At 41.5% G+C, this 52185-nt stretch overlaps 2 protein-coding genes across 5 annotated transcripts; both read right to left on the reverse strand.

Annotated features, from left to right (window-relative positions):
* Positions 1–1652: 1652 nt before the first annotated feature.
* On the reverse strand, positions 1653–10440 carry nradd (neurotrophin receptor associated death domain). The gene is made up of 6 exons (XM_034128158.1): positions 10022–10440; positions 5645–5780; positions 5102–5458; positions 3617–3812; positions 3370–3512; positions 1653–3138 (listed from the first exon to the last, which is right to left on the reverse strand). The coding sequence occupies exons 1-6, from the start codon at positions 10058–10060 to the stop codon at positions 2825–2827; spliced, it is 1185 nt and encodes a 394-aa protein (XP_033984049.1). The 5' UTR covers positions 10061–10440; the 3' UTR covers positions 1653–2824.
* A 4363-nt stretch (positions 10441–14803) lies between these two features.
* On the reverse strand, positions 14804–51915 carry nbeal2 (neurobeachin-like 2). 4 transcript variants are annotated; one of them, XM_034127375.1, is made up of 55 exons: positions 51364–51915; positions 44739–44827; positions 42205–42369; positions 41582–41663; positions 41127–41239; positions 40808–40890; positions 40040–40125; positions 39193–39496; positions 38558–38664; positions 38158–38244; positions 37118–37201; positions 36780–36878; positions 35476–36128; positions 35266–35398; positions 34847–34966; positions 34394–34736; positions 34085–34167; positions 33891–33983; positions 33549–33717; positions 32625–32758; positions 31548–31707; positions 31125–31227; positions 30793–30943; positions 30392–30547; positions 30085–30244; positions 29038–29126; positions 28197–28898; positions 27903–28084; positions 27565–27721; positions 25507–25650; positions 24067–24390; positions 22313–22462; positions 22046–22203; positions 21748–21872; positions 21548–21665; positions 21268–21425; positions 21059–21192; positions 20869–20976; positions 20685–20780; positions 20421–20545; positions 20137–20277; positions 19921–20051; positions 19717–19826; positions 19478–19595; positions 19220–19317; positions 19007–19120; positions 18826–18912; positions 18621–18730; positions 17918–18090; positions 17733–17827; positions 17504–17620; positions 16559–16720; positions 16321–16469; positions 16090–16225; positions 14804–15879 (listed from the first exon to the last, which is right to left on the reverse strand). In XM_034127375.1, the coding sequence occupies exons 1-55, from the start codon at positions 51436–51438 to the stop codon at positions 15775–15777; spliced, it is 8448 nt and encodes a 2815-aa protein (XP_033983266.1). In that variant the 5' UTR covers positions 51439–51915; the 3' UTR covers positions 14804–15774. The 4 variants fall into 4 exon arrangements, with proteins under 4 accessions (XP_033983266.1, XP_033983265.1, XP_033983267.1 ...); XM_034127374.1 differs by having other exon boundaries at positions 27903–28087; positions 51364–51914; XM_034127376.1 differs by lacking the exon at positions 51364–51915 and adding an exon at positions 46019–46193 and having other exon boundaries at positions 27903–28087.
* Between the last annotated feature and the right edge of the window lie 270 nt (positions 51916–52185).

A 52185-nucleotide genomic window follows, 5' to 3' on the forward strand; every position in this document is an offset into this window, starting at 1 on the left:
GAGAGGAAACTTTTCTCCAGAATATTTTTGGATGAAGATATTCTTTTCATTTCACCCTTACATCATTAAATAACTGATTTCCCTCAGGGTTATGGATAGGAAATGTTATTTTACACTAAATCCCTTGATAAGGGGCAGACTAGTGTCAATATGTCCAAACCTTCATCGCTGTGAAATTCATTATGTGGGTTTTTCTGTTACTGCAAGTGATAGACATGTTTATAGCACTTTGGTTGAGGTCTAGAAATTATCATATTTCCATGAACGTAAAACAGTTTATTTGGAATGGCTATAAACAAAAGGGCTCGTATCCAAATTACATGATCAATTTTGTGCTAAACTGCAAATTATTTAGAGCCCTGTCTAGTCTTTACTGCAACCATTTAGTCATCCATTTTCAGCTGTCTTTCCAATATATTTGGATACCTTTATTTATTATAAACATTTATTCATAACTTTAAAATATCATGTACTTAAAGCATTCTTACCCTCTATAATTTTGAGCTAACTTTTCTTTACTTTGATATTAACTTTTACAATCCAGTAATACTGTATAAGCTCACTGTTAACTATGTATAATCATTTTTAACTTTTTATCCATCATTTATAGCTATTTCAACCATTGTGACTTATCCATCTCATGTTGGTGTTTTTTAAGAGCTCAGCTTTATGTGTAATGAGTGTTCAGACACTCTTTTAAACGTAGTGTTCAGGAATGAAAGATGACTCAATGTCTCACAATCTCACCACAAACAGAAGTATTGAGGGAGAATCACAGGTCTACGGGATACAAACTTCTGTGCCCATATGATCCTTCTGTTAAAACAAAAGAGCCCCAATTTATCAAAGTTATTTATTAAATGAATAAAACTCTTAGAAAAACACATTGAGGCATACAATTAGGAAATATATACACAAAACCAAACATGGCTGGCATAACAATTTCAAACCATTTGATTACACCATCACATAGTGTTACTTGTACACCGCAGATACCTATGGTTCTCAATAGTTTTATATTTGAAATGGTGATGGAATAAATACAAAAGCAAGATGGAAAATTGGACATAAACAATGACAACACTGTCTTTGCATACTTTTCTCTGTTTCTATTATACAAAATCAAGATGATGTAAATGGAGCTGTGTTTGATGAATATCAGGAGAATATATTCCTCTCCATTCGCTGTTTTCAGTCTTCACAGTTCATAAATGATTTCACTTTAAGCCATGACATACCAAAACGAATCAGTATTTAAAGGGGACCTATCATGCAAAATGCACTTTTGTACGTCTTTTATACATGAATGTGTCCCCGGTGTTCCAGGGAACTCACCAAGTGTCAGAAAACACAACCCTCTCTATTTTCCTCCATACCCAAATCTCTAAAAAAGGGGCTGCAACGGATCTGATAAAAACTGATTCAGATTTGAACACTGTCCTGACGTCAGGACAGTGGCGCTACGGCTATTGGGCCAACTCCACCAATCAGGAGGAGACAGCCACGGCCATTGCTGTTCGAAAGCGCTGGAGACGCTGTCGTACATATGCCAGGCCTGTAGGTGGTGCTGTTCTCACAGAATCAACCCTTGCAAAAACAGAGCTAAAAAATGTCAAATTGAGCAAAATGAGGCATGGCTAAAATGCATGATCTGTTTGGTATTTTGAAAAAAAAAAAGTATAAATATGCCTTATATAGGTATGGTCCTACACTATATTATTCAAATATAGCATGATAGGTCCACTTTAAGATATTTACAAGCATTATGTGATTATTAGGACGAGCTAACACAGAATGCTTCATTTTCGTGTCTTCTGATGATATTTGAAACATCACTGGTGGTTATTAATATCCCCAATGTATATACAGTAAATACCAAGGCAACGTAGTGACTGCAGCAGAAAAGGAAGAATAAAAGAACAAGGCGATAAACTTAAAAAACACTTAGTGCGTAGTTACTATCTACACATTAGACAGTCTTCTTAGCAACTGCAGGCGTCATCGGGAAGATTGGTCCGTTGCGTTGGTCAAGTAAACCCCTCATTGCTTCTTGGAGTTTTCTATGATCCTTATTAGGGAAAGTCACATCATGTCGGAGAGCAGTGTCGTTGAAAGGTCTGGAAAAAAATCATCTGCAATACCAAGAAGTTTCTGAAGTTGGATTCATGAAACAAGGTTGGCTCGAGACTACAAACAACATGATCTAAGCTGTATTTGTTTACAGAAGAACATCGAAGGCTGATCTTTTTTTTGAGGATAAGTCTGATTACTGCCCAAATAATGTGTAAACAGCGGTTTTTAGAATAATCACACTTCTGCAACACGTGTAAACACATTCTTCTGTTTCCTGCCTCTAACCGAATACCAGGATTTGTGTTCATGTAAACAACATTACAAATATAGTTATTGTTGTGTCAGTCATTATAGTTCTAATACAAAAGTAAAAAATGTTGTGCATTGAGCAAGGCATTTAGGCTTGACTAGAATTGAACATCTTTTTCACTCAGTAGCTGCAATGAGAGGTTGTAACATACTATATGGTCAGAGTTTTCATTTTCAATAGAAAAGTTGGTATTCGTTCTGCAGCGATGATAGAACTTTGCAGAAGATTATGACTTGAAGTTGGATTCATACAAAATCAATCGGTCACATAAACTGGGGCCGAGAAAAGAGATACAAGAATGTTTTTTGTTCTCTTATAAGTGTCCAACAAAGCAAATAGGACCATGAGTGACAGAGGTGTTGATATCAGAGTGCCTTGCTTGTCATTTCAATGAAAGTTCTTCACTTGAGTCTTTTAGCGTTATGTGTGTTCGAGGGGCCGTCACACCACAGAAACACCTTGCATGGGGGAGTTAAGAGCTGTGACCACATCAGACCTCTCAATGCGGGCCAGAGCAGAACACAGCAGTCCCAGAGAGGAGCCTTCTTTCTGGGCCCAGTTAGAGAGGAGCGTGTGGGCGGGGGCCTCTCCACGCCCAAACAGGTCCAGCTGTTCAGGCTCATAACCCAGCGCGGCGCCCAGCTGTCTCCACCCCCGCCCCTCTCTCTCCTGTAGGAGGCGCTCCACCTCTTCCTGTCTGTGGGGGGGCAGGTTAATGTACAGACGGTTGTCCTGCTTGCTGTCCCTCTTGGTACCTGGGAAAACACAAACAAAATTCATAGGCATGAAATTAGAAAGCTTTCGTGTCATTATTTTTGTTAGGAACATTGAGAACTTAAAGGTGCCCTGTCGAGTTTAATACGTTTAATAAAGGAACTTTTCACGTTCAACATTTATTTTTGAATGAATATATATGTGGATGAAATATTTTAAAAAGTCCCTCATCACTTGAAGATGTATCAACAAGGACTGTGTCTATACCACACCTTTGCTGGGCTGGTTGTCCTGTATGCTGTGAGAGTCCAGAAAAACACCGCTGTCACTTTGGAGCTTTTCTCCCTCTGGAGATGCTCCCAACTCGGCCGCACGGGCCTTAGAGAGAGCCCTCTTCTGTTTACAGGATCTCCAACTGAGAAGAGCAGAAGAAAACAACGTCAGTTAAACTTCCCACGGTTACAAATGTGTATCTTACGGCCTTCAATCCTTATTAAATCCAATGACCAGTAAACTCACCATTTATAAGCAACGTAAACAATCAGACCCAGCACCACGGCAGCCAGAACAGACACGTAGGCCAGGATGTTGTTGCTGCTTCCCTCGGCCTTCGGGGGAAGATTTGGCGTTCCAGTGGCAGAACTTGTCTCCTCCTCCTCGCGAGGGGCATCAGACCCATCCAGAGCAGGACGAGACAGAATGTGCAGCTTCTTATCTGTTGGGATTGAGAAAAGGAGCAACGTGTCAGCAGCAGTAACTTTGAATCTGCACATATGCACATCAAAAACACATTTGGGCTGCATAAATTAGGCCCTGAAATAATTCCACAGAAGCCTGTACGCCTGATGTAATGATAACCTAAGACGTTTGATCCCCTGGGGTTTTGAAACCTTTCATTGCCCCTGTTTCCAGCCTCCCTATCCCTCCTGTGGTCTGCCTATTTTAGGATCAAACACTACATGGTACTGTGCTGAACTCTCGGGGGTCAAAGGGCCATGACATATGGACCCAGTGTGTGTACAGATGACCTTACTCCTGGAGAGCGAGTGTAGCCATTTGGGAGCAAGCAGAGTAGTTCTCAGGGTCAGCAGCCTCCCTCTGCCTTCAAGTTTCTCGAGGGCAGTTAACCTAAAGACCTGTCAAGCTCATACCAATCGGATTACAGCGCTTAAGTGTTCTCTTTTCCCACTTCTCATGTTTCTCAGCTCAGAGTGTTCAGGCGAGGTGTGGATGCATATGTTCAACACATGTCCGTGTACTCTCACAGATTCTCCCACTCCCTGTCCTCATTCCTCTAGTGTTTTCTTTTATCTTTTCATCTTTTACTATGGCTGCCCCTGCAGTATCTTAAAGGGATAAGCATCTTTTTCACATCTCCTACAAGACTCTCTAAGCCTTAATCATCCCGTCTAGTTTGTAACTTTAAAAATAATTGCAGAAAAATAATATATAATTTACTCATACCCATAACAACAACATGTCTAATGACACTTTGTTTACATGAACAGATGATGTAGATGAAACTTTAATACTTTCCCAACAATACATCTAACCTTAAAAACATACAGTTTGAATTTGGGATGTTTCCAAACTTTTTAAGACTTGTAAAATAGTGAATAAGGCTAGCACTACTACAAGAAAATCCTATTTGAAGACCAACAACTTTATTGTGTTATTCCATCTTTCAAAAATGTAAGGTTAACTAAAACATCAGTAACTGCAATATATTTTAGAAAACAGGAGTAAATTCAGTTTGAAATATATTTTCAGCTGCCTATTTGATAGAGAGACTGTAGGATTAATTCAAAATGAGTGACTGTGCCTGTGTAGTTATCTGACAACAATGGATGTTATGGCTTTGGCTCGGGCTACACAGAGAAAGCTTATTAGTTAATAGGTTCAATTTATTGTTAAGTGTCTTTTCATTGGATTTATTCTCATTAAGACAAATATGGAATGTCTCAAGACTTGCATTTAATAATCCAACTCTTCCTTACAACTCACCCATGCACAGTGTGTCGGAGTTGGGCATGCAGGATCGGATCTCCACCTCAATGTCGGAGCATTGGGTGCAGGTATTGCAGGGTTTGGTGCTGATACGCTCCTCTGAAAAAGTTCCCGGGGCACAGATCTGGCATTGCGTGTCTCCCTGCGGGCCACACTCCCTAGTAACACCCTCGCCAGCTCGAGTGCATTTAGAGCAAGGTGCACACAGGCCGTGTTGACTCAAAAAGAAGTAGCCGATGCGACATTTACATTGTGTGTCTTGAGTGCCAGAACAAGAGGCATGCGTGGGAATACCAGACGGGCACTTTGTACAGGGAATGCAGGGGCTGAGGCCATCCGATGAAAAAAACGTTCCTGGGAAACAGATAACAAAATCAGTGTCAGTGTGGGTAAACTGGTTTTCTCTCACAAATATCAGTGGCAATGATTAGACGTGTTGCTATTTAAATCTTCAGAGCTTGTACATAGATGACAGAGATAATGAAGAGGCAGGTAAAACATATGCCACTGGTGCAGTAACATTAGATTATAATTGCTTACCCTTTGGGCATGATGGCGTGCACTTGGTATCCTCTTTCCCACACTTTTCCAGCACTTGGGAGCCAGCAGGACACAGACTGCAACACTGCCCCGATTCAGTGAACTGGCCGCTGGTACAGACATCTCCAAGAGTAACCTACAGTAAATAAATAGAAATACCACTGTGTAACTAAACAAATACCATCTTATGTCTGAGGCGATTCAGAATCAGCAGTCACAGGGTTCTTATTTAACTTAAGTAGTTGCTAAACAGGAAAACTAAAGAGGAGGTTTTGTGGAGTTTTCTGCCTTTGAAACATGTGGGAAGAAAATCACATTCACACTTCCTGCCCCTGTGCGAATGAAGAACAGAAAACCGAAATGGCCCTCTTTTCATCTATCTATCTGCCTCAGTTTTCACCCTTAAAGTGCTCTAAGTCCTTATCTGCAAGTGGGTAATGGAGAGCCCAGCTTGGGTTATGACATGAGGGATAGATCAGACATTCCTATGGGCCTGTGCAGCAGGGCTGGTGCCTGTCAGCAGAGGCTGGCTTTAATCAGATGGCTTTAGACCAGTGGAAAGAAAAAGACATGAAGGGGCGAAGGAAAACACTGAGAAAAGGAGGAAGTAAGAAGTAAAGAGCTCTTCCGCCCTCCCACTCATTCCAAATCACAGCGAATGACAATGTGTAGTTGTGTGTGTGTGAATACAGTGAATGTGTGTGTATTTATTGACACCAGAAAGGGGGGAGGTGGGGTATTTGAAAGAGACGGTCCCAGCCTCAGGCGAGGGTGTCAGTTAACCAAGGCTGCCCAGCATGCAAGTGTCTGTTTGGGTAGGAGGGGGCCTTTGAAGTCCCAGGTGTGTTTTTGGAGGTCAGTATTTCACTAACTCCCCTTCTCCAGGCTCTGAACGACGGCATCTTAAACATGCACACATTTGAAGGAGATTGGCCCACGCTGCCTGGGGGCCGACAAGAGCAAACAGATGTCTAACAACTAACCTCTTGCAAAGGGGAAGAGTAACAGCTAAACAACCCACTGACTTCTCTCTTTGTCTCTGATGTCTGCCAACAAACACAGTCAACATGTGTGAACCTGCATAGCCTGCAACAAAAAGCTCACCAGAAACACACACACACACCCGCACACGCACACACCCGCGCACGCACACACACACACACACACACAGAAACTACGTGCCATGCCCCCTATCGCAAAACACTGAAATGTTCCATGCTGATACTACAGGAGAAACAGCTTTGAAACCAGGTTTGCCGCGTTCCAAGAACAACAGCCAGTTTTACTGCGGCACTCACAGTGGAGCCTGATGATATCTGAGCAGCAGCCACAGAACCCAGATCAGAGGTATTAGGGCATCAGGGTGGTAGGATCCAGCAGGCAGGAACCAGTAGGATGTTTGGAGTTGGCGGACTGTGACCAAACCTGGACCGTAATAACTTGTAGCATGAAGGCTTCCTGTAATGCTCTTTGGTCCTCTTCGTGTGCCAGAGGGATCCCCTCTGCTAACACCAGCTAACCTTTTAGCCCTGGATATATACTTTGATAAATATTTAGTGACAGTGGCTCTGTTTTATTTTTACCTCCCTGCTTGGATTTCTGTCATTTCACAGAGCCTGGGTGTGAGTCAGGGCTGGGGTTCTGTAAGCCTGCCTGGAGGGAAGGTACTGCCAAAGGCTTAGCACTTCACCCACTTTTGCCCTGAGTACAATCAAATATTAAGTCCAAGGCCCATGAGAGACGAGTGGGCATAGTCATTTACTCAGTAGAGGTATGACTAAGTCTTTAGTGTAACAAATAGTGCTATATGTGGGCAATTTAATGCATGGCATGAGAACATATTGAGTGTGCAATCAATGCTTATTACACCCAGTATTACACACAGACTGTAAAGAGATATATTTTACACTTTATCATCTAAAAAGATGTGATTATATATATATTTTTTTAACAATGAAAATTTGATTTTAACGTACAATTCCACCCCATAACCAGAAGTTATTTTTGCTACTTTCTTCATTTGCTCTTCAGAGGATCAAACTTTATAAAATGCTACTTTAGTACTACTTAAATCAACAACATCCTACTTTCTGGCATATCCAATTGTCAAGCTAAGATTCATTTACATGCTTCAAGGAGTATTCAGTCTTATCGGTTTCTTTGGGGGCAGAAAGTCGAAAGGGAAGGGGGCTGCAGTTTATTTTTTCATTAAGGTAAGAAGCTGCCATCTGAAGGGATTCCCCAGTGAGAACAGACGGACCACCGAGGTGCACAGCTTTCAATGGGGCTCTCAACTCCACGGCTGCCGGAGTAACTCAGTCATCGCGGATCACACACACACACACACACACACACACACACACACACACACACACACACACACACACACACACACACACACACACACACACACACACACACACACACACACACACACACACACACACACACACACACACACACACACACACACACACACACACACACAATTTCAGTCTTCTCTTTGACTGAAACATTTTCTGTGCCCTTTTGAAGTGAGGCTACTTTTGGAGCGCAGGCTGGAATTTCCACAGATAATCTAATCCGCGTGAAAATAAACACATAAAAGGATGCTCTCTGCGTGTGAAGACAATGACCCCATGAGCCTTCACATTCTGCCTCTGAGGGCAACAGGCAGAGGTCTTCCAGCAGAGACAGAGCTGAGGGAAAGTTGTCATAGCTGCTCATCCCATCTGCACTGATTACTGTCATTATGTACAGGCAGCATAAGGGACAAATTAAAAGACATGGGTTTCTATTTTTTCAGGCATAAAGATTCACCAAAAACTATAATCCTAAATCAAACAAGACACCACACAGGGATTGGTTAACCTTGTATGTAGTGATTTCAAATGTACACCAAGGAATTGAGAGGAGGTTCAAATGTCTTAATGATCCTGATGTCTGCCCCCCACAGAACACTGTTTAACTACACTATGGAAATTCAAATGACTGTGGTAACAAACTAAACTGCCCCCCACTTACACACACACACACACACACACACACACACACACACACACACACACACACACACACACACACACACACACACACACACACACACACACACACACACACACACACACACACACACACACACACACACACACACACACACACACACACACACACACACACACACACACACACACACACACACACACACACACACACACACACACACACACACACACACACACACACACACACACACACACACACACCACTAACTGGGAGAAAATTGTGATAATTGCTTTGCTCCGGATATCCAGACCCCAGCTATACTGAAAGCTAGGACACATTTTCACCAGGAATTGTTGTACGCAACAAATATGGCAACATGTGCAATAAATGAAAGGCAAAATTAGTAGAAAGTAGTAAATCACGAGGTCTTTGTCACATACTGTAAGATACGATCAACTTCTGCTCCACATCATCCCGTGAGTAATAGGATAATTATTTGCAGCACAAATACTTGACAGTGTGTGTGAAACACACTTTAAGTCCCTGTTTGTTTGAGAAAACGGATCTTAGAGATTTAAAAAAGAAACCCTTCTGATATCAAACCCTAGTAATATGAAGGAGAAACACATCTTTTTACAAGCTGAAGTTTTATAATACTTTGATCTAACAAAAGTGCTTTGACTCTGAGGAGCATGTCCAGACAGGACTACAAGCCCCATGGGCTTTCTGAGGTAGATGAGTGTCAAATTATTGTCTGCAACTGTGGAGGCCTTCTATTCACACGGATCCTGGTTTAATAATATGCTATTAAACAGCACTGAAACTATAATTTGTTTTTAAAATACTTCATTTATCGCTGTGTGGGAGCTTAATCCAAGATAATTGTGTGCTCCTGTGCTTTGTTCTTGTCTGATGTTCCAAGGTGTATGATCACTGTCTCAATGAGTCTTTAATAAATACCTTAAAGGTTGTCTTGTGAAAGTCAGTCTGAGATAACTAGGTAGGCCACAGACAAGACAAGCACAAATATAGCACACCAAAAAAGCAGTGGTTTAATTTTATTCGGTCATGAGACTTTAAAAGAACAGGGTGAGGGTTAAATCTGTCCCCTCTCAGTCCATCCACTGTAACTTTCCAACTACAGAATGACAACATACATATTCACCAACAGGGGCCGTGTGATAGCCGTGTCGGTGTAAAACACATTTCCTTTGGGAACAATAGTTTAAGACTGAGCTCGCTGGTTGAAGCTCACAATGGTTGCTACATGTTATGATTATGAAAAGTGTGAAATAGCAAATCAGCAGATTATAAAGGCTTTTTTTTTTGCAGTGGAAATAAGTGTGTTAGTTAAAAAAAACAGTTGCTTACTTTTAACAGCAGAAACGCGCAGATGACAAATGGTCCCATGTCTGCAGTCTCCAAATTCCCCCTCGACTCCAAGCGATTATAATGGTGCGTCTTTTTTTTAGTCTGCAGCCCGTAACAGTCGCATAAAAAGGCTCATTGAAACGTCCACTTCTCAAAATGTAAATGTGACTGTAAAAAGGCCAGCTCTCAAAAGACGTGTAGGTTCTACAGTGGCTACAAGTTTGCGCATAGTCCAGTAACCAGAAGTTTTACGCACGAAAAAAACCGCTAACTGAGTAATCCGTATATTTTTTCATTTGCGTCTGTCGATGGATTCCCTGCTGATACTGTGTACGTTTACGCAAAGTTTCTTCTGTTTCAGCTAGCAGGATGCATTGACCGCCGCCTCTCCCGCAGCTTTGCAACAGATGAAGCAGGAAAAGCTCCTGCTAGCCCTCCTGGGCCTTTTCTCCTCCCCTCTCCTCAGCTTTCAATGTGGCTCTGGGATTGGCTGCATCCCTGCGACGCGCTGTCGGGAACAGCAATGTAATGGAAGAAGTGCCATCAAGACTGACATTGTTTCTCTATAGTGAGTGATTATGGAGTGAAGTGACTGTTATACCCTTACACTGGCTGAAGTCAAGAATATACATGAACATAATACTAAGCAGTGATAGTGTGAGGCCCAACGTTCACTATTAAAATAATGAGTGGATGGGACATTGTGAAAAAAAGGTGAATTAACATACACAAAGTATTAGTCGTGGGATTTTACTAGGTATGTTTACTTAAGTACTGTGCACATGTTAAAATGAAGGTACTTTATTAGAGTATTTCTATTTGATGCCATTATTTGTATTTGTTATGGTGTACATTACACTTTATTTCATTGTTGTGCAGTAAACCTAAGTACATTCCAAATAGGTAAAATACAACTAACACATTAATGCATCTGTTATAATAACTCATAACTCAAATATATTATATCAATTACAAAGTGGCCATTTTACAGCATTGTTTGCTTAGGCCTAATTTATCTTTACCTATAAATATATATATGTATATAAATATTTAGCATAAGTCTACTTATAATGGAGTACCTTTTCACTGTGGTAGTTTTCTTTTGAAGGATCTGAATATTTCCTTCCTCTTGGGAAAGCATATAAAAGAACCTTTACATTGATATATCATTTATTTGAAAGTCATTCTGCTTCTTTTCACATTAACATACTTCATTTTGTCTCTATTTATTAATTCTATTAAATGTTTGGAAGAAACCACAAATTCAGAAGTATTTATATCAATATGTTGAGTCTTAGTAACACAATGTGTTAACACAGCTTTTTATAAAATGGGTTACACTCTCCATTATATAGGTAATAAAGGTTCATCTTATCATCTTAACTTATCTTAATTAAAAAACCCTGTATGTGGATACTTGGATACAATTAAATGGAGCTCTGTTCATGGCACTATTTTACAACCCTACAGAGATACTTACATAGAGCTGTGATCAGTTGTTATCAGAAACAAAAGAGAGCATGTGAATCAAACAAGCTGGTCTTAAGAAGAAGCACATGTTTGATCTCAGCAACTCAAAAGATTAGAAAACCAACGCAGGGTAAATTACACACCTTGTAAATTCAGTGAATGCATCGCAGGGGGGCCTGGAGACTTCAGAGGAAAACAAATGGAGAGATCTCTCTGACACAATGCTACTTGCACTTCAAAGCCTGCTGAGGGATCAGAGGAGACAGAGATGTTTCTGCTCCGATCAAACTTTTAAATCAGTTTCTCTCATTCATGCACAGACACAGAAGAAAACTCTTCCTTAGCGTAGTTTGTGCTCCCTTAAAAGCAAGTAAGTGACATCCAATCTTAACAAGAGACGTTTGTTAAGTAATGAGACATAAATGTTTTTTTTTCTAAAGAAAACATACTTTCTGTTTCAATTTGTTGTTTAATTATGTAATGTATCAATTGAATAATCTATTAGTTTTTCTCCAAATAACTGCAAAAATGTATATCTTGCCAAATTGTTGTTTGGGTTTATATTTTCTTTGACATGTTGCCAAGGAAAACCAACTTGTTTCAATATTTATTTTAGATTAAAGTATCATTTTTCTTTATTTCTCAGCTTCAGCAGTTTCATTCTGCTTTGTCTGTCTTGTTTCAAGATAATGTCTAGAAAAATATCTGGCAACATGTTGTAGTAAACGTATCCCACGTTATATTAGATCTAAAAAAGTTTGAGGAAAAAAAGCATGCAAGATGGAGATGGTTTCCTGTGCATTATACTCATCAAATGAACAGGTAACATAAACACTAGTTTATAGGAATCATGCAAATAAACCATCTCCCTCAATCTTTATCCTTTACTTTTTAGGCTCTTTATCTGAGGGCCAGGTCCTTTGTGTTCCTACATAAGTGGAATGATAAGGCAGCTATATAAAAAAAAAGGCTGACCCTGTAGCCCACAGGCAGAGGAGAAATGGACCAGAGGGGGAGACGGACAGGGGAGAGGAGGGAGGGGGAGGTCTGAGGTTGTTGACAGAGGCCTGTTTGAGGGTTGTTGCGGTTGTTGGCAGGAACAACTTGAACAACACTGAAATTGCAGCGTTTCAAGACAACCATCCCCTCAGCCTGCCCTCAGGTCTGGAGGTCAGAGGGAGATAAACTGTCAATAACCCAGAGAAAGGTGGCAACTCCTCCCACCATTGTCAGAGGAGCAACATCAGAGCAACTCGACCCTCTTCCACTCCTACTCCACTTCCCTTATGTGGTTTGTATTCGAATGGGGGTCTACAGGTCGGTTTTTTATCACCCTCCTCACCCCTCCCCACCCCTCTGAATTGTACCCCCAGAGGTGTTTATGGGGAGGCCGACAGGATGTTCGGCCCACCAGGACATCAAAGTCTCCTCTTCAAGTAAATGTGCCATTGCTTGCTGTTGTGACCTTTTCAACTCAAACAGGGTTAACATCGCAGACGCATGCGAGGCTGGGATTACAGTCGACGAGCTGGATGATCAGCCTCGTGGCAGTGGATCAGTTTCCTTCCTGCTGTGGTTCACACACAAGAGACAGAGATCATTTCTCAGTAATGGCCGATTATCCTCAGGATATGGGCAGGGGTTCAGAAGAAAGAGGGTTCCTAAATATAAGCGAGAATTCACAATCATTGCCCATATAGGGACAATTTCTAGAAAGCTTAAGACTGAAAACGACTTTAGATAATAAAGAGAGAGAAAACAGACAATCACAAGCCCCACTGTCATGCTCAAGTTACAAGGAGCACAGACTACTTCATTTTGTTTTTTAAATAAAGTGTATTTTCAACATCATCCAAGAAAAAAAAAGCTAAAAGATAATCAACATTTAAGGCAGTGCTGCACTCAAAGCTGTTTGAATGATCATTTGTAATCCAAATCGGGATAATTGAACAACAGATAATACCAAAACCATCATAAACATCCATCTTCAACCCACTTTTTGTAAAGACCCAATGATAAAAAGGAAGCCTCCATTTTGATCTGATTAAACTTAAGGCTTAATCTACTGCATAATTAAGTGAAACATTACATTCATAACATTGATAGCAAAAACAGAGCAGCATTACATGAATTAATTTCCGTAAACACAATAGCAACCTAGAGTATCAGATGTGTGCTTGAACCGCTGCCAAACAATCCTTTATGTTCACAGACAAGATGAGAAACTTGATCTCATCTTACAGTTGTGTGATTTTAATTAATTGTTATTTTAGACAGCCTGAATTCACTGATTTTGTGTATTTCCACGGGTAGAAAAAAGATAATTTGTAAAGAGAAAGAAAACACTTTAAATATAGTTCTCTGAGCAACACTTGTAAAGACAAGGTAATTTGTATGTGAGGACAATGTTATGGGTATTGCCTTACACCCAAATAGTTCCCTTTGTCCCGCTCCGTCATGAAACTGCATAACAACTAGTTTGTTCCAACCACAGTAAAAGCAGCTGGCAGGAAGTGAATTCCTCGGAAACTCACTCACAGACTTTCAGGCTCACGCGTTTCAGAGTCATCATGTCTTCAGATGTTTTCAGCGCTTCATAAAACAGTACAACACCAGCACAGGCAAGTATGTGCATCCGACCAAGAGTTTACTGAGTTCATTAACAACATCTTACACACATCTGACTCACAGCAGACATGTACGGTGTGTTTGAATCAGGACAGCAGGGCAACATTCAGACATATAGTGATCTTACATGGTAATATATGATCAGATTTCAGTGTTTATACATGGCTCAAGACACAAGCTAAAAAAGGCACTTTTCAGATGGAGTAAAAACAGAGACATAGTCGTGTGCTAAACAGAGAAGTAACACAACTAGTACAGCCACATTTGTTAAGATCTAATCCATTGTGTGTGTAAGGCAACAGGAGGCAACCCTCTCCAGTTTCAAGCTCCACAGGCATGACAAAAAGGTGAATTTACATACATCACATACTTGACCATTAAAGCAGTTATTGCTTTAATTGTAACAGTTTTACTTCGCTTAGAGCAGGGGTGTCAAACTCAATTTAATCGCGGGCCACATCAGCATTATGGCTGCACTCAAAGGGCCGGTTGTAACTTATATATAAATATATATATAAAATAATGTATTATATTACATTATTGCCTCTGTATTGGATTATTATCTGATAGGGTAATAACTTCATAATTTACTACGTCTGAAAGCAGAAGTCTGGGGCAAATAATTGCAAGTCTCTTCAGTGAGAATGTCACAAAATGATTTAAAAAGAAAAGCTGAAAAAAAAGTCAAAATCAAAAATCAGAAGTGACATTTAAAAAAAAAAAGGCATAATTATTTAGAAGAAAAAAAGTCAAATTCTGAGAAAAAAAGTCAAATTTGAGATGCATTACGGGACATGTACTTTATGGGCCACGTGCTTCTGTAAATCATCATGTAACCGTATAATAAACATATTATATTCTTTGCAAGCTCTTGTGGGGCCACAGAAAATGAAGTCACGGGCCGGATTTGGCCCCCGGGCCTTGAGTTTGACACCCCTGGTTTAGAGCCTAAAGGAATCCAGGATTATACACCGTGGTATTGCGGGGATCTTCTGCTGCTGCAAGGATCTGCAAATCTTGATGTTGATCATGACACAGCATTGGTTTATTATAGTGATCAGCCACCCATGTGTCTTTCTTCTTCAAAGTCCATCCCCCTGTGGTATTTACTAGTATTGCAATGTGGAAATCTCGAGCAACATTTACAGCAGTTTTCAAGTTTCCAGGAGTTTTAAGAAGGTGCCATTGCCAAAAACAGCCGCTTTGGGACATTCAACTGCAGACATCACAGCTGTTCCTCTGACAAAAACGGAGCCAAGAACCCAGACCCTGTTGAGTTCACAGCGTTACTTCTCTCCATGTCCGATGGCTGCACGTGAGTCAGCATGAGTCGCGTCCCTGAATTATGACTCGCTGTTTAAATGCAGTTCACAACCTCCAACACCGAGCTCTTCTTCTTCAACAAAAACAAAGGCCACTCTTTGGAATGATGCAGATTAAAAACAGTACACACATGTAAAGAAATACACAATAAAATATAAAATCCATTAAGAATAAAAAAAAGTGCACAGTGTATAGTTGCTCTCTCAGAGAGATCAGAGGCTGAGGAGGATAGTCTCCCAGCTTGTAAAGGGAACAAAGCCTTGTTGAGTCTGGTGAGCATGTTGGTATCACCAGCCTTCAGTGTCCTCAGAGTTCTTCCACCATTGCTCTCCTCATTTGCCAGCATTCCCAGTGGGATTATACTCAGTTTCACCTGCCGACACCTGAGAGATGCGACGTGTGGAGCCCCAGATGCGGGTGAATTGCCCTGAGCGAACCTGAGAACAGGAGAGCAAATATGTTAATCTTTACTTGAGGGCTAAAACAGAGATGTTAGACCAAAGACGCTCAATTATCATCTGAAAAACCTGGTTTTTAACAAGCACTTAGCATATGATTAGCCCCCCCTCCTCCTCCTCACACAGTCACAAACACACACCGCCACCCCAGTCCCACATCTAACAATCACTTGATGTCTTGCTTCTCACCTCCTCTGGCTTCCCTGCCCCCACAACAATTAACTTCCCGTCCTCCAGTCCCACAAGGATGTGGCTGCACTCTTTGGTGACAGACACACTTCTCACAGGAACTTTCAAGGCCAGCGGTCTAACCGACGCGTTCAGACTGTCAAACAGAGTTAGAATGAAGACTTAAAAACTTAAAGTTATTATACAAGCTGTAAATTGGCAGCATTATAATTACTTAAAACGTTGCTCTACCTGCATAAATCTCGTATGTGCAGGCTGCCTTTCACGGTTCCCACGATGATGTGTTCAGACACAAGGTGGAGAGCAGTCACCTGCTCCTCCATGGTGAAGGAGGACAGCAGACAGCCATTTACTGTGTAAACATGAATGGAGTACTTGCCCTGAAGGAATAAGCAGGTTTTAAGTGAGGTAATAAACAGGTGGAGAAACTTGTTTGAGTGTGTATTTGCTCTGTACGATATTAAAGTACCTTTCTATGAGAGCGCTCCTCCAGCGAGGTCTGCACCACGATGTGGCCCTCCATGCCCACCTGGAGCTCAGAGATGTGTGCGGGGACCCAGCTCTCTCCAGGGGGCCGCAGAGTCCGCAGGAACTGGCCTCGCCGGACAGTGTGCACGATCACAGTCCCATCCTGATACACAGTGAACAGCAATGATTTAGATTTAGTTTAGATGCAAAGCAAACTCCGCATTGTTTTGGTTTCAGAAATGCAAACCAAAGCCACATGGACTTAGTTTATTGGAGCCCTGGCAATGTCCTGCTGCAACTTCTGGCAACAGAGAGAATCTTAATAGAAGAATTAAAAGCCCTTAAAATTACTATTAGGCGTAACAGACTTGCATGTACATACATCTTCTCTAATCTAACCAGTTTAACCAGTAAGGAACATAGGAAGAAGAAAAGACAGCATCAGCCAAAGCTGTGGTTTGATTAATTTAGTTTGAACAACCGGTGGCTATAAGATGGCAACATCTGTGTCTTCATAAAGGTTTGGGGTTTATGTCATGTAGCTGGTGCAGATTACATTCTCACTTCTAATGAGCCACATCAAAGTTTGCTTGGAGGACATCCAAGTAGTATTTCTAAGCATATTATGTTTGTTTATGTTGAAAAGCATTTTCAATACCTGTAAATACCTACAGAACTCAAGCTGTACAAGATAAACATTTAAAAATCATTGCATTACATAGAAATTCCATTGGTTGATCAACAGAAAATGTTGCAACTATTATAACAATCAAAAAATACTTTCCTTTCATTGCAGTAAATTAATATTTGGACCAAAATGAAGCCCTGATTGATGAGTCATGATACAAATCATGCGTTGACAATAGGATTTATTTCCTCTTTTTTTTTTAAATGCCTTATTTTTTTATTAAGCTTATAAATGTTCATATAGTGTGATATCACTGACCTTCGACCCTGACACAGCCATGTCCAGTTCAGTGCTGATGGCCACACAGGTGACCTCCTGGTCGTGGCCACAGAGGACCTGCACGGGTCGAGGAGACAGACCGCTGGAGAAGCCCCCCTGAGGGACAGACAAAAGGAGGATTCATATGTGGAGCCACAACTTTGACTGTAGAACAAAATGATGCACGTGCATGATTCACAGGCATGCGAGATGATTTGTAAATGTTTACCTGCTGCAGAACCTGCCACACTATACAGGATGTGTCCCGTGAACCAGAAATGAGGTAGATGCCACAGAGATCCAGAGCCAAGCAAGTAACAACGTCTTTGAGGACCACATCAAAATACCAATAAATATTTAGCATATTTGGAAACAAAGCATAATATAAATGAAAATACTAGTATATGAGCTCACCAATGTGCCGGCAGATCCTGCCCACCAGCTTGCCCTTCCCCAGCTGGGTGACACGGAGACTGCAGTCCCAGTGTCCTCCACTGAAGAGCAGGCGGCCGTCGTTGGACACCACCAGCACCTGAGCGCTGATCTCCACCCCCGGAGAGAAAGGTCCGCTTAAGAATCGCTGCGTCCTGCACCACAAAGCAGGGATGAAAGAAAAAAGGAAGCGAGAGTGAGCTGAACGTGGAGGAGATTTATAATGGGCGCATTAAACTGTCATAACATCTGCAAATTACAACCTGCATGAAACACAGCGTTGAAATGGTTCTTACACTGATTTATTTCGCCTTTATGTGATCTATGTTCAAAGTCAGTGAAGCATAAGACCCATTAAAGGACATTTCCATGAATTAAAACAGGAATTTGAAGCACCAGACAGATGTGATGCTTCAATCCAGCTGTCAGGAACGTTTTATGCATCTTTTAATGTTGTGAGGTAAAGGAAATTTCAACAACTCGGTTGAGGATTTCCGAATAAAAAATGACATCCATCAAAAACACTTCTTTCAAAGTACGGAGAAGCTTGTTTTAGAGTCAGCTAATGTGATTCCTCAGAGTTTGGTAAACAGATATGTAACACAGTCATTTCAGATGCCAGATGATTGCGTAAACCACAAAAACATAGGCTTCACATGGGCGTGTGTTTTCTGAGGGCACTCACTTGGGATTAGTCATGGTGGGGTCCTTGGTGAAGGTGAAGTAGTTGGCGATGTTTTTGTCATAAGGCAGCCAGCTGTGTGTCCCTATTAACCCGTTCGAACTTACAGTCACCTGTAGAGAAAAAGAACCATAATACAAAATGCTGAAACTGTTTCAAATGAATGTATTTATATGTTCAGTTTTACATGTGGGGGGCTGATCCTTACCAGCATATCTGAGCCTTGGATGATAAAGGAGCGATTCTGGCTCTTTGGTACCACTGCCTGGACCAGAGGAAAGCCATCGCTTACCACCTGAGGCACACACAGGCACAGATTTGATTAAATACACGTAAAAACAATATAGTTTGTTTATTTAGAGGAATACTGTTTAAGAGACAAAACTCACTTGTACAAATGGTCGGAGTTTGTTGAGCTGCTCAAAGATATTCAGGGGTATAGTGTCCAGGCGGACCTGCCGCCTGGTTGCGTTCTCAGCTGACATACGAGGAGGATGAGGCTCCTGGGGGGAGATGGTAATGTCATATAAAACTGTTTTGAAACGGGAACATAAAAGCCATTTGTTGATAATCAAGGCTGTGAATGAATGGGGGAGTTGTACCTTCAGGAGCTGACAGGGAGTCTGTCCAAAGTTGCTGATGATGCCTTCAAGGGCCTTGCGCTCCGTCTCGTTGGCAATTGCATCCAGATCTACAGCGCCTGCAGGAGAGCCAAACAAGAAACAAGTGAGGCTCACAGTCACAGATAAACAATTCCATGCATTAAGACTGATGGGTGCTATGGGAAATCAGTCGAAATAAATTATTGTAAAAAGCCTAGAAGGTTCCATTGATCTCTATAACAAAAGAGTATGTCTCACCCTCATAAGTGCAGTAGTAGAAGACATTGAGGGCGTTTACTGCCTCTTCGCCCCTCTGCTTGAAACCAAAGATGAGGTCGATCCACTCATGGAGGTGACTGGACACGTGCTCACATTCCTACAGTTTAGGATTCAGAATATTGTCATCTTGAATAGTTGTCTTAATATAGTGTGTTAATCAACAAATGTGCCATTGACAGCTAGGTTAAATACTCTGTACAGTGTTTATGTGGACTCACCAGGGCTTGCCTGTGCTGCTTGATGAAGTCTTCTCTGGAAGAGGCCCAGCGAGGCAGCAGAACATCGGCCACAGCATCCTGAGATATCTGCAACTGTCCCAGATCGAAGCCTACAACAATGAAGATGCATTAGGTTCTGACATTAAACAAATATCCGCATCAACATCTCAGAGCAAAACAAAGCCGATTCATTTGCTTCCTCACCATTCTGGTTCTGCAGGAATTCTGGGAAGTAGAAAAACTCCGGGATAAGCTCTTTGACGTCAGCTGGACTCTCCATGCGAGCCTGCCAGGCTGCTGGCACCGAGTGGAACTGTCGGTCTGCACAGTCAAACCTAAACGACAACAGAAGTTACAAACATGAAGCTGCAAAAAAAACAGATTTCCCTTGAAGTATAATGTACAAGCCAGCGTCCACACCTGCCGCTCTGCAGCTGGATATGCAGAGTTGTGAACGGCTCCATGCGGATCATGTAGTGCATGACTCCTGCTGCATTAGAGTAGTGTGTGCCATAGTGGAATTTGTCGATGGTGCCTGTTGGGTCCTCAAAGCTCTCATACCTAGTGACAAACAGTATGCATATTGATTTAGGAATAGAAGACTGATTATTTTTGCATTTTTAGCTCCGTATGTTGCATCCACGGTTAGCTACTAGCTAACCCTTTTAATCCAACATAAATCCCATTACTATACAACCACTTACTTTTCTCTGACATTCTGTGCATGCCGAGAGTTGACCACACCAATGGGCTTGGACAAATCTCTGAAAACTGACGGGTCATCCAGATCCAGAATGGGAGAGGTGTAGTCACACAAGATCCAGGGGAACTGAAGAGAAAGGAAAAAAACACCCAAATGCAACATGATGCCTCCTCACACTGTAAGTGCCTAATCCATTCTAAGATTCGGATCAAATATACATATACGTAAATATATGCAGTGCACAGTGGAGATGCAGTGTACTCACCACAGGATACTGCGACAGGTCGTTGTAAGTGCGTCCAGAAATGGTATTCAGTTGCATCAGGTACTCAAAATTGGAGATTTCTCTGCACACCCATTTCTGTTCAAAACACCAACATAAGTCCATCATAATAGGCAAAAATGAGATGAGAATAACACCCCATAAAGAGAACTCAATTACAAATTACCTGTGTAAGCCCAGATGCCTTCAGTAGCTCTTGGGGGGAGCGAGAGCCGAAGTAAAACAGGTTGGGAGGCCGCAGACCCAGAATCCTGGAGTACACTTTGTTTCGTACCTGTAAAAGCAGAAATAATGTAATAACATTAATTTAATTATGATATCAGCGCAGAAGGAATTACATTGAAACTGAGCATCACCTTCTTCCTGAAGTTGATGAAGTAGTGAGACTGGTCGATGAAGAAGAGCTCCAGCGCAGATCGTCGCAGGTTGTAGCGCCTCAGATGGACTTCTCTCAGCTGAGACAGAGGTCTCTTAAAATCAAACCCGATTCCTAATTGAAGCAGATATTATTAAGGGTACAGTAAATAAAGTTTGGCGTGTTGCCCGTGATCACACATTTTCTTACCTTCTTCTGTCTCTTCTTTCTCACTGCTGCCATCATAGAAGTACAGATGGTGCGTGGTTACTTCCAGACGACCCGGAACAACCGCCACGATGGTGATAAGCTCACAGTCTTCAGACAGAACCAGTTTTTCTTTCTGGCTCTCGTCTTCTCCCTCCACCCTGACAGCAAAGAAACATTTTAAATCATAACATATTTAATGACATTTCAACTATTTAAAAACAATCCTTCTGTGAATTGCCCCAGACACTGGCACAACAATATATGGGAATGAAAGACTCACTTGTTATCCAAGAAGACAACGTCCTCGTCTCCTAACTGATCGTCCTCCATGTCACTGACTTTTGCTTCCTTTGCAACATTCAAGGGGAGCAGGTCCGAGCTACGAGGGCTGTCCGCTCCTGGAGACCACAAAAACGTATTTAGTGCATTTTGCCTACATGACAAAAAGCAGCTTGCATATGTTTAACCTCAGTGACATACCCATGTTGTCCCTCAGGGCGCTGGCCTCACTGTGAGGATCATAGTTGAAGTTGGGCACAAGCTTGAGACGCATCTTTGAATAAGTCTCTGCGTTGGACAATTTCAATTTCACCGCTGGTTGAACTCTGGCAAAAAAAGGCAAAGGAAATATTAAAATTAACGACATTTTGGGGATCAAGAAACACAAAACGGACTGTATTGTTTCAGATAATAGCTTTCCCTCTCATATAGTTGCATGTAATTATTGGTCAAAGGGATTAAAAGAAAAAGGACAGGTTAAAATCAGAGGATGTCATACTTGTTGGCCCATGCTCCTCTCTCACTGGTCAGAAGCCTCCGCAGAGCTCTCCAGTGCTGCCACACCACCCCCTGCTGGCTGGAGCTCTGCTTCTGCACACTGAAGTACCTGTTGTTCTCACTTTTTGCTCGTTTCAGGCAGGGGTCCACGATCACTTCCTGATTACCAACAGACAGGTACAAATGTAGGATCAGTAATGTGAAAGGTTTAACCCTGCTAGCTGGTTAATGTCAGTGTTTGTTGCATGAAGCTTTAAAGTTGTATAACCTGAAACTTGGACTTGCTGTCTGATCTGTCTTTGTCCCGCCTTTGGGCTGTATTCATCAGGTCATCGAAGCAGGAATTCCAGAAATTGGACATGATGTCATGGCTCCTCCCAAACCTGTCCAGCTCATACAGCTCCATGGTGGGCTGAACCTGGAGAGGGGGGTTCAGAAGGGGGACATTAACACACACATTCAGATAGAATAGCACACATTATGCATAATGCTTCACTTATTCTACATAGGAGCAAGAAACACAGATCTAAACATTAAGCCATTTTTGGTTGATTTATGTCTTTTTGTGTCATCATACATCCCTCCATGGCTTTCTGCCTCTTTGTGGTCTTTTTCTGTCTCTCTGTAGTTGTGTCCTAATTATAGTTATTCTTTTGCCTGTGGTTTTCCCCCCTTTTTTGCTGATTTTTAGCATCTATTTGCAGTTGTTTTTAGTCTTGTTGTAGTCTATTTTGTTATTGTCAGTTTCTTTGTGGTCATTTTGAATCTCTTCCTGGTAGGTTCTTGTCTCTTTGAATTACATAGGTACTGTAGGTTACAGGGCCGTCCCTCCCTACAGGCCGATCATGCAGACTGTGTGGGGCCTCACCTTGCGGAGGGGGCCTCATCTTGCGGAGGGTGCCTCAACTGAGCCGAAAATGTGTGTGGCGCGGCACGGTTTCGCCGCTGCGAGGCTCCACTAGCACCCCCCCCACCCCCCCTTCCCCGTTGACGCACGCGAAACAGAGGGCCTCATCATATAACTTTGCGTGGGGCCTCATGTTGGCCAGGGAAGGCCCTGGTAGGTTAAGCCCAATGACACTTTGGGCCTTTGAGAATGCCTACAAATCATAACGTAGATGATACACGTACACTTCTAAGTTCCCCTTAAGCCACAATCCAAGCATTTTCAAAATATGGTTAGTTAGTTATTGTTTGATTTGTAAAGGTGACTTATAAAAGTTTGTAAGAAAGCATACTTCTTTATAAGTGTAATACAACGGGATGATTCTCATTGTAAAAATTAGAAACAAGACTGGAAATACACTTCCCAACTAACAGTTTTCCCGTGTCTATTTATTAAATTAGGAGATCATTTTTACTACTGGACTTCAACCTTATCTGTTGATCTTTGCTCTTACTGTCCCGTCGCTTCACAAGCATGGAGTTATAAACATACATACACTTAGAACTACCCTATACATTTACTCAAAACAGATACATAGGCTAAACTGTTAATATCAGCCTGGTCCAAGTTGCAAAATTGTCATGGCAGCCAAAGTTATGCCACACTGGATAATGTATTGCAGGATCTGTATACAAAAGTAATCTAAACAAAACAGATTTATGAACATTCACTGTCACACAGAGCAATGATAAATCCTCCCTAAGATCGCAGTGAGTGTGTCTGGCATCAGCTTCAAGTTTGAGCATACACTGATATCTGCTTACAATACATTAAGTCAGCTAGAAAGAACCATCGGGAGTTTAGAGTTGTTTTTCTACATTTTAAACTTATGATAACAGTTTTTAAATAATTGGATTAGATTGCTCAACCCCACACATGGAGGTAACCGGTCAGAACTGGGGGCACAGTTACAAAATCCTGAATGTAAACTAATGGGACAAAGAACAGAGCCAGCAGTATCTCTGAGAGGATGTTTGATTATATCTGCTCAGTCATACCAAAGACTGGAGAAGAGGCTCTCTAGACTCTCTAAACAAAAGATAAATCTATTTTTAAAATCACAGAAAAACCCTGACCTGCTGCTGGTAAAACTCCTGCCACTCAGGAGTGTGGCAGTAAGTCTTCAGGTCCTCTGCGAAGGTGGTGCTGCCGTTAGTGACGGGCAGATTTGGCAGGAGTCCACTGAGAGTGTCGGGGTCGGCGTGCTGGTCAAGCAGCGTGCGCACGATGGGCACAAGCTGGGAGTAAGTCTCTGCATGTCCACAGTTGGGGCCGTCCATTACCCCTCCTGGCCACAGGGGGGCGCCCAGCTGCCCCAACAGGAAGCACACCTCCTCCCAGCTCAGACACAGGACGGTCTGGAGAAGGCTGTGGAGCTTCACATAGGCCATCACACACACCTGAAAAGGAGTAACAGGCAAATCAGTTTCTATGCTTTTGTAGAGCTCATTAAAAGATATGATGAATAAACATTTATATGTAACGACTTAGTTTTCCAGATCTAATGGGGGAATATCTTTGTTAAGACAGACTTTTTTCCTTTTTGGTGTTTAGTGAAGTCGAAGATAGATAGTAACGAGGGAAAGAAAGGGGATGATATGCAGAAATGTTCCTTTGTGCTGTAAGCTCTTAATACACGTCGCCCTTTACCAGGTGAGCTCCCATGGCACTCAAAAAATGATTTAAGCAGTGGTTCAGGAGTATGCAGATCCTCTAGTTGGGTAAAAGTATCAAAACCACATTTAAAAAATACTCCAGTAAAACTAAGGGTTCTATATTATGTACGGATAATCAGCGAAATGGGCTTAAAGAAAAACAATCAATATATTTGGTTGAATCTTTTACACATTTTACAAGCTGATGAAGAAAGTACAATACATCCCTCTGAAAGGAAGAAATATGAAGTATCATAAATCTGAAATAAACCTAATAATTGTACAGTACTTGTATTTGTACTTAATTACCTTCCACCATTGTCATTAACAAAGCCATGTTTATTTTTCTTTGAGATTAATTTGTGAAATAACATAACTTGAGTAGGTCCAGGCTTGTTTTAGTTCCAAGAGAACTACAGTGCATATGTCAAGGTGCAATAAAGTTAATTTATTTTCAAACTTGATACTGTGACCAATGGTAAAAGTTGGGGGTCGAGCTACTTTGAAGATGAACCAGCAGCATGTGATGGAAAGCCTTATGGTCAGTTCATTTATGATGCTTACTCAATTCCACAATCCTCTATCAGCCATAACTCTAAGAGAAGCTGCCCTTTCTCACAGAACACTCCCTAAGAGGAATGATGGCAATGTCTTTGAAAAAAAACCCATAGAAGGCCTGGTATTTCTAAAATGGTCTTATCTGAGTGCACTACAGTTAAATAAACAATGTACACCCCTTTAAATGTATTTCCTGCCAAGTCAAAGCGCACAGGTGTTTGGGTTGTGAAATATTGTGAAATCATTTTAAAGTTTGGCATGCTGTCTGGGTGATGGACAGGACACGTTGTGGGTGCTGCTGACCTGCGAGTGCTGCTGCTGGATGTATCCGGTGATGATACGCAGGCCGATCTGGGCCATTTCCTTCAGTTCGGTGTTCCCGGGGCTGCCGGGGGTGCTGTGCCAGGCCTGCAACTTGTCCAGCAGGTTCACCACCCCCTCAAATATCTGCAACAACACAACAATAACCTTCAACAAAGGGATAAAGGATATACCTGTTTCCACACCTTGCAGCATCTACTGTAGGACAACCTAAAGTCATTCACTACATTAAATAACCTACAATAAAAAAGGTGATTCAGATGCTACCTACACCCATCCATGACTCTCCACCAACGGCAAGACAATTCAGGAACATTCAAACATAGTAACCGACAACAACCACACCCAGCTGCCCATGCTTTGTGTTTAACGTATTACTTAAGCCTCTCAAGTCTATATTAAAATAATTTCTAATATTTTCTTTACTTAGTCAATGTAACCAACAAAATTCACATCATCACGTCCTGACAATGTAGTTCCAAAATGTATTGTGTGTGTTAAAGGTCCCATGACATGGCCATTTCTACTGATCATAATTCCATTGTTGAGGTCTACTAGAACAGATTGACACTGTTCAATGTTCCAAAATCCCATTGGTTTCTCATACAGCATCTCTGTATATTCACTCTCTGTCCTAAACGGCTTGTTGGATCTCCTGCCCCCCCCCCCTCCCTATGAGCCCACTGTGCTCTAATTGGTCAGCTCGCCCACACTGTTCTGATTAGTCAACCACCGTTACAGTGGAACATCAGTGTTTATGTGTTACAATGGCGTTTGTTAGCAACCAGAAAATGACACCAGTAATGACAACAGATGAGAATGCTGCGTGGGGTCTGGGTGCCGTGTTGGCGGGACGTTGCGGGGCTCGCTGCTCCGCCCTATGAGGCTCGAGGAGCGGACAGTGTGAGCTGGATTACTGGTGTCGTTTCCTGGTTGCTGCGTGGGGTCTGCGAGACAGCGAGACAGCGAGACACCGCGGAACTCAGCCTGAGCACACGGAGATCCGCGGAGCCGCGGCTGAGAAAAGATAAGGCTGAGTGAGTGTGTGTGTGCCGGCGAAGCTCCTCGGAGTACCGCGGCTGAGAAAAGACAAGACTGAGTGAGTGTGTGTATGTGAGGGGCTCCGCGGATTGGTCCATTTGGACCTGGGTATCGTTACGTCACTATAATCAGGAAGAAAAAAATGGAAAAAGAAAAATCTCCAACGAGGCGTTCTGGGGCAGCATAGACAGGTCTTTTCTGTGTTAGAGTTTTACTCGCTACAGGGTGTACTTTGAGGGTTTGTGACTCTGCAGATAATAACCGGAAAAGAATGTCATGGGACCTTTAATAATCGTATTTTATTTCACCTGTATACATTATGATATCTTCTTATCACAATACTAATGGAAAATTACAACATTTCTTGGAAGACACACCATTTATTGTTTTGCACACAGTGAACGCCACCAGATCAGTCAGGCAGAAATCTGCTGCTCTGACTGGACTGAAATGTGTAGTTCATCAGTAATCTAAATTCCACTTGTGTTGAGTATTTATGGAATACTCCTAATGTCAGTACTGCAAAGTGAAGTCCCACAACCTCTTCTGTCTAATTAATGCTGTACAAAGGATTCCCAAAGCGATGAAGGTTTTACCATTCACCTCCAGACACAACAAAACAAATCAAAGGAATAGTTCAACTGTTTTGAAGATAGGCTCTCTTGCTGATTAGGTAAGAAGATCAAAACCACTCTGATGTCAATACAGTAAATATAAGGCTACAAGGAGTTGCATAATTGTGTGTTTTTGATCAGCCTGGTTGAAATCTGAAATCATTGATGTGGAAGTAAATACAAGTGTATCAAGATATTTCAGGTTTACTGACAATGTTCTTACATAGTTGTACATTTATTTATATTCATCATTGTCAACTGTGTATTCACAGTTAACCAACCTTTACCAAAATAGCCTTTCGATAGTCATGAAATTACTCTTAGTCCAAACAGAACATGTCATTAGTCTATATATTTTATGTTGGGTGTGTACTGTGTGATATACCTTTTCACTCCACAGGGTGTGGTTGTCTGTGCCCTCAGCAAACAGGAAGTCCTGCAGCAGCCTGAGGAGGCGAACCAGGCTGGGACAGAAAGGCAGGGTCACGCCCTGAGCCTCCCTCAGGTCTGACAGAGACGACTCCAGCATCATCTCCAGCAGACTGGAACAAAAGTGGAAAACAGGATGAGTTAATAACCCCAGTGTGTGATAAAACAATATGTCTGGATAATTACACTAAAGGTGACACAGCCATAGGTGTGGTTCACTGTATTTTTCCATTGTGAGACTGCCATTTCAATGTGTTTGTGAGTGGCAGTACATTTGAATTCACCGTCACTGACCTGCGTTTGATGTCATCAGGAGGGCGCACCAGTTGGCAGGAGGAACCCAGTTTGGTGAGAACAGAAAACACCTGTCCTCTCTCTCTCCAAACCACATCCTCCGACGCCTCAGGCCCGCTGCGGCTCCACAGCACCGAGAACACGATGTTGGTCAGCAGGTTGCACAGCTCCTCTTCGGGGGTCTGCTGTAACGCAAACAACACTCAAAATCCTTAGAAAGAGATCAAAGACAATAAATGCTCATAAAAATGACAAATAATATGATATCCATAACATCTGAGCTACGGGAGCTACCTGTGGGTTGGACGTATTTGAGATGGTGTCTCCAGTTGGAGGGTCTGTCCCATAGCTGGTGTCATCCAGCACGTTGGACAGACTGGAGCTCTTCCTGGGTCTGGCAGGTGGGAAAGGTTTGCAGTTCTCTAGAGGAGACGGTGTGTTTGTCAGGCTGCCCGCAGGAGTGTGTGCGCCGTTATCTCCCATGCCCTCCAGATCCAAATCAAAGGGGGTACCAAAGGGGGAGAGCGGCTGGTAGTCTCTCCCTTCGTCATCAGGGCGAGAGGAGGTGATATCAACGGCATTGGAGATGGAGGACGAGCGGCTCACCTGGTCCACTGAATCAAAATGAAGGGACCCGGTGAAGTTTTTAAGCGTACCTCCACCTTCACTTGGAGGAGACTGGGATAAATCTGAGAATCCCTCAGAGATGTCTCGCTGACCACTTTCATCCTCCTCCTCCTCATCCCCGATGTCCTGCGAGGTGCGGTAGTTCAGGAACATGTCCGGGTGAGCGTCCTCGATGACCAGAGACTGCTCCCTGTGCAGCAGAGGCCGGTAGTTGGACTCGAAGGAGGTGTGGGTGCTGGATCCTGCTATGCTGGCAGCGTGTGACTCGTAGGACTCTTTCACATACAGCTTGGTGAAAACATCCTGCCAGCCCGGCTGCTTAGCAAGCTGCTTCACATAATCCTCATTGGAGTAGATCAGATGAAAGAGCTGGGGGGATAACAGAGAGGAACAGAGGAAGAGATTGTTTTTATTTTACGAAGAGCATGGTTGTGCTTGATGTTACTTTTGCACTCAAAAGATGACGATGACAGTTTAAAAGTGTATAAATGGAAGAGAGAAGACTGACCTTGCGGCAGACGTCTAAGCGGACAGTGAGCTCAGCTCGGTGGGAGAGACAGACGACAGCCAGGAGGTCTCGGAAGTTCGGGGTTGCATCTGTGGGGCAGCAGAACATTTAATTAACTTAAATTAAAACCTAGAAAATACTTTTTTTTAAATCAGCTTCCTACAAGGGCTGCTCAATTAATCGTATTTTAATCGCAATTACGATTATGGCTTGCATCGATTACGAAAACAACGTAATCGAAATAAAACGATTATTTTTTTATTATTATTATAAAAAAAAATTTGTATTGGTTTTTCAGTTGAATTATACTTAAAGTTCAGGGTAATCAACTGTTAAAAACATACTGTTAAAACATTTTTTCTCCAATAAATTGATTTTTTCAAAGTAAATGGATAATCGTTTTTAATAATCGTGATATCAATTATTGACCCAAATAATCGAGATTATGATTTTTGCCATAATCGAGCAGCCCTACTTCCTACTATAAGTGTTGGGATCCTTCATGAACTCACTTATTACCGAGTGATACTTATCAAGATATTTGAGATCTTTCATCGTTGCATCGTTTAATGATATCATGGTACCATGGTTTAAAAGGGAAAACCTACAGGATGGCTGTTCCCTATTTCTTGAACGTTTCCTGCACAACCCAGATCCTCTAAAATAACTATTTAATTTAGTTTATTATATAATGGGAAAATCAAGAAAAATTTTATGGTCCTTTTCAGGAAAATAATAAATGGATTTAATTATGAACTTATGGAAATAAAGTGTAAATTAATTCAACAAATACAATCTTGAGAATCAGACCCGATGAAAGCTTTTGTGACCAGTGAAAAACAACTCTCAATACAACTACTATGTTTATGAATTAAACTCTTTCGTTTTTATTTTGTTTAATTAGGATATTTTTTCGTGACAGTTTTTTTAATGTTACTGAAAAATACTTTGAAATCAAATGTTCAGTAGCCCTAGCATTTAAAGACGTCTCTTTTATCATCCATTTCTCTCACTGGACCCCAGAGCACTGAGCTGCTTTGACGTTACCTGTAGCAAGGACCTGCTCGTACAGACACCGCACAGTAGTCATGGTGACGGGAATCGTATCCATGAAACAAACCAGGCCAAGATATCCAAAATCCTTGAGCTTGATGCGCTGCTTGTTTCGCTCAGACACTCGATCGCTTTTAAGGATTTTGTATAAAACCTGCAACATGGAAGGGGAAATTGTGCAACAGTGGTTGTTACTTCAGTTCTGACAATATATCACATGGGAGTTTGCAGTAAAAGGCAACACATCTGCCAAGTGATAAACTGAAGTATTTTAAGAAGAGGTTAGGTCAGTGTTTCTCACCCTGAAGACCCTCTCTCTGGCCTCGTCTCCGAAACTTGGAGTGAGCAGCAAGCAGTACAGCTGCTCCACCCCCCACTCCAGCAGCACGGCCTGCACCTGCTCCCGGGGGGGGCTGCTCCGCAACAGCTCGTACAGCACGTCCAAGGCCCTCACCACCTGATGGAGAGGAGACATTCATGAGGAAAGGGTCAAAGAGGAGGATAAAACACCAAGAAATATGGATTTCAGGAGGGTAACATTTGAAGTGGTCACATAAGGAGTTTGTAAGTACATAGATGCCAAAACATAAGGATAAATCAGGTGGATGATCAGGGAGAGTTCATTGGAAGTGAAATATCAAATTGAAAAGGTCAGAAGATAACAAAGTAAACTCCAGAAGGAAACACAGAAATAGAACATACCTGCTTCTCCTCTCCGACAGACACAATGTAGGCGAGGACACTGTGAAGCTCCTCTTGAGTAGGAGACTTTAGAAAGTCTTTCAGCAAGGCGAAGAGAGACGTTTGAACCGTCTGCTTTTCATCAGACAGAGCGCTGCCATCTTTCTCCACACTACGAGCAAAAATAAATAAATCAATGATCTGAGTCTGCATTCATGTGAAAGGAAATATGGTTGAATATGAAAAAGTATATTTAGACGTACTTTTAACTTTTAAAAATATATTTTGGTGGACATCTCATTGTATCTTGAAACCATATGTTGAATTGATTTAAGTGTATGTCAAAGGTTCACCTGTAGTATGTGCGAATTGTATCCAGAATATATTGGACTCCGTACTTCCTCTTCATTCGCTGCTTGCCTCTGTTAAGCACAGACACCATGTACTGCACGTGGGCTTTGGAAGAAAAATAAGACTTTTGTCATTTTTCTCCAATTTGACATTTAGAAATGTCAAACCTATACAAGAGGTTGTACTGAAGAAGTGCATTCATTAAAAAAAAAAAGGAACCAAAGCGAGGCTTCAGGCGCAGATTCACTTTGAATCCTCATCACAGCCTGAACTAGAAACCTTAATGTGTTCTACCTCAGCTCTCTCTGCTTTTACTCCTTTCAGGCTAACTTATGCATTCATAAAAAGGGACACAAACAGCTTCGGCACACATGAAAAGGTTCACAGGTGCATTACTCGCAACATGAGGACTGCTTGTGCCTTACCCAGACAAACGGTAAAATGGCTTTTAGTCCAGATGCGGAAATCAAAGAGCAGGTGCTGGTAGAGCTGCTGTAGAAGTGGGCTGTTCCCCGCGTTGAAAACCTGGTCCAGCAGCAGCTGGCAGGCCTTTAAAACATTCATGTCCATCATACTGCCAGGAACCTGCAGCAGAGGAAGCAAAGAGGAGAGGTGGTAATGTGTGTTTGTGTTAAAGATGGTTATTTTTGAACAAGGGTTTATGGACTGTCTATTTTTGGAAACACTTGATTCTGCTGAAATGGGAGCTGAGTGCATGGATAGTACAAGTGTTTGTGTTCTGTCAGTGTTCATGTCTTTGCCACTGTCAAACGTGGCAACCCCATGAGATTATTGGGAAACAGCTTCCTTACAGGATGCTCCACCTTAACAGCATGTATTTCAACATATCCTGTCAGACAGAAGCTGTGTCTGTGCTGCACCAACACAACACCTTATTGGCTGCCACCCTTATAGATCTATTACCACTGTGTGAAAATTGAAACTTCTGAACATCATCAATAAAACAAAAATTCCGTAATAGTATAAAATGAATAATAATTATTGCACCTTTAAAGGGCTCAACAACTCATTACTTTGAACCCTATATATACACAGCATTGTCCTTAGTTCCTTATATTAATAAACAAGGTTATATTCACTGTTTATATCAGCAGCAAAAAGCAAATATGCCGAGTTTGTCTTGCAAGAGATCCACAGAGTGGTTTGGAAGTCTTTGATTTTAATTTAGATTTAATCTATATTAATTTCCCTAGCTTTCAACAAAAACATTTCAAGCCACAGATTTGATAGCTACGCTTTTGTGCTCAGTGAAAGAGCCCTTGCAATCTGGCGAACTCTGCAGTCATTTCCCCACACAAGCATGTGATACTGTGAATCTCATAGAACCAATGCGGTTTCAACACAATACCCATTCATTATACAGCAATTATACCACAGCATTACAATAAAAAAAGGGTCAAATATTCACTTTCAGATGCTAATCAGTTCTTCTCGCAATCGACTCCCACTTGCTGGAGCAAAACCAAGAACAGGGTGCTTACTTTGCTGAGCATGGCTCCTATGATGCTCGGCCCGTGGCACTGCAGCAGGCACTCCTGATTGACAGGGTGATGAAGAATCAGGTTTTTCACCATCAGCAGGAAGGCGGCAATGCTGTTTCTCTCTAGTCTGCCCTCTGAGAGACAAAAAATGGGGCAAATCAACATTTATGGTTTCCTGTATCTCCCACAGTCATATTTCTGCATTACCAAGCACTTTATTGACATCTACATATCTCAGCACGAGTTGTGGTTATGGTATTTCCCTCACTTTTGCAACTGATTCATATATCTCACGTTAGACTTCTTGCAGAATAAGGTGCATTTGGCCACTGAACTGGATCTCCTCATGCAAATGTTATACCTCATGCTGATTATGACATTTAACCTGTAAGCATTGATTTCACAATCTGTTCTATGTTTGTGTGTTGTATATTATAGTATGCGCCTCTTATCTGTCTTTCACATCCTGTTTGTTCCTGCAGTATGAACAGTGTATAGACGCTGACTCACTGCCATTAAACATGATCTTCTGATTCTCAACTACACGGAAAATCATATTTATCATTTAGTCTAGGACTAGTGAACAGAAATAACCAGGAACAACAACACAGTAAGCCCTCAAAATTCATAATACTTTAGGTTGACTTACCCAAATTTCAAAAAGGAACATAAAGCGTTTTCTGACTTCCCAGAAATTGTTATTTGATTTGCTAAGGTTATGAGATACTTAAGTCTAATATTTCAGCATCCATCCCACTACAGTGAGGGTAAATGGTATTCGATGCTCACAGTATTCAAAAATTGAAATTAACACCCTGACATTTCCTTCCAGAAACAATGTTCCTGCCCCTTCATTTCTAGGTGAACTGACCCTTTCATGAAGAAAAATCTAGGTGTAAATATCTAAGCTAAACATGAGCTGACCTGCGGACTTGTTGAGTGGCAGCAGCATGGAGGCGGGGCCTCTGGAGGTGAGCTCTGGTCCCAGCAGGTCTGAGATCTCCTGACTGCCGCTGTTAACCTGCTCTGCTTCACATACCTGCTCCAACAGAGGCAGCAAAACCCCTACACCTCCCATCACATTTACAACATCCTGCAAGGGGAAAAAAACTTCCACATAAGTTCTTTTTAAATTAGAAATTGAATTGACCATCCAAAAGGGAAACAAGAAAGCAAAAACAACATGGAGACAGGTCATGACTGATATTTCACTTCTCACTCTCTTGATTCACTTCTCACTCTCTATTTAATTGTGTCACATCTAACCTTGATGTCCCAGTTCACTACACTGTGTCCTGTGAGCCTGCCATCATATTGGTGATTGGGCGACAGGTCCAGACATATCTGGCTCTTGAAGGCCTGCAAAAAACAAACAGTTGCATGCAAACAAGTATATTTTACTGGCGTTGCTTATAATTCACATAATAAAAGCAGTGTTATAAAATGGTTCAATGGATCACCTGTGGAGTGTAGTACAGAAGAAGCTTGCTGTTGAGATCAGATAACTCTCCCTCCGCTTTGAATAAGGACACGTGATTCGGGCCTGTGATGTGGAGCAAAAACAAATGTAGGTCATAAAATTTGCAAACGTTGTTTGGTATGCATGAAAATAAGAATCCTATGGGGAATTCTGTGATTTACTTTAGTATTGGTTTTCTTTACATTAGATTGTTTGGTGAACTCTGGAAGAGCTAAGAACTGAAAACGTAACATTTTGAAGGTGTATAATGTTTTCAACAACATTTTCATTGTTGCACAGCGTGACATACCTGCAGCGTGCAGAGCTCTGGTCTGTGCCGGCTGCAGAGCCTCGTGGCAGATGAACGCGGTGCCCAGGAGCCCATCCAGAGACGTGGGGGTTCCCCACTCTGTGTCCTGCAGTCCTGCTGGGATGGTGTGCACTGCGGTCTCTCTCGAAGACCCCCAGCGACCCCCTGCAAAGGTAGCTGGGAAGGACTGGGAACGGATAAGGGAGGGTCCATGGGGGGGGAAGGCAAACTCCGGCGTTGATGGGTTAGAAGACGAGGACATGGGCAGGTTGGGGGAGGTGGTGGTGGTGGTGGTGGTGGTGGTCCGGTTGCCCGCAGATCCAATGCAGCAGGAAGTAAAAGGCTTCAGGTGGCAAGTTGGGGGAGAAAAATAGGAAGTCAGATTAATAGAGGGGAACTATTTAGTAATATTAGGTCCATTGCCAGGATCATTTAGATAGTAGTGTCAGTTACCTCACTGAAAGATGGAAAGCGAAGCGGAGCCGTTTTACGCTGCTCTCCGTCGATGTAGATGGTGACCAGGTTCTGACCGAAAGGACGACGGCCTGGGATGTGGACTATAGCCACTGAATGCTGTGATGATGATGATATTAAATTAGGTACATTTATGTATTGAGAAACTAAAGGAGCAACATAGTCTCCAGACAGTTGACAGCTTTCATTTAACCTAATGATAGACCTCTCCAGCTCCTTCAAGAGGTGCACTTTTCTATTTCTTAGTGATTATTCTTCAAGGTTACGGGCCAAGACAGCACCGTTTAGAAAATGATGTGCTATTTTCTCCTTGATCAAATCTATTTTTATTTGGGACAGGCTAAAAAAGGACACATGTTGGCTAATATCCTTACTGTACTATGTGTGTCCAAACTCACCCAGCATGAGTCTGCTAGTGGGTACTCTGGCAGCGTGACAGCCATGTAGTCTTTCTTAGTGCAGACAGCCACCACCAGCACTCCCTCTATGGAGAAGAAGGCCTCCAGCCCCGTTCCACTTGCTGTGAAGAAACTTTAAAACAATACTTTCGGTCAAAAACTGTGCAACGTAGACATCTTATTTATAAAAGCCCTTTAACTTCTCTTTACCTGTAGAGCTGCTTCCTGCGGGGTCCTTTTCCCATGTCATACTGAACCCCTGTGACAGAGTTTGCACGAGGTTTGCGGTGATTAGAGGACTCTGAATGACACGGGAATTCCATGTTGAGGCAGAGCCAGGCGTGAAAGGCAAACCCGCCGCCTGGCCAGCGTTGGACTGTGGGCACCATGATGCCAGCCATGGGGGGCGTGAGGTCAAAGTATTGCAATGCACTGTCCTGGCCTTCTCTGGCCGCCATGGCCGAGAGCACTTGGATGACGCGAGCGCAGTAGGGGTGCACCTTCCCCACGACCGCGCCATTGTCCTGATCCACTCTGAGCAGTCTGAGCAGGCCCTTCAGCTCCTCAGGTCTCAGACACAGGGAGCCCAGGTCCTGCAGGAGGCCCAGCAGGGCGTCTGCACACTGCCTGTCCAGATTCTGGGGCTGTGAGAGCACCTGCAGCAGAGCCCACACCATGCCCGCCTCGACAGCCACGGTGCGGCAGGATAGGGAGCCGCCGCAGACGGTGGCCAGCCACTGGGCCACCAGCAGCTGCAGGTCCCTCTGACGTGACAGGTCAGGGAGCCACTGCAGGAGCAGCAGCAAAGGCTGGTCGTTACTGATGCCAAGGTGATGGGCGTGGGCATGCTCACCCTCCACTGCCTGGAAAAAAAGAGTGAAGACAGAGAATGAAGATGATATGTGGTCACATTATCAATAACAACATAATTTAAAGGTCCCCTATTATACTCTTTTTCATCAGTATATTATAGTCCCCAGTTATATACAAAACATGTCCCTGAAGTGTTTCGCTCAAAATACCAAACAGATCATAGCATCCCATAATCCCCTCTGTTTCAGCCCTGTTTCAAAAGTGCTGATTCTCTGTCTGTTACTTCAGATGAAAATAAGGAGCCACTCCCCACGCCCCTCTGAGAGATATTTGGTTAAAAAGAACACAATGGTGCTCTAGGAGGAGATTCAGGTGATAAGGTGGGGGTTACCTTGGTTGGTTATTGGCTAATGGTTACACAAGCCAAAAAAACATTATGACATCACAAAGTGGCCAAAATCTGATCAGCTCATTTTCAGACTCGTTTTTATATAAATGGATCAGGACAAAAAGAGAGAGAATCTTTTTTCCTGAAACTTTCAGAATCTCTTTACACAGAGGGGACACACATTTATGTATAAAAGACATGAAAAAGTGAATTTTGCACAATAGGTGACCTTTAAATAAGAACATGGTCATCCATAACAGCTAATTGGCATCTACTGTCTCTCAGTGGGGATAATGAGTGCTGTGTGCTTTACCATGTTCATCAGCTCCTGCAGAAGCCTCTTGGTGGGTTGACCTTGACTCTTCAGCACATCAAACAGCTGGGAGTAGCCAATCCTCTCCTTGAAAACCTCCTGTGGGGACATGAGGCAGAAATAGGCTGGTGAAAGCTGCTCCTCAGGGGATAACTAGTTGGCACACTTCCATACATTGGAAGGGAATACAATGAGAGTTCTTAAATGAACGGAAACCAGCTTTCCTCATCAGGATCTAACTTTATCTGGGATTGTAGGTTGTATCATATGTAATAAAGCTTTAAAATACATGTAAAGAAGTATTAGGGAGGTATGATTTGACCACAAAGATGCCTTACCTTAGCAGAGGGTGAGTTATTCATTATAGCTGTGAGGACTCCTAGAGCATGAACTGTAATACTGTCTGATCCTTTCTCCAAAACCTACATCAGAATAAGGATTGTGTTAAAAAAAGTTTTGAATGAGGCAGAGTTCAAAACGTGAATCGTAATGAGTTGACACCAGAAGCCCGGAAAAGGTGAACATTCCAACTGCACAGCACCAAGAAGGAAAACAAATACATCAACATTGAAGAAATCTTTCACCAAATGAATGAATGATTATCTGTAAAGTGCAAGGGGAAGTGCAGCTCATGTCCTTTTTTTTCTACACCACAATTATTGGAGCAGAATGGGTAAGTGCACTGCTGTATCAGTCACTAAACAATTGTCTCTTTGTTAATTAATGATAGATTCACACATGCAAAATCCAAAGCCAACCACCATAAAAAATAAAAGAAATTCAGGGAGATCCCCAGTATTGCTACAAATGAAGCAACATCAACACACCAGGTTGTGCCAGGTCTTTGAAACAAGATAAACCGGGCACACGACAGAGCAGCAAAGATACAAAGAGTAGAAGGAAAGACATGCTCATTGTAAAACCACCATTTCATGCATGCACCAAGAAACACTCAGCATGCTCTTTTTCCCTTTAGATGTCAACAAGAAATTCAGCCTCTAATTGTGAATGTTATATAAATCGACTCTCCAACACTAGCATAGAAGAATCCCTCAACTAATAATTTGATTCTTGTGCTCAAAACTAATGCCAACTTGATAGTATATTTTTAAAGTTGGATTCAATAGACCAAAATAACACATGTAATAAAGGTAAGTGGATATTCTAGATGGACAGATAATATGAAAGATTAAAAAGGGAACTCTAAACAACAATAATGACTTATAGTCTTCTACCTGCTATGTTTACAAAATGAGAGTAAACCAGACTTCCTGCTTGAAGTTTCCTGTTTAAATAGCTCAGAGCAGTTAACGCGAGGAGAGAAGGCTGAGTTTCCTGCTGACAGACCAATATCAAAACCGAGTGGGGGGGGAAGTACCTGGTCCACTTCGACCTCTGTGAGTAAACAAGTAGTGAGGTCACACACAACCTCACGATCCGGTCTATGCATGTTGCTCTGAAAGAGCTGCAGGATGTACACACGGAGCCACACACACACACACAACACACACACACACACAACACAGAAAGACAGACAATTAAACAAAACAGTCATCTGTCAAAGGTAATAGAGACAAGGTTGATCCAGGTTTCTCTACAGTTGCAGCGAGGAACATGTGTTGTAACCGTGAGGGGAAATATAAGCTGAAAGCATTAACATATTTGGGATATTTCACATTGACCAAGCAGTAAAACAGCATTAGGGCATCCAGGCAAATAAAAGAGGAAATAGACATGTTTGACAGAACAGACATATTTAAGATGCGCAGGGTTCTGACCTTGCTGTTCTGAACCAGTCTGAGGATGTGTTCAAAGCAGTTGTTGTTGAGGAACACAGCCTGCAGGACGGGCCTGTCAGGGCACTGCAGGATCTCAGGGACAGCAGCTAGAATTGACAACAAGAAGGATGTGGACTATATTTCAGACACTGGGGAAATCGATTACTTAGCCTCCATTCTGATTAAGAGATATAAAATATGAATGCTCAGCTGCCCTTGAGTCCTGCTCTTACTTGTCACAAGGACCGATACAGGAAAACATTCCTGCCGACTGCAATAACTCTGTATAACAAATCACCTCTGGCTGGAAGAGAACTCTCTGCTCCATAGCTTCTCTTGGATAACTGGACTTAAACTCCCTTCGTACATTTTACATTTATATTCAATTTAATATTTAATAATCCATTCCTTACACAATTAATGTATATATCCTGCTTTATATTTTGTTACTGTACATTTGTATTTCCACATGTATATTTTCTACTTTTTTAATGCTATTTTATTTCTATTTGAGATGTTTACATTTTGGATTGTTTATTTCTTAAATGTACAATGCCTTGTCTTTTTATGCTGCTGCAACGCAAACAAATCCAAATTGGGATCAACAAAGTACTTCTTATCTTATCCTATCTTACTTAGCATTTGGCGCTGGAGGGAGATCAGGCTCTCCTCCCAGTTCTGCCTCTCCTGCAGCTCACTGCTGAGAGGACGGTTCCAGTTGAGCAGCTGGAAGTAGCTCTCCAGTATGGTCCTGATCTCCAGCTGCCGCTCAGCAGGGCTGCTGGCGTGCAGCAGGTGGATCATCGCCGTCAGGCACTGCAGCGTCAACCGGGAGAGAGACGTGCTCTTGGGTTCTGTCGAGGCCCGGCAGCACCACACTCTCAGAACAGAGAACAGGTCCTCAACAGAGGGAGGGGTGATGGAGAGAAGGCCATTCTTCTGTAAGGAAATCGTATGGACAAAGTCACTCCACTGTAATCAGTTTGAAATTGCCAAAGACCTGTAGTATTTTGGATCCTGCTGTATTTTTGACTTTTTATATTAATTATCCAGAATATTTTATATTGTTTTGTTTATGTTGTTTATATTTGATATAATATTTTTCATTTTGTTTTTAATTGTTAATTCTCTTTTACCACTTTTTAAAAGTATTTTAAGTATTGTATTATACAGTCTGAACACACTTCTGCTTCTGTGACGAAATAATTTCCTAAATTGAGATCAATAAAGTATCTATCTATCTATCTATCTATCTATCAATCTATCAATCTATCAATCTATCTATCTATCTATCTATCAATCTATCAATCTATCAATCTATCTATCTATCTATCCATCTATCTATCTATCCATCTATCTATCTATCTATCTATCTATCTATCTATCTATCCATCCATCTATCTATCTATCTATCTATCTATCTATCTATCTTGTAGTGTTTCATAATAAATACTGATGAAGAGGAAAGAAAGGCAAGCAGACCCTTCCTCCGCTGATGATAGCACCCTGGAGATGGACACATCTTAGTGTGATGACCTCTGGGAGCTTCTCGCTTTCCTGCAGACTTTCTGTGACATTCAGACCAAGAAACAAAGTTATACAAAAAAAAAAAATTATTTCACTTATCACTTAACCACAATACAGCAACCATTCATACAGTGCTGTTAAAATAACATGCACATACAGTGTACCTTTTTTATTGTTTGTTATCATAAGGATAATAAATGTCACTTGTTCGTGGTACAATGGCTGAGCATGCCCTGCTATGCCACCTCTGTACTTGGGAATTACATGAAAAACAGAAGCTTAGGTATTGCTAATTGGCTAGGTATTACACAATTAGCTCTCTACAGTTCTAATTAAACCCTGCTATTATGGGATAATCTTCCTAAAATGTGGACATACTGAAACTTGCCCAGGCTGAGATTTCCCACATGATTTATAGATTACTAACTGATCAAATGGGCTTTTATATTTAGAAACGCTTGGACTCAGGAGATTGAAACTTGATAATTAGATGGTGAATAATTAAAGTTTTCAGCCCAAAAGTCTCACTGACTGCACTGACCAGTAATCTTTCATTATAATACACATGGCAAAGATTGTGATTGGGAGAAAACAAAAGATCAGGGTTTTTCATGTCAAAGATGACAGATTAAAGCAGTGTTTAGGCAGCAGTGGGAACATTTGGATTATTGTGAGGTCTGACAGAGATCAGTGTGGTAGAGCGGACGAAGGGGAGTATCTCACCGTGGAAGAGAGCAGGCAGCTCCTCTGGCAAGACCAGCGGGGAGAACTTATACTTGTTCCTCTCCAGCAGGCTCACCTCCTCCCTGTAACACACAAAGCCTCGAGTCACTGCACTGACTCACATCACGCCTAGTCAACGACTGCCACTAATACTGCCGGCATTATGAGGCTTGACTTCAATTCTTACAAGCAACAAGACAGGGTGTTACACATCACAGAAAGGTTGGGCAAGATGCTAAATGCATCAAAGAGTATTTGGGTCTTTGTGTGGCTAAATTCCACCTCCCACACATTCACAAAGTAGGCAGCACACACTCACCCTGCCAGGCCTCTCCTCCACGTCTGATAAGGGTCAAAGAGACTCTCAAACAGCACAAATCCATACTGCACAACCATTTCCAGAGACGACTGCTCCCCTTCGCCCTTCTTAAGCTGTAAAAAATTAAAGTTTGGACACTTACTTTATAATTCTTCTTCAACACAACTCAATCTGTATCTGTTGTTCATATAACATGCAATAAATACAACACATTCCAGTTCAATGAATAGAAGGTGGACTACACGGCCATTTCTCTTTTCAGTGTAAACAAGTTTGGTTACTTCTGTATAGGCTTAGTGTATCTCTGTTGTATATCACTTTTCTGCACAGAGTGTCTACAAGGGCACCAAATAATCTTTGCATGATTGATATAGTGAGCTTACATTGGAGCTAAGCCCCGTCATAAATCAATGAAATCTGTTTCCTGCTTGAGGTAAAGTTTATCTTGGCCTTACCTGGCTTAAACAGACATTCAAAAGCTTGATGGTTTCAAAAACAAAACCAGGGGTGTTGTCTGGGTCTATGTTCTCCATATTCCTAGAAGTAGAGAGAAATGTGTGAAATTGAGTGTTAAGGATGATGCTTACCCAATATAAGACAAATACAATGGACGCTCAGAACATCAGGGGGAACATCCTGACACTGAGTTGCAGCCTGTTTGCACAACCTGCTTGCAATTTCTGGAAAAGTTCAAAAACTGTAATACATCCAGTTCCTTATGGCACCATTGCCTCTTTTGTTATTAAAACAGAATTAACATTTAAATAAGGAAATTGAGAAGGGTTAAGACAAAATGACCTAATTTTACAAATTACATACAAACATTTTAGGTACATTTTCAGAATTTAGTCTCATGCCAAGTACATGCCTAAATGTTATTTTATCCCTAAATATATGTCTAACAGGCTGATTTATATTACTTCAAGTAAAACCACAACAAATATGGAAGGAATGAAAAAGAACCTGTAGCTGGAGACTTTTAATTATAAACATCTGTATTTGATTTAACACAGTTCTTCTGTCTAGCTTGTTCATGATCATGATGAAGAAGTGTATACACAGGAGGCTGAGTCCTCACCTGCAGACAATGATGAAGAACTTGATGATGAGCAGGGTGTGAGGGAGGGTGCCGTTGGACTCGGGGGGGTCTGAGAGGTGGTCCGCACTCTCCCATAGCTGTTTACCGAGGAGCACCAGGACCTCCTTGGGAAGCAAGGGCACCTCGGAGCTGCACTCCTCCAGCCTGGAGAAGGGAGAGGAGGAGGCAAAGGGCATTGTAATAGGGGCTGCGTTTATACATACCATAAATATGTTTATCGATTATTAATAGACATGCCCCCCTTAGAAAATTCAGAGTTAAGAATAGGAACACTCCATGGTTTACTAGAGAATTATCTGATCTCATTCATGATCGCAATAAGCAATGGTCTTTAGCTAGAAAGTCTAACACTAGTGATGACTGGCTTCTTTTTCGTGTCCTCAGAAATAAATGTTCAGCCCTTATTAAAAGAGCTAAAGCTGATTACTATCTGAGCTTAACCACTGATTGTTTTAATGACCATTCTAAGTTCTGGAAAACAATTAAATCACTTCAGAACAAGAAGGTTTCTAGTTTCCCTCAAAAACTGAAGGTCAGTGATTCTTTTATTTCAGATACAAATGATATGTCTAATGCCTTTAATGCTCACAAAAAGGCTGGTCACATTTTTGATGAGCAAAGTCATGACTCTCTGCATGGTCGTACTCACAGCCCTAGTCAAGAGATGAACCCCCCTGCTTTTGATTTCGCTTCTTTCTCGGTCTCTGAAGTCTTACAGGGTTTGCACTCAATTGATCCTAAAAAGCCTGCCGGGCCTGACGACCTAGATCCTGTCTTTTTAAAAATTGCAGCTCAGATTATAGCACAACCAGTAACTGATATTTGTAATCTCTCCCTGTCCACTCATACACTGCCAGCTGTGTGGAAGCAAGCTCTTGTATCGCCGCTCTTGAAAGCTGGTGATCCCACTGAGTTGAATAACTATCGTCCTATCTCAAATCTTTCTGTGTTATCAAAGATTCTTGAGTCCCTAGTTTCTACTCAGCTAAAAACTTTTTTTAAATTCACACAACATCCTTAACCCTATGCAATCTGGATTCAGATCAAAGCACAGTACTGTGACTGCCAGTCTGAAAGTCTTAGACGATATTAACATAAAATATGTTTGTGTTGCATTGTTTATTGACTTAGCCAAAGCATTTGACACTGTAGATCACCACATTCTGTCTAATGTTATGTTGATGTCTCGTTTAGGTCATAACGCCATTTGCTGGTTTCAAAGTTATCTAACCAACCTTACTCAAAGCGTCAGGTTGGGTAGTACTGTCTCTGACCCTGTCACCTTGGAGAAGGGAGTTCCACAGGGCTCTATTTTGGGGCCCTTGCTCTATCTATTATATGTAAACAATATTTGTAATCATATGCAATTTTCTACCTTTCATATGTATGCTGATGACACTATTGAATACTCATGTGCTCCTTCTCTGGATATGGCCATTTCTAATTTCAAATCTGATTTTATCCCGCTGCAGCATGCGCTTCTTGATTCTAAACTGCTATTGAACGGTAAGAAAACCAAAGCAATGCTTTTTGCTCCCAAGTCAGCATCCTCTTGCCTCTCCATTGACACCCTTGATGGTGTCTCTGTTGAGTTTGTTGATACATACAAATATCTGGGTTTTTGGTTGGACAGAAATCTAAACTTTAAACATCACATTGAAGTTCTAACAAAGAAATTGAAATTCACTCTTGGCTTCCTTTACAGACTTAAATGTTGTTTTTCAATTTCTTCCCGTAAGAGGTTGGTCTCTGCTTATTCCTGTCCCAGCTTGACTACGGTGATACAATCTATAGATTTGCCTGTCCCACTGTTTTGGCATAACTTGACCCACTTTACCATGCTGCACTGCGATATATATATCAAATGCACCCTATAGGACTCATCATTGCACACTGTATAGCCTAACTGGATGGTCCTCACTTAGTATGCGTAGGATGCAGCATTGGTTTTTATTATTGTATAAAGCCAATTTAGGTAAGCTTCCACTGTATATATGTGGCAGATTTGTTCCAGTTTGTGACTCTTACAACCTTAGAACCAGTGCCTGGATACGGTTCCAGGTACCTGCCGTGAGGCTGGAAAAAGGAGTCTTTTTTATTATGGTCCTTGGTCTTGGAATGACCTTCAATCAAGCCTCAAACTGATGGCACCTGTCCCAATAGCCTCTTTTAAATTGAAGTTGTCTGAGGTCCTTACCACCAGCTGCTCTTGCAGTAATAAGTAGTGTACCTTTCTTACTGTCCTAAATGTGCACAATGTAGTGATTGCTTTTTCGTCTTTTGTTTTCTTAGTTGTGTTCTCTGTATTTTACATGTTTGTGTTATGTGTTATGTGTAACATTGCTGCCTTCTTGGCCAGGTCAGCATTGTAAATGCTTTTTATCTGGTTAAATAAAGGTTAAAAGAAAAAAAAACATGTCAAAATGGTATCTCACAGAAGGTCGAGTTCATCCTGATATGGGGAATTTAAACTGGTGGGAACTAGAAGTTTGTAAATAACTGTTACTACTCACCTCCATGGCTCCAGTGACTGCACATCAACGAGTCTCTCAAAGGACGCCACAAACGCCTCCAGCCACTGCTGCAGATAACCCACGTCTTTCTGCAGGAGGGAGGAAAGAACACATGAGGCCTTCACGCCAGCAGGCATGCACTGTAAATATGTAATGTGAAAAATGTGCACAGTGACACTATAAGTATCAATGGAGCATGTTCTGTGCTTATGCTCAGTTGTTAAGTTGCTGCTCTAAATAGGTTAAGCTTCAAACTGTGACAGACAGAAGCTGAAGACATGGCACTACCCTTGTGACCTGTTTTTGTAACAGGATGTTGCAAAGAGATATAACTCACAGAGGAACACACGCGCCAATTCTTTCCTTTTCATAACAGGGAGGTCAAAATAAATGTTCCTATCCTTTAAGTCTATCGGTTCAAACATTCAGTAAATTCTGCATATAGCTGTCAACGAACAAAAACATCATCTTACTGTAAGCATGTCATTGTTATACACGAGACATTCTGGCTTTAATGCGTCCTTATAGAATCAATTAAGACTATTTAATGTGAGGATGTTTACACACAGACGGCGTTATCGCAGCTATGATCTGCCTCTGCAGTGCAACATATCCTGCCACTCTTCCCTCCTCACATCAGTCTCTTTATCTCACATAGACCAAATGTCACTTGGGTCACCAGAGAAACAACTTTAAACTTAATTATTTTGATATTTGTATTTATTGATATAAAGCCAAATTATCCTTTATCAGTTGTGCCTATTAAGACAAGTTAAGCTTTTTCTGGTAACGCAGGGTTTCCAAATACAATTAGAAAAAGACAGGACATACAGAAATGTTCCTTGATGTGCTGTGTGATTGAACAACCTGAATATTTTAATTAGCTGAGTATGCACGAAACCACTGCTGCTGATAGTTGAGGCAGCTTCTGCAGTGCAGGGAAGAATGGAACACATGAGTTGTTTCAGACTGTCTAACTGACTCATTGTACACAAATAGTATAATGTACAGCAAACAGCACATGATATTACAATAAATTAAGTACTTCCCCATAAGCCAACAATCAAATAGGTCAAACAATAGCAGTGTGTAGTCCGCTGCATATTGGTTAATCTAAAATCTGCTGCAGTACAGAGAACATGCGTGCATAACTGGAGCTCAATGCATGTTTGATGTGCATAATTGCCACGGCTCCTCTAGAGAAATGGAGATCTAATGCAGTGAATTCTGAACACATATTGCAACTTTCCAATGCTGCATTCATGTTAAATGTACATTACCAACTGGCATTGACTTATGAGAAAGTCCATCTCTCATTGTATGTGGCTGAGCAGGGTGCCAGGTTCTTGCGAACCCAGTCTCAGATGAGCCTTCAGTTTATTTCCCAGCCGGCAGTTCAGTAGCTGCACACCACTCTTAAACTAACACCAGCGTCTGACTAGCCCCTTTCTGCTCCTCCAAATGTCAAACAAGTTACCAGGAAATGACATGTCACTCTAACTGTAGCTTATTTCCTTCACTCGTGGCCTCCTTGTCAAACCCCTTCCTCTTTTGGTGCTACTACTATAGTGTGGGCAGATAGAAAGGGAGGCGTCTATACACAAAAAAAAACTTCCCACAGAAACAATGAAGCACCGGTTATGCGTACAGGCTTTCAGGGGAACAGAAACATGTAGAAGAGAAACAAAATTGAATATATGCACAAACTGACTCAAATGGGACTAATTGAAACAATGAATGTCATAATTAGAGAATACTGTATTTTTAGGTAGAGTAAGCTTAGTTCATATGCCTTCACCCTGTCACTGTAAACATCATTATTGAACAAATAATATTGAAGTTGTAGATCACACACACACACACTGTATAACATCTCTGGCTGTACGGTTTGAAAACAGGAAACCTAAACGAACAACCTATTGTTTGGTGCCTCCAACATCTTGATAATCAGGTATTCAAAACTTGAGTAGGTGAGGCAAGGACATGGAGACATATTTGAAACACTCCTTCAGCTTTGTTTTACTTCCCATTAATAGATTCAGTAGTTGAAAGACTGAATCCTCCCTAACATCACTCAGCGTATGCAAACAGGTTTTTATTCATCTTCCTGTATTAATGATGATGACACCCTGCAGAGTATACACCACTTATGATTGCATCTACTGCCACTCACAATGACACAGTTATAGGGGATAACAAAGTTTACAACTCTTTATGAGATGATGACACCATTTTTATACCGACTATGACCAAATTAAGTAAGTAAGGATTGCTTTCAGTATTACGAGAAACGATTCTTCATTTTTTTCCGTTCCCACGCAGGTGTACGCAACGCTGTGTTGTTTAAGAGCACCCGAGATGCAGAGTTTAACTACAACAGCAACATTTTAAACTTTAAATAGTAAGGGAATCTGGTTTGCCATGAGGAAGTAAAGCAGAGGAATTGTATTAAATATTCAGAAGAAACACATAGTGCTTTGCTTTATGTCTGAACCCTGGACATAAAATCATCCCTTATTAAATTACACCTCAGAAAAGATACACGTCCTTCGATCTCAGTTCAACTGCTTTCACTGAACCTTGCCCAGCGCAGTTAGCTCCAGGATTTGTTCGATAAAGCCACTATTAGACCAGATGTCACAGATCAACCATGAGGTACCGACCCCTATAAACTGTGCCATTTATCCCTGTTTTCTCTGCACACGGCCAAGCAGCTGTGCCGCTCTCTGCTGCTTGGCATTCTGTTCGCTCCAGCTTCCTGCACAAGTGAAGGCAAAGAGCACTTTGATTTTCTTCTGGTTGGCCCCTCTGTTGGTAAACAGGGGAGACGGAGACACATGAGGGAATTCAATAACAGGGCTCATAGGACTTTAATAGAGAGCTGCAGAGGTGGCTGTTGTTGTTTCACTTCTCATATCGACGGAGATCATACCACGATCAGAAACTGAGACAAATACACAGTTGGGTGAATGACAGTGTGGCGAACAAAGCCGGAAAATGTGACTTGTTTTCTATCCAAGCTGAGGGGGTGGTTTCATGGTGGTGTGGATGGGTGGCAGTCGGATTGTCCCTGTGGTCCATCTCTACCGCTACAGGCGTTAATTATTCCCTCTAACCATCTCTTACACTAATGATCTGAGGATAATCACACTCTATTCCTCTGCCAGCCTTTCCTCTTACTGTATCCACACTGTTGGGAAGGATACATCTTCGTTTATCACTATAATCCAGGATTATTACCTCCAGCGGGTCTGTACTTTAACTCAATGCGTCTTGGAACAGCTATCTCTAGGTAGTAGACACACATACACATCCTTCTTACTTAAAAATGTGCAGATATCAACCCAAAACAGCCTAAATGGGTGTCTTTAAATAGCACATTTTCTCTGATTAAAAGTCCAAGTCCCCAAATGATTATCTAACTTTTAAAATGCAACAAAGATAAATTATGATTCTCACAACTGAGAAGCTTCAACGAGGGATTGTTAAAGTATTTTACTGAAAAGTTAATAAAGCTGTAAAGCCAAAAATCGATTAAACGAACGGTTGTTCCAGCTCTACCGCAATTTTAATTCAGGATGCGTTTGAAAATATATTTAACCTTCAACCAGGTTATTTAAGAAAAATAACTTCGTTCAATCGATTTGTTGTTTCAACTGTTTTCCAAATCTATCATTTATCCAGTAAAATAATTGAACATTTCTAGTTCCTGCTTCTAAAATCTGAGTTACTTAATGTTTTCTCACTTTTGTACCATTGTCAACTAAACACAATTGGTTATTTTTGCAGTTAGTTTCAGAACAGACACATTAAGATTAAAAGCACTTTTCATCGTCATTAAATGGATCACAGTTAAGAACTTAACCTAAATTCATCCTCAAAGTAAGAAGTTAAAAGAAAAACACCAGTTTCAACTCTACAACCAGCTTACTGTATAATGACACAACATTGAAATAAACATTTGTTAAAATGCAGTCTAACGGTATTATTATCCAAAAAAAATCCCATCTGGTTTTCTACAGACACGATCTGACAAGTTAAGGTACTCCCTCAGCGATAAGATCACGCTCTTTAATTTGTGTTCGTACGAGTAAGGCATGAACATTGTATATGGTCTGGAAAGCATTCTCAGATATGAGATAGAAATTGCCAGTAAGTGTGTTTGTAACTCCAGCAGATGAAAGACAATGATGTGCACTGAGCTTTGCTTAGCATGCTATCACCTAACTTAAGACTGCAAAAACCTGATAACCAAGAAGCATTTAGTGAGTAAACATTGGTTGTACAGTTGTATATAGATCAATGTGATGACATAAATGTGTTTATATTGTGTGTCCAAACAATAGTGTCTCGACTATAGAAAATAATCAACATTTTTGTCTGTAACACAGGCTCTTATCTAGGAAATCATCAATGTATCCATCATTGCCTGTCAGTCTGTTGGTTCAATTTTGCAAAAGATCTATCTCTCTTGGACCGATTTGAGTATAAGATGCTTCTATATCACAATGACTTTCCAGCCCTGAGCCATAGCTGATATAACAATCTTGCAAGGGGTGTGTGATTTCTTGCACAATCGGAGGAAGCAGAGCTCCTTTATCACAGACAAGCCTGAGCTTGTTATGCTTTCTTATTGCAAATACAGAATGATGTCTGAGGTACTGCATGTACTAATAAAACATGTTGGAATCAACTGTAAGGATGCTTCGCAGATTTTTGATATAGCTTGTCTAAACTAAGTTCATATTTGAGCAAACATGGAAAGATGTTGTCAGGATTTCGCCTGCATACAGAGGCTGATGAATGCAGTAAAAAACATAATCAAAAGAGAATCAAGAGACAGATATATTTACAGCTACCTGGGTTTGTTTGTTGTGGCTCAAACAGAGTTTCTCCTATTAGTAAAAGAGTCTTTGCAACACTAACACAAATCCTATTAAACAGAGCTTAGTTCTCTTGTCCAGTTTGGCTCATTTGCAATAGTCAAATCTGTCCTGGATGTGTGACAAATCATAAAAGGTATATGAGCCGGAGAGGAATGTGTCCAGTAAAAAAAAAAGATGTTGTCTGTGACAACTTGACTAACAAGCATTCAACAAAACATCAAGTTGAATTCTATAGGAGAGGCAGATGATTGTGCTCTGAAGTGGCTCTGCTGCCTTTCTGCAGCCTTTGTGCTCTCTGAGTCACATAAGGTGGTGCACTTTAATGTTCAGCTTCATTAAATCCCTTGTTTGTGCCATTCTTCATCGCAGCTTGTTAATAAGGGCAGGTCATTTGCAAAAATGCACATCCAAGAGAGCCTGGAAATCTATGTGTCATTCTCTGATGGAAAATGTGTAAAAAACAAAAAGAGAGACAGACAGATAGAGACGTCTATCATTTTTGGTTCCTTTATTTTTTAGTCACAAGTGCAGTAGCCAAGAGAAGTTGTAACACAGCGGATTACAAACACACTTCAGATTTGGGATATGCCCAAAGTGACCACAATGACCACTTTGATAGTAAATGCTGCAAGAGGTGTGTCACACGTGCATTTAGAGCATTTTGCAGTTCTTCCAGCATGGCCTTTGGCCCTGTTTAAACCAATAGCATGGTTTCCTAGATTGGAACTGAGCCAAGTCTGTAAATTAAAGCAACATTTAATTATTATATGTAATGAAAAATGTCCTTGTACATGACTAGGCTTTATCTTTGTAAAGAATGCTGCCATTAAGATTCACTGGGATAATAAGAGAGCAGTCTTTATGCCCCAGAGTGAACATACAGTGCATGCAAATTTGAAAGAAGTCTGATCTTGTTTTCTCTGTCCTCAGGCATGGAAGCAGATTGCAAACACATTAAATAGTAATACTTAAGTTATTCACAGCCAAACTGTATTCCTCCATCCGGAGAAGACAATGTCATGTGGGCAACAATATATTTTTACTTTCAACTAATTGGTCTCCCTATTACAGAGATGTTGGGCCTTAATAACCAAGCAAATAAAAAAGTTGCAGTTACATCTACAGGGGACAACAGGAAAGACCAACAATATTACACAAAACTATTGCTTCACTTGGGATAATGCCATCTTAGTTTTCATATACATATTGTTTCTCATTTCTCATTTAAATAGGCCTATACATTAGCCTAACAGGCATAGTGTTGCTGGCACCAACTCAAATGAGAATATAAATTAAGCTTTATAATATTAATCCCATGATGTTTCATGCTTAACTGAGGAAGCGACACTAGCAGGAACAGGAACAGGAAGTAGCCGCAGTGACACCTGCATCGCAGGTACAGGTACAAACTTCATTAAGTGAGCTAATCTGCTTCGATTAACATATTTACTAAGGGATTTCCATACATTAAATGGCTCAGGGACACAGTCATATGATATGACATGAACTAGTGTGCACAGTGAAGCCTCGACCACTTAGTAAATAAACAGCTGCTGTTCAAACAGGCGCTAAATAAGCCACTTCCTTATGTAGCCTAACCGTTTAAACAAACGTCAGAGACATTATACACGTCTGCAGTAAATTCACACACATCAACATGATATTGTTTCCATACATAACTTCACGCAGAGGACCTGCTGCAACAGGTGTCTCCGTCAGGTCTTCCGCACTTCACTCACCTTTGTGTAATACAACATCCACAGCTCGGACAGTCTTTCCTTCGATGCCATCCCGCCGCCTTTGGGGTTGCTCATATCCCTTTTATTATTAAATCATGAAACTGGTAAGCATGGTTACAGCAAGCGCTGTTTGAAGTTGTTTCCTAAAGGCAGCAGGACGCAGCACGCTCCTGGGAACCATTATTCAGGCACAATAATCCACGCAAAAGTGCTTTCTGTCTCGACGCGCAAAGTTATCAGAGTGGCATGAAAAAGAAAAACATAACAGTCTGTGTATGTAGCCACGGTGCGATCGCAGTCGAAATTAAACAACCAGGAACAAAAATGCGTAGAAATGCATGTCTGGAGGAACACCCATGTCCGCGTTTACAGCGAGCTTGTTGCCGTATGATTCCTGTTGGAGAGAGTTCCCACGGAAGCGACAGATGCCATCCGTTCAACACCAAGAAACGACTGTGGATTCAGTCATCAGAGTCCTGTGATGAGCACATTATCATCAACTAGTGTCTGACTGTGAACAATACTGAAGAGTTGACTGTGGATCATGCTCGCAGGTAGGCTGATATTCTTAAAGACACACGCACACATAAACACAGAGAGCGTCCTTTAGGTTTACTAAACTACCTGACAAAGGTACGTTGAAGTCTTGCTACATGCATTAATACAACGTTTTTCTATGGTAATCATCAAAAAAGAAATAAATGTACACATAAGAATATTTTTAATAATATGCTACAGCAATTACGACATAATAGAAGTTGAACACCTCAGTGCAAGCTATCATATCGTTTTCTGAATGAAAAAAACCTTGTTGTGCAATTT

Source organism: Trematomus bernacchii, unplaced genomic scaffold (genome assembly GCF_902827165.1).
Source record: "Trematomus bernacchii unplaced genomic scaffold, fTreBer1.1, whole genome shotgun sequence".
Lineage (NCBI taxonomy): Eukaryota > Metazoa > Chordata > Actinopteri > Perciformes > Nototheniidae > Trematomus > Trematomus bernacchii.

Excerpts from the sequence above, each read along its gene's own strand:
- nradd (XM_034128158.1), bottom strand. The coding sequence starts at position 10,060 with ATGGGACCATTTGTCATCTGCGCGTTTCTGCTGTTAAAA. Across the intron at positions 3,513-3,616 it reads GTTTACGTTGCTTATAAATG|TTGGAGATCCTGTAAACAGA; the intron begins GTGAGTTTACTG and ends TGCTCTTCTCAG. Across the intron at positions 3,139-3,369 it reads GGACAACCAGCCCAGCAAAG|GTACCAAGAGGGACAGCAAG; the intron begins GTGTGGTATAGA and ends GTGTTTTCCCAG.
- nbeal2 (XM_034127374.1), bottom strand. The coding sequence starts at position 51,438 with ATGAGCAACCCCAAAGGCGGCGGGATGGCATCGAAGGAAAGACTGTCC. Across the intron at positions 20,977-21,058 it reads TCATCAACTTCAGGAAGAAG|GTACGAAACAAAGTGTACTC; the intron begins GTGATGCTCAGT and ends CTGCTTTTACAG. Across the intron at positions 17,621-17,732 it reads TGTGGCAGGTTCTGCAGCAG|GGGGGCTTCTCCAGCGGTCT; the intron begins GTAAACATTTAC and ends TCTGTCCCTCAG.